General features: G+C 35.5%; 1 protein-coding gene, 1 long non-coding RNA gene and 4 pseudogenes across 4 annotated transcripts; 2 read left to right on the top strand and 4 right to left on the bottom strand.

Annotated features, from left to right (window-relative positions):
• Positions 1-597: 597 nt before the first annotated feature.
• LOC148852470 (cysteine proteinase inhibitor 5-like) lies at positions 598-966 on the bottom strand. Its single transcript, XM_088945801.1, has one exon. It carries the CDS (start codon positions 964-966, stop codon positions 598-600), a length of 369 nt encoding a protein of 122 aa, XP_088801927.1.
• Positions 967-17530: 16564 nt separating this feature from the next.
• Positions 17531-17866, bottom strand: LOC148852469 (cysteine proteinase inhibitor 1 pseudogene; annotated as a pseudogene).
• A 4942-nt stretch (positions 17867-22808) lies between these two features.
• Positions 22809-31983, bottom strand: LOC148852468 (uncharacterized). 2 transcript variants are annotated; one of them, XR_016099089.1, is made up of 3 exons: positions 31668-31983; positions 31465-31570; positions 22809-23002 (listed from the first exon to the last, which is right to left on the bottom strand). It is a non-coding gene; the product is annotated as an uncharacterized LOC148852468 (long non-coding RNA). The 2 variants fall into 2 exon arrangements; XR_016099088.1 differs by lacking the exon at positions 22809-23002 and adding an exon at positions 24345-24509.
• A 7302-nt stretch (positions 31984-39285) lies between these two features.
• LOC148852467 (cysteine proteinase inhibitor 1 pseudogene) lies at positions 39286-39621 on the bottom strand (annotated as a pseudogene).
• Positions 39622-57687: 18066 nt separating this feature from the next.
• On the top strand, positions 57688-58418 carry LOC148852466 (cysteine proteinase inhibitor 4 pseudogene; annotated as a pseudogene). The gene has a single exon (XR_016099217.1). The product of XR_016099217.1 is annotated as a cysteine proteinase inhibitor 4 pseudogene (transcript).
• A 9185-nt stretch (positions 58419-67603) lies between these two features.
• Positions 67604-67969, top strand: LOC148852465 (cysteine proteinase inhibitor 4 pseudogene; annotated as a pseudogene).
• The last annotated feature ends 4120 nt before the right edge of the window (positions 67970-72089 follow it).

Below are 72089 nucleotides of genomic sequence, written 5' to 3'. Positions count from 1 at the left end.
TAATGATCTTAAAAGAAATTAAATAATTTTTTTATTAAACCGCAAGCCACTGCCTGGGTCAAACGGTTCGACCACTCAGATTAGCGGTTCTTTGACCAGTTCAATATTTTTTTTTTCTAAAAAACAGTTTAACGGTTCGATCCTCTGGTCTGGTCCGATCGATTATTCCTTCTACCTATTTGAATGTGTGTGAGAGAGAGAGAGATTGGCAATATTTGGACGTTATTAGCTGAAATCTGCTATGTGCCGAAAGACCTTGTAATTCAAAAGACAAACATGAATCCTGCGGACAGATCATTTCTTTCATGAGGTGGTTCACATTCTTATACTCAACAAAATCTGGCTTGCATTCGGCAATAGCATAATATATATAGACATGATTATTAAGATATAATCTGAATCTTATCGCTATGCTTTTATCATTCTAATAAAATTAAAATCAGATTGTATCTTAAATTCTCCCATTTTAATTGTCTGAAACATTATGTAGGAAGAAATGAGATTCAATTTCTTCTTATGAAGATATGAACGTACATTCTTCACACACTTCCCATCAACCTACATAATGACCAAGGAACAAGGCAGAATAGCTTTTAATTAAAATGTTCCAGATGAAATGGCAGAACTAAAAGAAGTGACGGTCCTTTTGCCACTGCCCGAAGGGTTCTCCAACACAACAACTCCATATTGAGCAGCAGTGTTCTGATTGTTGCTGCATGAAAGTACAAACTGATAAGTGGTGCTGCCGCCGGCCACTTTGCTCTTAGCTGCAACCACCATTTCGAACGTCAAGTTGGTTTTGGCGTCCTTGTTGTGCTGAGTGACAGCAAACTGTGCCACCTCTACGATATGTGGGTCATCTAAATTGTTTATAAATACCCAGTTTCCATCGTTCCCAGCAGAAACTCTGGTTGATATGTACAAGGAAACTAAGAGAGTAAGGAGAAGGATAGAATGAATTTTCATCTTGTCCAGAGTTTGGAATTGTTTGTAGTAATTGATATGCTTTAAAGCAAATCCTTATAATGGAATTTATATATATTCAGTTTGACTTTTTGTTTCAAGGTTTCCTTCATCTTCGCTACATTCATGCATGATTGTAGACGCATGTATTTTTGCAACATACGTTCAGCTTTTGACTCGCACCGCAATGCATTTATATCCATTAGTTGAGTGGCATGTATTTTTACATTCAGCTCTTTTATGCATGTCCACTAATATTTTTGTTGCATATTAAATCAAGTTTTCCTTCACTCTTTTGATTTGACTTTATTATTATTATTATTATTAGTTTTTTTGAATGTCTATCAATCTCTTTTCTATTTTCTTTGTCTGTTTATTTATTTTTTTTCTAATCGGAATGGAAATGGAATTAATTAAATTGGATTTAATTAGATCATATCTATTGGATTAGAATAGAATACAGATTATTATCGGATATTGAATATTATTAATAAATTAAACTAAAATGCAAAAATATTGTATGTTATTAATAAAATGAATTAAACATGATTTTAATATTTTATGTCATGAACAAAATGAATAAAAATAACATGCATGAAACTTGAACGTATGAAAATTTAGTAGAATTATTTAAGTAGATTTGACAATGATACCCAAAAGACATGACATCAGAAAAAGTTATAACCAATCAACCAACATCATATAAAGCGGTAACCAATCAGGTGGGTTTTCATCAAAATTCATAAAGAGTTTTGATTGGTCAAAGCCTTTTCTAATATCATGTATTTCTGGCATCATAAGTTTTTCCATATGAACATATATATTTAGATTGAATCAAATCAGATAGGGGTGGATCCATATTCAATCCAATTATAAACAATATCAAATTCAGATTTAGAGATACCGTTGCAACCCTAATTCTAAAGTGCTAAAAATCAACCTTATCCATAACCTGGTCACTCGTATAGTGAAATAAACTCGAAAGGGATGGCCCTACTTTTTTTAGAGCAAACAGAAAATGTCTGTAGGAATGGGAATTTCCCATTTCCCTGATCCCCGTAGGGCCTCCAATCCCCCCCGCATGGGGATCCATGCTTATATACATGTATGTATATTAATATGTTTAGAAATATGGTTCAATATGTTTGGATATATTTGGATAGTTGGATCTCTTTTAATAGGATTGTAAATTATAACTATTTTAATTTTAATTTTAAATAAAATAAAAAATAAAAACAAAATGACTGACATCATAAAAAAATCACAGGGAGCGGGGATCCCTGTGCAGACAGGGATGGGGATAACCTTGTCCCCTCCAATGGGGACAGGGATAGGGATGGGAATGTGGAGTGGCTCCCCATCCCCATTCTGCCCTGTTGGTATTCTTATGCATGTGCAAAGGAATTAAGGTTATAGAAGTAATTAAGGTTCTATATGTTCATAAGCTTAGGTTCAAGTTAGGTGGTCATGGACTGGGCCTAAGTTAGGTTTAAAACCTACAATAAGGGCTATAACCCAGCCTAACATAGACCTTGGGCCTAAACTATAAGCCTCAGCAGTTTCACATATTTATTTAAACCTACCCTATAGTTCTCATTTTACTAAAATACCCTTATATTTTGCAACCTATTTACTTAATCAACCTTTCATTAATGAGTGTTTGTTTTGTCATTTGACCCATAATTGTTTATTCCAAAAATACCCCTAACATTTTTTTTTTGTGAAGAAAACAAAATTAACCAAATAGAGCCAGTAGAGTGATTCCTCATGTCTTATTAGGGGCAAAAGTAATATTTTCATTTTTATTATCTTTTGATTAAATTTAATCAAATGGACATTAGGGCTAAAACTGTCATTTTCCATTGTCGTCTAATGGAAGGTTGATTAAGTAAATCCATTGCAAACTATAAAGGGTGTTTTAGTAAAATGCAAACTATAGGGTATGTTTTAGTAATTCCACAAATCTATAGGAGTATTTTAGTAAATGACCCTATATATAACGCATAATATATGTATCCACCAAAACGAAACCCAAGCGCCTTTGATTTGCCCAACCCAACCACAATTCCATTTTATTTTATTCATGATACTTGACAAGAATTCTGTATTATATCCATCCACATCTAGAACTAGGTAAACCATATTGCATCCTTGTCAATTCCTTTAAGGCCCTTTATACATTTTTTTTCTAAGTTAAATACTCAAACCACCTCTTTGGTATCTAACAAATATTAAAACCTCCACTACTTTTGAAACAGATCTGATCTCTCCTATTGAATAATGTCACTGGATAAACGTTACCCTTATCTTAATTAATTTTGCCATTTATTGTTAGCATGTTACATCATGTAATATCTGTTAGTATATATTAAAATAAAACAATCCATGTTGAAATTTTAGTCAATTTACTAATATTACTTTCTTTGTTTGTTTCAACCCTCTTATGAGGAAAAATGGTTTAAAAAAACTCTATATCTTGAGATTCTAAAACAGTATTAGGCTCTAAAATATTGTTTTCAAATTTTAATACTAGAAAACTATAGGTGGCACTATTTTGTGCATATTTAACAATTGATAATCCAGGATTCTAACCTTTGCTAAACACCCCCATAGTTTTAGGAGTTTTAAATTTTGTTTATAACCCTTCCAAAGTAAATAGGGTATTTTACTGGTTCTCCTATATGGAGTTCTATTTTACAAAAAGCAAGCAATTATTATGGCTTTGCCTACATAGTTTGAGGTAAACCAAAACTTATTAATAGACAATTCATCATTTCTTTTAAAGTCACTTTTTTTTCTACTATTCCATTCAACTCTAGAGAGTAAGGAGTTGTTGTTTCATGAATTATTCCTGTATTTTCACAAACTTTTCTAAGGAGTAGAGAACCATATTCTCTTGCTCTATCAGTTTTGAGTCTTTACCCAACTGCAATTCAACTACATTCTTGTATTTAAAAGCCATTTCTTTTGCTTCATCTTTACTTATGATAAGATACATTTTAGTAAATTTAGAAAATTCATCAATAAAAATTATATAATAGGATTTTCCTCCTCAAGATGTAGTGGTTTTCATATCTCCTAAGTCTGCATTTGGAAATGATGCAAATGGTTCACTTTTGTAAATTTACACTCTGGTTCACTTTTGTCTGTGTTTGGCAACATTACATTTATGCATTGACAAAATGACAGACCAATGCATATTTACATTGATAATAAGATGTAAAAGTACATCAATAAAAAAGAAGTAAATTTGCATTCAAGTGGGCTTTTGATAAAAAAAAAAAAAAAAGCATATGCTTTATTGGAATTCATGTTTGCATCCATTACAACTAAAAGTCTGTTTGGTAAGAAGGTAAATTTGTCAGTGCAAAACTAACCCAATTTTACAATTTATATGAACTGTTTTACACTCTACATATTTGCATTCACACTTATTTGCATCATTTCCAAACGCAACCTAAGTTGCTATGTATTAATCCAAGTAACACATTCTCTCTTTGTATTGCTATTGACTTTTTTTATTGAATTTTTATTTTACAAAGATTTCACATTCGTCAAAGTTATTTTCTATAAAATCAAAAACCAATCCTACTTGCTTCATTTTCTTTAAGTATGAAAGACTAACATATATATCCTAACCTACCATGCCAAATATCAACAGAATTAATAATATAAGCTTTAGAGGTAGAAGCATTTTCATTTATGATTTCAAGTACATTTAGCACAAATAGACCATTATTGTAGTAACCCTTCTCAATAAATACCATATTTCTATGAAGAATGAATTTATCCAACTCAAAGGATCAGGATCAGACTTTTACTCCAACTTTGTTAAGGAGCCCAAGATCAACTTTCTATGGGTGTTGGGGGCATGAAACACATAAAAAAAGGATAAGAATTTTCCAAATGTCAATTTCAAGAGAACCTTTCCTTTGCCAATGATAAGAATGGGTTTGAAGTTTCCCAAGAAAACTTGGTCACCCTCCTCAGTGAGAGTATAAGATTTGAAATGACTTTAGTTATTGCAGATATGTAGTGACTTTAATTACTTCAAATATGTTTTGTAGCACCTGTATCTATTCATTCCTTGGAGCCTACTACCATAGTAACTTCAAAAATCACCTCCATAGTAATGACATTGGTAGTGATGCCTCCCATTATTTCCTTTAGTTCTTTCATGATTCTTTCTACTTGTATCTTCAATGAAATATGCCTCCTTTAAGGCCATTTCACTCAATTATGATGTGAACCACTAATTCTTAGAGTCATTTCCTTCTACTTCTGCTTTATGTTGTTCGTGTAATTCTTCCTTGATGCAGGGATCTTCTCAATGAGAGCTCTTGTAATAAATTGCTCTTGAAGTTTAATACCTTCATTTTATAGTTCATTGATAATCATGTGGTAGTCATGAATTTGTGATGAGACATAGTTCTATATTGATAACATATTTTTTGTTACCATGGAAAAGGACAAAAAGTCGTGGAATAATACATTGGTTGTTCTTGAACTTTCTATCCTCTGTCATGGAAAAGGATAGAAAGTTATTGATAACATATTTTTTGTACCCAACATCCTCAACAATACATTTGGTTTTAAGGCATTCAATAATTTAGTAGCAGTGAGGTATAAGTAATAGACATCAAATAATTGGTTGGTCATACCATTCAATAGAGCATGGCAACAGATTTTATCAGTGAGAGACAAGTTTGAGGAAGTGTAGATTTGGCAAGTTCTCATTAATCTTTATTAGGTGAGGAATCCTCTAGTGTGTAGGTAATACCATGATAATTTTAGTAGCATATGTAATGATCAAGCAATGAGAAATACAAAAAAAGCTAGAGGAGAATAAATTCTTAAGCTGTAGTGCAGGCAATAGGTTGCTACTATGAAATACAAGAGGTTAGAATAGTAAATGTAGAAGTTAGAAGACTTATTGGCTGAGGCATCTGTGAAACAATGTCCTTAAGAAAAATTTTGCCTCCTATAGATCAAGTCCAATGTAGTACAAGAAAACTGGTGTTATGCTCCAGGACTCAACAACCTTGAAGGCACTCAATAATCGTGCACTCGAAATACTGAGTTGCAAAAATTGTAACAACTCTTTAACTCAATAATTAATGGAAGAACAATGAGAGTGAATGCAATGCCAGATATTATCATGGGTTTAAATAAACCCATAAGCACTGCTAAGAAAAGTTGAAACTCTTCTTAGAGTCGCCATTAAAGGATAGAGAGAAGCAAATTTTAGTTTGAAATTAAAAGTTATTTCGTTTTAATTCAAAATTGAAATGAAATTCCACTTGATGTGCACATGTGACAGGGAGAATATATATATATAAAGAGTGGAGGGAACATTGAATTTCAACAAAAATTTAGCGTATAACTTGTGTCGACATAAAATACATGTGTGTGTGGGTGTGTGCAATTAAGTGAGAAAGACAGAAGGAATGAAAGATGTTCTGAACATCCACCAATGGTGGCCATGGTGTCGAGGTGGTCAAAAATCTCGTTTAGTTTCTCTTGCATGCCATCCTGAGCCTTTTTTGAGTAAAAAATCTTGTTTAGCTTCTCTTGCATGCCATCCTGAGCCTTTTTTGAGTGATCAAACTCAAGGTTCAAAATTTTGCGACGTATTGGTCCGTATCGGCCGATATGTATCATATCATTAAGGGATCGACACGGGAAATGCTAAATCATTTGTGTCATGTTTTTTGGTCATGCCGACCCCGTATTATGACTGTATTGGGGCATATGAGACTTGTATCAGGGCATATCAGAATCATATTGTAATTGTATTGAGTTGTATCTGCCAATATAGTATGATTTCTTATATGCAAAACAAATTACAATTTTTTGAGAAAAAAGGCTTATAACTTTCTCCTTATGTTGAATATCCTGTATTTTTTGTGCTTTAAGTAGATGTATTTATTTATTTTTTGAAGAAAGTTTAGAAAAAAAGAAAAAATAACAAAATAATAAAATTTTATATTTTTTGTGTAATTTTCCCGAAAAATAATTGTCATAGATCTAAGAGTGATTTACCATACCCATAGATCTATTAAAATTTCTAAAATATTCATTTTTATTTTTTGTAATTTTTTGAATAAAAATATTTATTTTTTTAATACTAAAATATTTAGTTTTTATACTTATTGTAATTTTTAAAATATTTTTTTTCCTTTTTTTACCATATAAATCTATTGAAAATTATTGTTAAATATTTATCTTTTATTTTTTGTAATATTTTTTTCTAATTTTTGGTGTGATCTAACCATAATATTTACCATGTTGTAAATCAATGAATGATCTACCACATGCATAAAATTGTTCTTCTGTTACATTTTAGTTTTTTTAATTTTTGTAATAAAATATTGAATAATTGTTTGAATAAGAAATAAATAATTATTGAATCAATTATAGAAAATGTTTCATTAAATAATTATTAAGCTTATATTTTGTAGTTATAAACTTATTAGAGAATACTCTTATATTTTTATATGTTGATTATGACATTTTTCATAAGAATGTGATTTTTATGTATATATAGCTCATTTAAGCCCAATATTTAATGTTATTGATTTATATTTTTTATTTATTAGAGTATCTATAGTGTTTTTATGCATATCTTAATTTTTCATGTGTATCCATGCGTCTCTAAGGCGTATTCTAATACATCTCTTAAATTCGTCTTAACAATACTTTGAACCTTGATCAAACTCTTTTCTCAGACTAGCCATTAAGGATAGCTAGAAAGGATCATGCTCTGATAGATGAATGGTGTCAATTTCTTCTTGTTGTTGAGAAGAGCACTTAACTTTGCCCCGAGCTATAGTGCTATGCACCGCTTACAGAGGTGCGCATTTCAAGAGTTAGAGATAAGCTGGAGAAGAAGATTAATTATTATAGTAACCATTAATGAAAGGGGGTCGAATATAAATAGACAGTCGTTACAACCATGGAAAAGTGCTAACAAAAATTAAACTTCGAAATGATTGCTAATGATCATCAAGGAATATTTGACCTGTTATTCGATTCTTTTAGGCTGCATTTGGAAACAATGCAAATGGAGTGTAAATCCCGGTTCAGGATAAATTTGCACTCTGATTTACTTTTGCTTGTATTTGACGACATTATATTTATGTATTGACAAATGACAGACCAATGCATATTACATTGATAATAATATGTAAAGTACTTTAATAAAAAAGAAGTAAATTTGCATTCAAGTGAGCTTTTGAATGCAAATTTCATTTACACGTGCATTATTTACAACCATGAAATACTCCACATATTTGCATTCACACTTATTTGCATTGTTTCCAAACGCAGCATTAGATGTTACACATTAATGGAATTTGTTCAGAGGTGAACGATCACTCTCCCACATCACCCTGCCTTGTGGCGGTGGATCCTTTCATTCAATCTAGCTTCCATGTCGACCATTCATTAACAATGGGGTTCCTCCACTCTGCAATTTCATCTACAGCTAGCAATGGTCTTTGCGCTCAATTTGAGTCCAACGTATAGACTCATTTGCTAATCGAGTCGAGTTTGAGCCTGATAAAACTCGGTTCATGAGGTTCATGAGTATTATCATGCATATATATAATAAAAATATTTTATATAATACTTTTATTTTTTGTATGTATAATAATAATTAATTTTTATTTTTATAAAAATATTAGATCATAATCGAGATCAAAATTACAAGTCACAAGCTTTTGAGTTGAGCTAAATTCAACCTCAAGCCTAGCTCTAACATGAATTGAACTCAGACCTCATAATTTTTAGACAAACCAAGCTTGAATAGCAGATAGTCAGATCCGCTTGGCTCGAATCCAAGCCAAAGACAAATGTTAGGTGTGTCCCGAACAAAATTTAATCAAAATCAACTCCCTCGCTCTTACGACCATTAATTGTGAAATAAGACAAGCAAAAATTGTATTGAATGGTCAATGATGCGAGCTGTGAATTTCAATTTTATTAAAGAGTAGTGTGGTTGTTGATCAAAGAAAATAGTCTCCTAACGGTGTGGTTGCAGCAAAATGTATGTGGGATCGTCCAATCCCATCCAACAAGCATAATGGATTTTTCAAATCCAAATTAGTTGGGTTGAATTCAGATAACATCCATTCATAGCTGGCTAAGATTGATACCATTGTTCAAAACGTAAAACCACAGTGATTTTTTTATTTAAAAAAAAAAAAAACAATAAGATAGGAATTCAGATTTCATTCTCACAAAATCCATCCTCACACCGTCCTCAACAACATATTAGACTAAGAAAATCATGGGCTCAAAACCTGTTTGAAGGATGTTAGATTTTTGGAACCCGTCCCATCCTTCTCCCAGACAACGGCCTCGTAATTCTTGGTAATCTCATCACCATCCTTTGCTTTATAAGCCGATAATTGGTGCCAGCAACTACTTGAGACTCGCCCTGAATCACCCTCTGGGGCATGAGATTGGAGTTTGCTTCCTTGTTGTGCTCAGTGACAGCGAACTCTGCAAGCTCATGGATTATATGTGGATCACTCAGATCTTTAATGGGTATCCAACCGTGTTTTCCTTGTAGAACCAGAGAATCCATTAACAAGTAGAAGAAAGGAAGCTAGGAGAGAAAGGAGAAGAAGAGATTTGAATTTCATTTTGTCGTCGGTGGTCGGGGATGTGACATGTTGGAGTCTCGGAGATCTGCCACGGAATTTATAGCCGGTTTGACGGTGCTTTGGGCAAGTCGTCCTTGAATGACAAAACGATAAACACGGGCTATTGTGTAGATAGTGTAATTGTTTGGGGGATAAAAGGGATAAATTCATATGGCATTGCGCAAATGCGGAACATCTATACTTGCCATGGATTTCACGTACATCATAAAGTCAAAGGTAAATTGCAGATTACCATCATGTACATTTGGGGTATTTACGTTTAGCCCCCTGAATTTTTGGTGGCAACAAATACCCCTCCCTGTTAAACCTGTTTATGGGCCGGGCTTAGGTTTGGGTTTTGCAACAATTTGAATAGGGGTGTCAATGGTATTCAAAAATCTGATTTTGAATTTGATATTTGATATAATCGAATTAAATTCGGATAATTCGAATATCTAATCGGTCAAATTCGGATATGACCTGATTCGATTCGATAAATATCTGAATTCAACTGATTATTTAATTCTTATATATAATATATAAAATATTTAAATATTTTATATAATTTTTATATATATAATAATTAAATTATATAAATAATGTATATATTTACATACTTTATATAAATAAAATATTTCTTTTATATATTTATTAATTACCTAAAATAATTAATTAATCGAATATTTGAATATTTTATCAGATTCAAATTCGAATATTAATTTTCAATATCTGTCAGATATCAAATTAAATTTGGATACTAGATTTTCTAATTCGATTCATTTGAATTCGGATATTATCTGATTCATTCGATCCATTTACACCCCTAAACTTGAATGGACCAGCCTGAAGAACGAGTTCAATAACCCCTACAATGCCTTTTTCGATCTTCGTATGAACCAAATGGTGTCATTTCAAAATGATGAAAATGGGTTGGGAAAACAAGCTAATCTCACCTTCATTGATAATGTATTGATGACTAAACTGATCTATAATTTGCTCATTTGACTGTGAAAAAGAAGGGACACACATAAAGAGTTTGTGCAAGGATGTAAGAAAATGTACAAAATGGTCCAATTAATAAATTAAAGAATATGGTAGCTTGGGGGGTAAAAGTGTCAAATGAGTGACGGGATATGCTCCTCACAAATGGGTGCCTCATAGGCACATCCACCGTGCATTAGGAATATTTCCCGTGAATAATAACAAATAAGTATAGGAGATGTTTCCAATGTATGATAGGATGTGTGTGTGAGGCGCCAGGTGTGAGGAGCAGATCCGGTCTCCAAATGAGAGCCTTTTTACAAGTTAACACTTAACAACGCTAGCACAGGGGGCAAAGTGTTGGTATTTGAAATTTTAGGGGGTCTTTGTTATAAAATGAATGTTATTATTAAAAGATAAATCCAAATACCAAATATGTTATTAATATTTAGTTGTACCTGCACCAACCAGGTGTTCTTACATTAGCTCTATATAAATTGGATATTTGCATTGGGTTCTGTGCAGGTTATGAAACTTACTTCTAACTTGTAATTTAACCAACTGATGGAGCTTTGTGGGTAGGATTAAACCCCACTGCCACTAGGGTTGGGGGTTAAGGGTCAATGGGGATGAGTTACCTTTGTTGTCTAGCCCTATGAAAAAAAAAATGATGTTAAATCTAAATTTCTAAGACTACATAAAAAATGGTTTTTAGCAACGTTCAATGAAATCGCTGCATAAAATTGATATTCATGGTGTTAATATAAATGGGAAAATTCTCGATCAGTACCTTATCTTTTGGCTCGAGTGGCAATTTGGTCCCCAAATTTTAAAATATAATAATTCAGTATCCAAATTTTCAAAACACGACAATCTAGTACCTGTCGTTAATGGACCATCAATTATGTATATCTCATTACCTCATGTGCGATTTAAGACTTCTGAAAATGTCAAAATTATCCTTAGAAATAAAACACAATGTTCAAAGTCATTGCAAGTCTTTGCGAAGAATAGAAAACTTTAGGTTTTATAAAATTTTTTATTTTTGTTAACTTAACACAGTAATATTTTATTCCTACAAGTAAAAAAGAGAAGAACTGGAAGCTTTGTCTTGATACTTGAGAGAGAAAGAGAGATCAGTGATTATGGACAAAGACTTTTCTCTTTTTCCATTTTCTGAATAAGATAATTACAGTAGTTAAAGGAAAACTTTTCTCCCAGAAATTGCTTTGGTTCTGGTCCGAAGATGATAGAATATTCAGAGGAGAAGAAAGACAAGTGTTGTCATAGGGATGAAAATTTTGATGGTTGGTTCTGATTTTAGCAGATGGTTGATAAAGAAAATTATATGACACTTGAAGGGCATTTGTGTCTTTTCACATGCAACTTAATGGTTGGTTGACAACAGGTACTAGATTGTCACATTTCGAAAGTTCAACTACTGGGTTGTCATATTCTAAAGTCCAGGCACCAAATTGTCACCGGAGTCAAATTGCAAAGTAATGATTGGAAATTTTTTCAATATAAATTGTTGTAAAATGTGAACTTTGGCAACGGTTAACTGTTGCTATATGTTGATTATCGTTTTGGTAACATTTATTTAAACATCGTCGAAATACTTTGTTCACCTTTATCAAAAACGTCATCAAAGCTGCTTTTGATGAGTATTTTTATAATAATAATAATAATAATATAATAATTATTATTATTATTATTATATATGGATGATCATAACAAATAGAAGACACTGAAAGATGCAAACGACGTCTCGTCTAATTGACACAACCCAAAATGGGTGCTAACTAATAGTCCAGTCCAAAATCAATTTGGACGGATTGGACGGATTAAAAAGAAATAGTGGATTGGACCAATCCAATCCAAAATATTTAATAGATTGGACTGGACCTACTTCATTCGTAATAAATTTATATTAGATTTAGTTGGATTAAGCTAATATCCGGTTCATTGATATAAGATAAGAATATAGGTGTCAATGGATCAGGTTTGGGTTAAAACCAATCTAAATTAAAATGAATTTGAACAAATTAGACGGTCCAAACATTGAATCGGACCGGTCCAAAATGGTCCAAACTATTCATTGGATTGGATTGGACCTGGTCCATTTGTAATGAACTCACATTGGGCTGGATCGGATTGGACCAAATCCAGTCCAATCGACACCCCTAGTGCAAACATTTCGAACAACTTTAGTAGAACTATGTCCTAGTTGATCATGCTAGACTATGACTGTAACTTTTTCTTCAACCAGTGCAACAACATTGCTATTTGATGACATTGGAGATGTTATGATTTTTGTTAAAATAGGAAACTGATAGAGTCTACCTTTATTGAGTCCTCTAAGAAGCACTCTCCCCGTATAATCCTTCAAGAGGAAAAAAGAAGGATGAAAACTCAAATATAGCATTGTTATCCTTGGTGAATTTACTATCGATTTTTTTTGTAAAAGAGGGCACATGATAAATATATTATAACTGCAATATAATTGATGACTACCATGAGAAATTAAATAAGAACCATATTTTTAATTTGCAAACCTGCTCCATTACTGGTTTTCACCTAATTAGATCCACCATAGTTTGATCCAAATTGAAGATTTTCTAACTCAAACATGATATGATGCGTAGCTCCCAAGTTCGGATTCCAGACCATATCAAACTGTGAAGAGTTCCCGGTGTAGAATGCTATAGGTTCAGGGGTGTTGGAATTTTCAGTGGACTATTGATCACCACCAGGAAAGGATGGGTCATATCGGTGGTGGCACTTCCATACTCCATGACTGAGAATATTGCATAGCTGATAGACTATAGTACTGTTGTGCCCCGACCATGACCTTGGCCATCAGTGTAATCGCCATGACCACATCTGCCTCTACCACGTTGTGAATTATTACGTGGTTGCTGAGAATTGTTCTTGTTGCCGGATGAAGCAATGTTAGTAGAGACATGCTCATTGGCTCTAGGTTGTTGATTGTTGTCTCGGAGTCATGACTCATGATTAAGAAATTAACCAATATAATATTAGAAATCCGAAGTTTGTCAAGATCAAATCAATTAGTAATAATAGTAATAATCGATTCATACTCGGGTCGAAGTCTGGCTAAAGTATATAAAACAAGGTCTTGCTTTGATACAGGTTCAGGAACAACCGAGAGATTATCAACAATATTCTTAGATTTTTGAACATATTCAGAAATAGAAAGTGTACATTTCTTTAAACTTTAAAACTATCTTCACAGTTGGAGAACTTTGGATCTGAAGTGTGAAGCGAACGAATTTTCTAAACATTCCAAACTTTAGACGAAGAGGACATGCCTACAACCTGGTCGAGTACACCTTTGGTGATTGATGAAACAATATCCAGCTCGGTACCAGTTGGTCCAACTAATACTAGTGATATATGCTGGGTGAGAATTATTTTCGATGGATCATATGTTTCACCGATCTCTTCAAGGGGTGCTAATGTTTTGCCTTCAACCATATCCATTAGTTTGTGGGTTTTGACAATTGGGCTGGAATACTGAATTCCAGCCTCCCATAATAGATCTACTAGTACCCCTTATAAACCGTATCCTGTTCATGAATTTGGCATCAATTCCTGGTCAAGATGCATCTCCCTTATATGGTGGGTATACAAAATTCTGACCTGGACTCATCAATCATTCTCTCCTAATTTTATGGGCAAATAGTTTGTGATGTTGGATTTGGACGTTGCAGATCCAGGTGTGACAACGGATACTATTGTGCTATTGGCGCCTCCTGTAGCCAAACTGTTGATTTACGACATGATGTAATGGCTCTGACACCAAATTTGAACTAAGAAATCACAAACAAATTGTGAAACGAATGGTTCGATAGTGACGCATTTACACCAGAACCCTTGTCATTATATAATGGTACGAGGAAAGAGTTAGAGTACAACAATAACTAGAGACTTGTATTAGATTATAGTTATATAAGAGAGATTGATAGTTAGAGATAAGATTGGACTGAAGTTATCTAACTGATGAGACAATGTTAGAGTCTTGATTATCTGATGACCTTAATATTCCTCACTAGTCAAAATTTAACCTTTTGATCTTTGAGTTACAAAAGCAGAAAAAACAGGCCTGTAGCGTGATAGTATTTGAATAGGGAATACATGTGAAAAATAAATAAATAAATCAAAACTGACTAATTAGAAAGAAGAAGAATAAGGGGATCAAGGATGGCGGTGGCAGTCGTACTGTTTGAATAATTAGGGGGCACATTTGGAAAAACAAATTAAAAACTGATATTACAAATAAGAACAGGGGAAATGAATAGTGTGACAGTCCCATAAGCAGCAAATCTAATATATATATATATATATATATATATATATATAAAAGAAATTCTTCCAATCTCACCATTTATGCATATAGCCTTTTCATTTTTCTAGAAAGTTAGACATGTGGTGATTTCTGAGAAATTTCTATTAAAGCCCACAATCCACTACCAGGCTATAGCCCCCCACCCCCCACTATTCAGAAATGTGGTATTTTAATTTTTTTGAAAATCTAGATACATGGTATTTTATGAAAAATTGCAGATAAAGCCTACATCCCATTATCACCATTCAAACACATGGCATGCATCCTATAAATTCAAAAAAATAGGATTCAAAAACTAGATAGTTTCACTCCTAAACATTCTCAATAATGGTTATTTATTAGGTTAACACATGTTTATCCATAGCCTATTAAATACAAATAGTAGGACCCATTTAAAGATTACCATAAACCCACGTTTGTTTTTAAATGAGTTTTTTTTTTGAAAAATAAATACTTAGTTAATTATAAACTTGATTTAACTTTTAGGAAGCAACTTAATTTAACTTTTAAAAATAAATAACTCAAAATAGATTTATTAGATAAATAGTAAATACCAAATAAAGTGAATAATTATTTATGAATAAGATATCATTTAATATTTTAAATCAAATTAAAAGGACATAAAATAATAGTGGGTTTTAAATAAATAGGTCAGAATAGATTGTTAATTACAAAGATGTAAAACCATATTAGTTTATTTTAATTTAATTTTTGATAACTAAATAGTAAACTTCAAACTAAATTATACACATTTAATTACCCTATACTTAGTATGGGTTCATTCTCTAGTTGCTAACAACACCAAAGAATACAACCTTGACCCTACTTGGCTGAGATCTAAAGTGGCTTTTTCCTTCTATTAAGCCACGTGGCAAGCCTCTCAAGAATCTCCTATGAAATCAAAGTTGTGTTATAGAGGGAAACTACCCCAAACAACTATGTATAGATAGGAAACTTCCCCAATATGATTTCCTTCTTCAACTACTTTTCCTTCAGGCCAAAAAAATACTCCCCATAGTTTACATTCCTAGCGGACCAAATATAAAAGAAATGAACAAGGGGTGGTGGAGAGTAAAGGTGTCAATAGACCGGTTTTGGATTGGACCTGTCCAGTCCAAAATCAATTTGGATGGATTGGACAGACCAACAAGACATATTGGATTGAACCAATCTGGTCTAAAATATTTATTAGATTGGATTGGACCTGGTTCATCCATAATAAATTTATATTGGATTGGGTTGGATTAAGCCAATATCTAGTCCATTGATATAAGATAAGAAAGTGTCAATAGACCAGGTTTGAGTTGAAACAATCTAAATCAAAACGAATTTGAACAGATTGGATGATCCAAACATTGAATTGGACCAATCCAAGATGGTCCAAAATATTCATTGAACTGGACTGAATTTGATACATTTATAATGGACTTACATTGGATTGGATCGGATTGGACCAAATCCACTCCGATTGACACCTCTAGTGGAGAGGAAATAGGGGTGATCATTTCAGCCTGGCCCGGCCCGGCCTAGCCCGGAAATTCCAGTTTTCGGCTTGGGTTTTGTGATCAGGCCCGACATCAGGCCCACAAATTTTAGGGCCGGGCTGGGGCTTAATACTTTAACCCGACCCAGCCCGCATACATTTAAGCTTGCACATTTTGTGTATAATGTATATACATGTATACATGTTATTTTACATTATAGGATATACTTTATATATAAATATTATACATATATAATTTATATTATATAATGTATAAAATAAGTTTATATGCATGCTATGTCATTTAACATATAGATATGTAATATTTTATATATGAGTGGCATTGGCCTGAAATCAGGCCCGGCCCGAGTCCATATAACCCTGGGCTAAGACTTATGTTTTAGGCTCGAAACTCCGGGCCAACCCAAGCCTGGGCCTAAACTATAGCCCTTATCATAAAGAAAAAGCCCGACGTGGCCTGGACCAGCCCGGTCCAGCCCATGATCACCCCTAATAGGAAATGAAGAGGAGGGTCAGTGTGTGGCGATGAAGAGAAAAAGAGAGATGGGTGCTTTAATTTGCCGCTGTTGTGTATCGGACCCCTATTAGGTGTTGGGAGGGAGTACGTTAGGTGCGCGGTGAACAAAATTTAATCGAAATTGATTCCCTCCCTCTTACTGTCGTTAATTTGTAAAATAAGATGCGGCAACTGGATGGTGAATTTGGCCGTGGTTGCAGAAAATGTGGGATGTGGGATGGTCCAGTCCGACCCAACAAGAATAATGGATTTTTGATATTTCGAATCCAATTTAATTGAATCGGATTTAGACATGAGACCATTATGCAATACAAATAAAAGAATAGTGAATAATTTTATTCATAAAAAACAATAATAAGTACAAGATAGGAATCCGGATTTTGTCCTCACAAAATCCGTTTCTATACCTTCCCCACAGCAGCAAATGCAGCCGTGCATTAGGAATATCAAAGTTGCAATTGAAGGAGGAAGACGACATTCAATTCCCCCACAGCATTATCTCCTATGACTATGAGGCTACGAGCGAAGAAGATGATAAGCTGTAAAGTCTAAACCTGTTCGAAGGATGTGAGGGTCCTGACACCCTTGTTAGTCTCTCCGACGACAGCCTCGAATCTTTTGCTAACCTTACCATCCCTTACTACGATTGTAACCCGATAAGTGGTGCTGCCACCACCAGATTGCATTTCACCCTTAACCAACTCCTGGGGCACGAGATCAGTGTTGGCTTTCTTGTTGTGTTCAGCCACAGCGAACTCTGCGATCTCATGGACGAGTGGATCATCCAGATCCTTAATTTCTGTCCAACCACCACCTGAGACTCCCTCAAGAAGTAGAAAAGAAGCAACGAGGAGAGAAAGCACAACAACAGATTGGCTCTTCATTTTGCTTGTATTTTGTCGTTGGCCGATGTCTTTTGTTTTTTCTTTTTCTTTCTCGGCGATGTGATGCGTTGGAGCTTGAGATCTGCCATGGAATTTATAGCTTCTCGGCCTTTGTCTGGTTCAAACTCGTCCTCGAACTTGAATGGTTAAACGATAAACACGGGTTCTTTTGGTGGCAACAAAAATACCCATGATGGGTTAGTTTTTAGATTCTAATTCTTTGCCTCTCTCTGTTAGACCTGTTTATGGGCCGGGCTTGAATTTGGATTTTGCAACAATTTGAATGGACCAGCCTGAAGAACGAGTTCAATACAGTGTAAAGCCAAGCTCGAACCCTGGCATATGAATTGGAATAATACCCCCTAGAATGCCGTTTTCGATCTTCTTATGAGATACAACGGATGTCATTTCAAAATGATGAAAATGGGTTGGGAAAAGGGAACGGGATTGCTCCTCACACTTGGGCCTCTCACATGCACATTCACCGTGCATTGGGAACATCTCCCGTAAAAAATAACTTATAAGTATGGGAAATGTTCCCAATGCCTGCTAGGCTATATTTATCACTATAGCCACGGATAACTATAATTTCTTGGTTATTATTAGAAGTTATTCATCTTTAGCTGCAATCATTTTATTCCTAGTTCATAAATAATAATCATATAATATTCATTTAAAATATTTTTATTTATTAATTACTTTTTATAGTAAATTAATAATTAAGAATTTATTAAAATAAATGAATATAATTAATAATTAACAAATTATTAGCTCATTACTATTGCATAACAATAATAATTAATGATTTCTATTTAATAATGATTAAACTATAAAATAAATTATTAATAATTTCATAAGTACATTAATAAAATGAAAATAATTTCAAAAATAAAAATGAATAAGTATCAATTATTATTTGATTAATTAAAACTAATCATCAAAAAATAATTTAATTATTTAAGTAAATTAATTATTAATAGAAAATAATAAACTAAATATGAAAACAACTAACAGTAAATTAATTAATTACTTATGAATGGAAATAATATTGACAATTAAACTAAATTATTTAAATTCATAAATAAATTATTAATGAAGAAATACTTATACAATATAGATAAATAATTATTAATTAAACAATAACTAATAAATCATTTCAACCACTTTACTATTTTTTTTTTTTGCCTCAATGTAATTTTTAACTTTTTTTATTTGTGAAAGATGAAAACTAAAATAAATCAATATATATATCTATATATATATATATATATATTTATATATATTTCAAAACAGCATTATATATTCTATATATAATAAAACATATAACACTAACCAATGTTTAGAAAGCTGGGTGAGACTAGCTAGTCAGATTATTGTTAAACCATGACCCAACTCTTAACCAATTCGATCATACACATAACCCTATTTACTTCAAAAAGAAAAAAAGCCAAAACCATCAACCAAACTGATCTAACCCAAGAACTAATGAATTGGTTTTGGGTAACATTTTTGCTACCTATGTGTTTTAAAGTATTGAAGGCACCTTACCCTACTATTTTTGCCTTAGAGCCCCAGATTGGAAAATTTTGCTATTGGACCTAGATTTTGTGTTTAAAACCCAGTCGAGGCTCGGGTCCTCATTAGAGCCCCAGATTTTAGGGTTGGGCATAAGCCTAATAATTTAAACCCACCTTGGGCTTAACTTGACCCACATATATTTAATTATAGGTTAGAGTATTTAACTTTGGTTTTAGTGAAAAAACCGTGGTTATGGGTTAGTACATTTAGCTATGGTTTTGTAGCAAACCGTAGTTATAAATAAAAGAACTATAGTTACGGTTTTATAAAAATCCATAGTTATAGATTTGGGTATATAACTACGAACAGTTTAAAAACTGTAGCTATATACATCTTTTAGCTACGGTTCAGCCTGTGGCTAAAGATTCATATGGTTTGTGTTTGCATTTTAGCTACGGACATATACCGTAGCTATAGATGGGTTATAACCACGGATTAATTGAACCGTAGCTGTAGGGTATAGCTATGCGAACATAGGCTACGGTTGTCTATCCGTAGTTAAACCGTAGCTATAGGTCTATAGGTCTATAGCTACGGTTTTTTTACCTTTAGCCACGGATTTTCAAAATGATCTATAATTTGCTGATTTGACTGTGAAAAATTAAGAAGCGACACGCATAAAGAGCTTGTACAAGGATGTAAGAAAATGTACAAATTGGTCCAATTAACAAATTAAAGAATATGTTAGCTTGGGGCAAAGTATCAAATGAGAGCCTTTTTTACTCAGTTAACTGATGGAACGCTAACAAAGGGGGCAAAGTGTTGGTATTTGAAATTTCAGGGTCTTTGTTACAAAATGAAAGTTATTATTAAAAGATAAATCCAAATACCAAATATATTATTAATATTTAGTTGCACCAGCACGTACCAGGCGTTCTTGCACTAGCCAACTGATGGAGGCTTCTAATATTTGGGTTCTGTGCAGGTTATGAAAGTTACTTCTAACTTGTAACTTAACCATTATTGGTAGGATTAAACCCCACTGCCACCAGGGTTGGGGGTTAAGGGTCATGGGGATGGGCTACCCTTCTTGTGTAGCCCCATGAAAAAAAAGAATGATGTTAAATCTAAATTTCCAGCACTATATGAAAAATGGTTTTTACCGACATTTAATTAAATCACCGCATAAAATTGAATATTCATGGTTGGTGTTAATATGAAAGGGAAAATTATCGATTAGTACCTAAACTTTTGAAATGTAACAATTTAGTACCAATCACTAATGGACCATCAGTTATGTATATATCATGATCTCATGTGCAATTTAAGACTATTGAAAATATCAAAATTACCCTTGAAAATAAAACACAATGTTCATCATCTTCTTCCTCAAGAAGATGAAATAGAGCCCAAGCTCTTTGTCACAAACACCAAAGCCCTTGCAAGTTGCAATAGAGCCCAAGCTCTTGCAAAGTCGTCGCAAGTCTTTGCCAAGAATAGAAAATTCCAAGTTTTATACAACTTATTTTTATTTATTTTTAACATAACACAGTAATGTTTTATTCCTACATGTAAAAGAGAGGAGAAGAACTGGAAGCTTTGTCTTGATACTTGAGAGAGAGAGAGATCAGTGATGATGGCTGGAGACTTTTCTCTTTTTCCGTTTATCAAATAAGATAATTATAGTAGTTAAAGGAAAACTTTTCTTCCAGAAATTTCTTTGGTTTTTGTCCGAAGATGATGGAATATTCAAAAGAGAAGAAAGACAAGTTTTGTCATAGGGATGAAAAATTTGACAGTTGGTTATTCTAGTTTTAGCGAATGGTTGATAAAGAAAAGTAGATGACACTTGAAGGGCATTTGTGTCTTTTCACATACCACTTAATGGTTGGTTGACGACATGTACTAGGTTGTTGCATTTCGAAAATTCGGTACTGGATTGTCATATTTTAAACTTCAGGGACCAAATTGTCACTTGAGCCAAAGTATAGGGCATTGATCGGGAATTTTTCCAATATAAAATGTTGCAAAATGTGAACTTTTGGCAATGGTTATCAATAATTGTTGTTATAAGTTGATTATCATTTTGGTAACATTTATTTAAACATTATCTAAGACTTTGTTCACCTTTATCAAAAGCGTCACCAAAACTGCTTTTGGTGATTATTATTATTATTATTATTATTATAGACGACAATAACAAATAGAAGACACTTAAAGATGCAAACGGCGTCTCTTGCCTAACTGACACAATCCACACACTACTGAATTAAAAAAACCACTATAAGGAAGACCAAAACAGGTGCTAACATTCCGAACAACTTTAGTAGAAGTATGTCCTAGTCGATGATGCTAGACTCGGACTATAGCTTTTTCTTCAACTAGTGTAACAACATTGCTAGTAGATGACGACAAAGATGTTGTAATTTTCGTTGAAATAAGAACTGATAGAGTCCACCTTTATTGGGTCATCTAAGAAGTACTCCCTGTATGATCCTTCAAGAGGAAAAAAAAAGGATGAAACCCATATGTAGCATTGTTATCCTTGGTGAATTTACTAATTGAAAACAACTTTTTTGTAATAGAGGGCACATGATAAATATCTTGCAAATTCAATTGATGATTACCATGAGAAATTAAAGAAGAACCAATATTTTTAATTGGCAAACTTGCTCCATTACTGATTTTCACCTAATTAAACCCACCATAGTTTGATCAAAATTGAAGATTTTCTAACTTGAACATGATATGATGCGTAGCTCCCAAGTTTGGATACCAGACCAGATTGCACTACTAGAAAATTCATCTATAGAGGCAGCTATAACTGTCTCTAAAAGGATAAAAAATGCCTCTAAAAGAAATAGGAGGTGGTCAAATGAGTGCCTCTAAAAGCCCTATTGCTAAATGTTTAAGAGGCGGGTTTGTAATCCGCCTCTAAATTAGACTTTTAGAGGCATGTACGACTGCCTCTATTGTGTTGATGCTAAAAATCCTATATAGAAGTAGTTATAAGTGCCTCTGAAAGTTCAATTTAGGAGGCGCATTCGAACACCTTTAAATGCTTTTGAGGCGATTTTATATACCTTTAAAAAATCTACGAAAAGGAAAAATCTCAATTAAAAAGCTTTCAATTTTTTAGAGGCACTTTTAGTTACCTCTGAAGATATATGCCTTAACATTTAGAGGCACTTTTAGCTGCCTCTAAAGATATATGCCTTAACATTTAGAGGCACTTTTGGCTGCCTATAAAAAGTTTCCAACTTTTTTTTTTAAATAGTGCAATATATTGTAAATATTGTTCTATAAAGATTCTAATAGATACACCTATATGAAAATATATTTTCAATCAAAACATAAAACCTGTATGTTTCATCCAAAAGATACACCTTATCTATAAATTGTAATAATTACAATTGACTTCTATCATCATTTTAATAACAAAAAGAAACCAAAAACACAACATTCAGACCTCATTATATTCCTTCTTACTTTTCACTAGATGACTTTTTTTTGACAACCTATAAATCAAATATAGAGTCCAAAAGAAATTCCTTTTTAACATATAAAGAAACAAAATTCTCTTTATAGTCTTCATCCAATCCTCTCTTCCTATGCAACCTGTAAAGAAAAGCAACAAAAAGAAAAAACCAAACTAAGAAAATAATTTTTGTAAATTAATAGCTTTTATCTATCTAATTACATATAAAATGAATTTGGTAGTAAATGATAACACAGTAAAAGAAATTGTATGAAAAGTTTACCAAAAAAGAGCTTACAACCTGCTTAATAGCTTATTTGCTAAAAGACAAAGTAGTAAGTCATTCAGGTTGGCCACTTCAATTGTTATCAAATGGCTCCTAAGAGAACAAAAATTTATCCTTGAGAAGTTGCTGATTTTAGTAATGCACATGGGCCCTTTTGGCAATAGCAAAGAAACTGCTTTGTTATTGAAATAAGCTTATTAGACTGACCAAAGCTTTATTTTTCTTCTTGTAGGTGCAAAAAAGTTCTTGTGATAAATTTGATCCCACTTTTTACCCAGGTTCAAGAAATGGTGTGATGATTATTTCTTTATTAAGGTAGTCTTGTGATAAGTTTATTATTTATTCTGTTATAGAAAGTAGTCTTGTTGATGTATATTATCTTTAATTCTTTGTAGGTGGCAGTTTGGGCTAACCTCAAGGCCCTCAGCAAAAGGAAGTACATAGCCTTCATTTGCACCAATTGTTGTGATTAGGTGGCCGGGGCAGTCACCATGTTCTAAGCCATTTCCTTCTCATGCAAGTCTGCAGTCACCATGGTTAACTTATTAACCATGAAGCTCCTTGCCTTCCTCATAATTGTCCGTGCCCCTCCAGCTCTATCTAGGATAATTAGTCCACTTCAATTTCATCTGTTCCAACCTGATTTTGTTCCTAGAGATCCCAAGACCAAGCCAAAGAGGTACAAATACCTTGCTTTCTATGATCCATATGGCCCTAAACCCCCACCTTGTGATGATTTTTAGTGAATATAAATGATCTTTGCAACATTTATACTATATAATGCAGATACTACAACAAAATCGGTCTATAGCGCTGCTATATATTAAAAAAATCACCACTATAAGTATTTAGCGGCGGAAAATTTGCTATTGCGGCGTATGTATCCGCTGCTCAAAGACTATTTAATTGTTATATAGTGGTAGATATATCCGCCACTAAAAACAAACATTTTAGCAGCGGATATATGTGCCGGTGAATGCATAACTAGCGGCAGATATATGCATCGCTAAAAAAATGATATCCGCCGCTAAAAGCACCTGCTAGAAAAAAAAAAGTTTTAGCAGCGGATACGTGTTCCACTAAAAAAAAGTGATATCCGCCGCTAAAAGCTCCTGTTCAATTTTATCCAACTTGACTAAACGAGATACATTTACAATTTATCCAACCTGATTAACACCTAAAACATCACATCAAAATTTCAATAAAATTCAATAAAACTAAACTATTAATTAAAAACAAATGTTCTTAATGTGAGTTCCATACAATAAGGATGTGGAAAATGTACAAAATTCTTGTTACATACAATAATAATTCAAAAAACGATTGTATCTTCAATATCTTCAACAAAGCCTTCTATCATTCTTGTGTTCCACCAGAAAAACAAGGAAAACAAATATAAAAATTAGAGTGTGCATGAGGTAAAAATTGGGAAGAGTAAGGTACATAGGAAGCAAATTGATGTAGTCCCTACTTTATATAAGAGAGAATTAAGGTAGGAGGAAGTGAAGCAAATTTTGCATCAGGTAATTAAAAATGCAAATCAAAGCCACAAAACAAGATGCAAAGCTGAAACAGGGTGCAAAATTTGTTTCAGGTTCATATTTACATTGAAGAAAAAGTAGCCAAAATAAATTTATTTGAAGTTAAATTGTTGTTTTCTTTTTTTGTATTTCAAATAGTGAATCATTGTATAATATGGGCACCCTCATCGTAACCCTTCTAAGCTTCCACATGTCTAAATAAAGAATATCAGAACTGCAAAAATAGTTCAAGAATCAGAAGGGTAAAAATCATCCTAGCCTTTGGATTTTATTAACAGGTGATCACATAGATGAGATTATTATATGGTGATGGATCCATGTAAAACTGGGAGACATGATGATTCAAGGAAAGGATGGAGCCATCTACACCCTAGAAAGGTAAAGGACATGAGATTGGAGAATTGGTACCAAATAGAAAACGTTGTTGTTGCTCCAAGAAACATCCTACGTAGCAACAACGATTCCAAACAAAATAAAGGCACCATTTGGTACTGCATCTGCAGCATCAATGCCAAACATATACATATTATATAGAGTTTATCCATCTCTACACATAATTATTATCTACATGGACCATATATACCAGTGGTAAAGGGATGAGAGATCCATCGTATGGACGCCCGAATCTTTCGGAATAGAATGGGCGAATTTCAAAAATTTCTCTCCATATTGGGAATCGTATTCCCTAATTTAGAAAAATCATATTTTTCAATGATCAATCTTGAACCAAGAACCGAACCAGATCTAAACAAAAACAATAGGAGAGGGATATACCTGATACGGAGAAACAATATCTCCCAATGGAAGTGTTCACGCCCAAGGAAGGAACCAAAGACTGCTCCCACTGAAGATGACGCAGTGTAGGATGGAACAAAATCAACAACGTTCTTCAAAAGAACCACATCCTTCGCAAGAATCAGCTGGACGACACGTGAGCACGACTTCCAATCAGCCCTTTCACAAAGGACTGATATCAAGATCCAATCTTGATCACTCCCACTGAGAATAGGAAATCGAGCTGGCAGATATGGCAACGGCAAGGAGGCGACAAGAAAGAATTTTCACAGAGCTGTTGAATTCTTTTTTCTGTGGTTTCAGCTCTAAAGAGAATGTGAATATGAATTTCTTTAAAGGCTGCCACCCCCTCCTCCTTTTATAAGATTAAAGGGATTATCTCCTAATCTCATTAGGAGTTGTTGATCCAAATCATATTTGGATCAGAATTCCCTTTAAGTGATAAGGGTAAACCCTTATCTTATCTGCAGATTAGATCAACCATTTCCTAATCCCATTAGGAGGTTTCTAAATCTGCTAATTTAATCTCAGAATCCGCCCCTCATTTAACTAATCAAATCAGCCCAATTCGAAATGGGTTTTAGGCCCAATAAAGATATGTGCTCACTTAGCCTCCCAAACTGCTGCCCAGTTGGGCTTCCTTGTATGGTGTGGGACACAAACATTGATCTACACATCAGCCACATGGATTCAGCCCAGTCTTTGTTACAAGGCCTGACCGAATACACTGTTATGGACAGTGCACCCCCTGAAACCCATCACATAGACTCTATGGACCCAACATTTACCCTAAGTAGTCCCTGGGCCAAGGCACCTTGTAACACCCAAGGACTGTGGGCATATACAAGATTAGCCCATTGGGTATTACCCTCAATGGTCTTACACTTAACCTCTTAGCTCATAATGATCAAACACTGCCCGACAAGAGATGACATTTCCCTCAGCTGCAAGGAACAATGTTGCACTCTCTATTCACATGGATCCCGGGAATTAAAACATTTTGCAAACGTTTAGAAACCGTATATATATATTGCAAAACAAAATTTCAACGATTGAAATCGGTTGCCAGTAGTATTGGTTTCCATTAGAAAGAGTGCATCCCCGATCATTACCTTTGTCCAACAAAGGTGTTGATCATGTCATTATGATCACCCACTCAGATGAATTCTCGGACAGTCCTAACATACCTAAGTTTTGACCCCTGCTAAGGATCTCATTGATTGACATATCAAAGACAGCCCAATCCGACACCTAGTGCAGTATCATAATCGAGTCTAGGGGTCAGGTGTAACTTTTCAATTTTGCCCATCAATCTCCAAGGTCCAGGGCAATACTGAAAATCTGATACGATTCAAAGATTCAATTAATCATACACTGCATGTGCCTTGGGTCTCACCTTAGCGGCTGAGACAAGCCACCCCCAACAATTGACAGCACATCAATGTCAACTTTGGTAGGATAAATCTCCACATACTTATGCAACGACTGTAAACATTCTAAACTAACATGAGTCTCATAAGTGTGCAATTTAAAGGTATTACACAGAAACACACCACAAGAACATGAATTAAATATGTACTTTATTCATTTAAAATAAATTCATAATATACATCATTCTGATTGGAGCTAAGGACATACAACTGTCTAACTGGGAGACATGATGAGATTATTATATGGTGATGGATCCATGTAAAACTGGGAGACATGATGATTCAAGGAAAGGATGGAGCCATCTCCACCCTAGAAAGATAACGGACATGAGATTGGAGAATTGGTACCAAATGGAAAACATTGTTGTTGCTCCAAGAAACATCCTACCTGGCAGCAACGATTCCAAACAAAATAAAGGCACCATTTGGTGTAATTATTATCTACATATTATATAGAGTTTATCCCTCTACACATAATTATTATCTACATGGACCATATATACCAGTGGTTCTATACATAATTCCAAGTTTTATCCCCCTTCATAAGTACTTTACAGCTAGAAATGAGTCAGGTCAACTTGGTGTAATTTTTTATTCCAGTTTGGGCCAGTCCTGAACCCGTTTTAGAATTTAGTTAGGCCAGGTTTTTTTACTTTATTTTTTAAAGACCCAACTTTTGAAAGACTTACCAAGAATAAATATTGCTTAAGTCAACCAATAGTTGATCAAACCATCAAACCAACAAAAATTTATGGGGACCCACCATGTGGAATGGTTTTTAAAAACGTTAATGTTATATTGATAATGTGGATGCTTTTATCAAATAAAATTTTCTATAATATACCTTGAGAATTTATTATAAAACTTTACATTGGTTCATAAATTTAAACATAAATGACAAATTGAGAGATGGCCTAGTTTAACCTACACTATAATGTTGACCAAATTTAGATATATCTCAAAAGAATACTGATTTTCACGGCAGGATGGATTGATCCATGGGATTTAAACATAGACAATACATAAAGAGATGGCTTTCAATCTACACCATAGCGTGTATATCAAATTGAGCTATAGGAACACTACTTTCACTGTGGCATATATTTTTTTGTTTTCTTTTTGGTATTTGGTGATACACCCAATTCCGCCATAGGAGTCATTGAGTAATGCAGCACCACAATAATATCCTCCCCAAAGTCAGTGGTTGTGGGAATCAAACCTGCATCTATGCTGGAACAGACCTGTTAACGTACCAACTAAGCCACCCCTCAATTGCCACTGTGGAATGGATTGGTCCATAGACTAAAAAGTAGACGATAAATAAAGAGGTGGCCCAATTCAATCTACAAAGAACACTGTTTTATACCGCAGAGTGGATTGGAATGAACTGAGACATGATATTTTCAAATGAATCATACTACCAAACAACTCCCAAAGTCTTTTTATCAATAATTTTATCTGTTTTAATCATTAGCAACAATATCATACTGCCCAAATCACTCCCTTCTTTTTGAACTACAGTTACAAAGTCCCCTTGGACCCTCAAACAAGCCTGGTCCACGCAAATCTGCATTCCCTACATGCATAGAATTCTATTTTATAAACAAGCAGAAAATAATTTTCTGATATTTGAATCAGTACTCTGTGCATGCTATTTTGTTTTGTTTTTTTTAATTTTCTTGGCGTCTTTTTCTTTGTTTGGTAACGCAATAACCATACTAGTTTAAAGTTGGCTGTTTCTTGTTTATTAGCTATCCCAAGATTGCTCTTTTCTTTTCATTATATGTCCAAGAGATATGAAAATCTGGAGCTTTTCTCAAGTCCTATTATTAGATATGGTTCACCAATTAGTTCAAAATCAGAATGATTTATTCCCATAGTCTGCTGTTTGGTTCAGACAGGAATGAGAATGAGAATTGGAAACAGCAGGAATGAGATTTCATTCCCAAGGGAGGGGTAGGGAATGGTCATTCCCTCAAATGGGGGAATGCCATTCCAGCAAGAATAGGAATGGGATTCCGATTCCACCCAAGGGAGGGGTAGTGAGGCATAAGAAGGGCATCTTTTTGGTGTCGATCAGAATTATGACTTTCGTAACTACAAGAGTGAGGCATAAGAAGGGCTAAACCGTTTTGTTTTCTGCATGGATAAGGGAGTATTGGATGTAATGCCAACTACATAGTTGTCTAGTTGATGGCTCCAAAGATTTCCTAGCTTTAGGGTGCCCTTATCTTTGACCTAAGAAGCACTGACATCAAGTTTCTGTGCAATGGATATATTAATGAGGATAAATAGTTTATTTAATTCAATCCAAAATCCTGTTCATGGAGACAACACAATACCACATCCTCAACTTAAGTTTAACCTACGTCTAGAACCTTACATACAACTTATTTTGTTTACTGATGGAGGATCTTTATGTGCAAATTCCTATAGTTTGGAGCAATTTGTTTATCTAACTCTTTGTCTTGCCTAGGTGTAGTGGATGGTAAGGCTCAGAGTCGGGGCTTAGTAGAGGAGGCTGAACTGCAGGCAATATTCCAAGGAGTCACTTTTGCACAGCAGATTGCAGTGGGACATATCCTCACCAGTTCTTCATGAAGGGAGGTCTTTGTTCGATTATTGATGGCATCACCTTACAGGGGAGGGGAGGTATTAATCCATTTTGAAAACAGGGGATGTTTCAGTACTTTTTACGTGAAATTTCAAATGAGGTTTCAGTCTTTTTCCTAAAATTAATCATTTAGATGCCTTCACAACACCACAGAATCCTATCAAAAAGAAAAAAGTAAAATATAATATAGTCAAACAAAATTGCAACAACAAAACTGTTCTTCATATGTAAAACCATACCATTTATTTGCAATTGCAATTTCATTTACACTAGTACAAAATACAAATGCATGGGAATACAAATCAGAAGATTGTAAATTCTGTTTCAGGTTTTACTTTGCTTTAAGATTTTATTTTACTATACACGTCAAAGAAACAAAACAAAGTGAAATTCAAAACAAAAATAAACCAGAATTTGCATTCAACTCATTTGCACTCCCATACCTTTGCACCAGTGCAAATGAAATTGCACTGAAAACAAGCTAGAAAGTTTTATTCTAGTAAAGCTAACTAAAGCTAAAATCTATGGAGCTAAACATCGGTTTATCTACCAAATGAATCCCTGACTTGACAAAGAAGCTAATATGTTTGTCTTGGTACTATTATTTCTTCTTATGCACCTCAAATATCCAACTCGCTTCTTGTTTTGGAAGGTGTGCTCCAGTGCTCCCATTGTCAGACCAGATCCCTCAAGTTCGTTCTCAAAATGATAAATGGCATTTCAATAAACTAGTTTCAACAATAGGGAAATCAAACCAAATATAAAAGATATCATCTTCCCCATATTCTAATTCAGCAGTTGCATGCCCTAGTAAAGTAGTAACTCAGAAGCAGCTTTCAGTTAAAAAGAATCACACTAATGTCCAAGGAGATTTTGGACAGAAAGATTGAAACACCAATTTAAGAGCATGTTCTATTTACGTATCAATAGTGTGCACCAGCACAAGGCCATTCAGCTCTGTTGGATTGAGCTTTTCTCAAACTAGGTGAATTCCTTGGGGAAGAAAATTAGAACTCATAAATTGAAGAGATATTTAATTAGTTCTGAAACGTCACAAATGTATGGACTAACACAAGTAGATATTATATTATAAAACAGAAACAAGCATATATCAGGTCAATAAGCATCATTCAGTGGACCAACATGAGCAACTGATTCAAATATACCTAAAAATAATCAATAGTGAATCCTAGCTCATAGAAATGTCAATAACTTTGAGGGAAAAAATCAGGAAAAACCAAGGCAGAAAATTAACCACACAAACATAAAAGGGTATGTAGAACATATAGACACCCAAGTGAAGTAATGAAAAAGTAATGAAAGAAATGGTAGCGGAACCCTATAGACTGAAAGAATTATAAAATAAAGAGAAAAAAAAAAAAAAGATAAGAACAAAACTCCTGCCTTTTACTCCACACACACACATTCCTGTACTCCTACAATCCTTTAAATCACAATGGAAACAAAGATTGGATAATGTTATAACCCTAGTTTAGAGGTATTGACTTGAATGCAACCTACACTATTAAATGGGGGAATAATGAGTTTCATTTATGCGCATCATCAAAAAATTAAGGTGATCCAGAAATACATGGCAGGAACCAAGCAATGTCTCAGAAATACAAAAAGGCAAAAGAAATACTCGAGGAAGACTGGGACTCAATAAAGCTCACATCTCTTCATCCCCTCCCTAGACAACCTATCTGCTAGCAAATTAACAGATATTTGGACCAATCTAGAAGAGAAGGATCTGGCACCTCTGAAATAATCCAAGTAGCAACTTTTACAGACCAAAATAGAGAAGGGTTAGGTTTTATCCATTGGAGTTCGTCTCCAACAGGTTCTTCAAATCGGAACCCAATGGGACGGTGTTACTCCATTGTCACGCCACCAATAGGAACAAACAAAAAAATAATACATATGCATGAAAACTTACCTCGCCAGAGATGAGTTCAGTTCGGTTCCCAGCTGCCGAAGGAGTGACAAGAGATGAGGGAGAGAGGGTTGAAAACCTAGAATCGGCAAAGAGAAGGTTTGATGGTCTGCTGTATAAAAAGGGATGAATGAAAGAAAAATGTGTGTGAGAGAGAGGGAATGAGAGGAAGAAGATGAAAGATGGAGAGAAAAATCGTGACTTACCTCTTAATTCGTTTGATGCTTCTCAGCTGCCGAAGAAAATAGGGAAATGCGAATATGCTCAGAGAAGAATGTGAAAGGGTTTTTGCTGGTGAGGTTTGAGGGAAGACGAAAGAAGTTACGGGATTTGTTTGCGCGGGAGAGAAGATTTAGCGGGCCTTTTTTTTATTTTTCGGTGTCTCTCTTATCCGATGACAAATATGCATCCGCCGCTGTAAGTAATCATTCCTAGAGCAGCGGATTTTTTTTATTCGCTGCTAAAAAATTAATATATAGCGGCGTTTTTCTTAGTGCCGCTAAGAATTCCGCCGCTATACGAATTTTGTTGTACTGTACTTGCCTTGACTTTTGTGCAGCCACAAAACTTAAGGGAGAAGTATAAATCAGCCTGGCCCAAAGTGTAGGGGGAATGCACCGTGAATTGATGCCAAATATACGGACATGATGTGGTTTACAGGGATACAGAGAGTTAATAGTAGGGGTTGGAATTCAGAATTCTGCATTGTGTGTTTTTTACTTCTCCGAAAACTTAAAATTTCCATTTTAATAAATGACAGTTTTTCAAATATTTTAATCTTTAAATCAAATCAATCAATTAAAAAAATTTCCATTTTATCTACTTTCAGATGTTCATGGTACTGCCCTTACACTCATTAAAAAGAGTTGTGGGTATCGATAAAGATGTTGGAAGATGGATCTTTTGATTACTTTGTTAGAAGGATGAGATTATTTACTTACATCGATGTTGGATGGAACATGAAGAGAGATCATTTCAGTTTATCTTTTCATGGCATTTGAAATTGATGGGGAATAGTCCCTCATGTCTATACCCCTATATTGCCTTTGAGCCTCAAACATGACAAGACTTTTGTTTTGAGCCTAAGGAATAAGTCATTTCTGCCATTCCACAGTCAAAAACTCAAGATCCATAATCCATAGTTAAGTTTTTAACTCATGACCTAGTTGAATGCGACTACTAAAGAATCTAAAGGGAATATTGTAGAATGACATTCTAAGAAAATATGTCTTAGTTTATCCTTTTATAAATAACTTGTTACCTATGTTAGGGCATCCTTTTTTAGTATTTAGCGGTGGCAATTGGGTGGGTTGGGTTGAGCTTCAACCCAATCCATCTAACCCGCCAACCCATTAATGATTCAGTTATATAAAATTAAATGGATTGGGTTTAACCCAAACTCGCTTTAACCCAATTCAACTTGCCCAAACCCATTAATCTTATATTTGTAGACTTAAAAAACAAATTCTCTCTCTCTTAACAAATAAGTTGGTCATAGCTTGATGGTAATTGTAGTTATTATTTACATAAGTGATGAAGGTTCAAATCACATTACATGCACTCGGGGTCTATTTCGGATTCGGGTCGACCCGGATTGACTTGTGTCAGGTCGGGTCAGGGCTGTGTGAATACTAGTTGGACCGAATGACCCAAATCGGGTAGAGAAAACGGTACTGAACCATCCCGCCTGGGGGTCTATTTCGGATTCGGATTGACCCGGATCGATATATATTGGGTGAAGTGTGTTGGTCCGAACTCGGGTCAAATTGATTTGGATTTATGTTGGGTGAAGTGTGTTGATTCAAGACAAAACTAAATTTAGTCAATAATTATTAGAAAATTAATACGCTAATTATAAATTATTTAATTTAAATAAAGAAAATAAAAAAAAGGCTAAGGAATTAATACTTATGTCTGTAATAGTTAAACCAATGGTCATCCACAACCCAACCCAATCCAACCTATTTAAATGGGTGGGTTGGGTGATGGGTTGATCACCGGACCCGCTAAGTAAATGAGCGGATTGGGTGAAAATTTGCCACCCCTACTAGTATTACCAATAAATGGTCAATATAACCCTTTAACCAAATTAAATTAAAAATTTTGAGATTTGAGCTTTGTAGCTAGGTTGCTTGGATGAGAATGATTCTTCTTCCTAGTAAGACTTCCTGAAGATTGAAACCTAGTAGTGGGACTATACTAGTTATTCTTCCATGCTATTTCCTTTTTTTCCTCATTTACTAACTCCTTTCCACAAATATCATTAAAGCATCTTCAGAACTCTGGACAATTTTGCAACTTGAGCAGCCAAGCCACTTCAAAATTCATTCTTGTGGACCCCCATTGCTTTGGTTTCCATGTGGGCATCACATTCCCTTGGAAACCATATTATGGGCATCAAGAAATCCAGCAGAATGTTAAAATTACCAAAAAGAAGACTGAGAATTAGGAGAAAAGAGTCATATTCATGTTACAGAAACCATAGCCTTACAATGAAGTGTGACTAAGTTAATGCATTCCATGCATGCGGTTCATGAACAAGGAGAATTCACCTTGTATCTTATCTTTACATAAAACATATTGTTTTTATCTATTTATTATTAGTTGGTTAAATCATTTTAACAGATCTACTTGAATATGACTGAGTTTTCTTGTGTTGAAACATTGCTGTTTATAGTCTGTGCAACCTATGAATGCTAATATATTTTCTGTGAATTATTTATTTCTTGTTCTTGTTTTGCAGGGAAACCAAAACATAATTGCTGATTAATATAATTTATGGAGGTTAAAACCAAAACATATTTCTTTTTCTTGTTCTTGTGTTGAAACATTCCTTATGAGGAATACAGGAATTATCTATGGATTCCACATGACCACAATTGGCCAGCTAGTCAGCTGCAATGTTGGCCTCACCAAAGATATGATTATGAGTTACGGTAAGAGTGTATTTATCAAAAAAGGTTACAGTTCTAATCTGCTCAGGTTGCCTAAGCAGAAGCCATCAAAGTTCAATTTTCTTTTGCCTTGCCCCGATGTCTCCTATACAGTATGAATTTGTCATCTTCTTAGAGAGTAGATTAGTATTTTTTTTTTCTCATTTTGTATATAGACAAAACTGCATTCTGTTCTTAATTATCTCTGGTTTTGATGGTGGCAGTCTTCATTGAGCCTAGTAATTATTTGTTTTCCAGACAAAGAAGATGAATCAGGACCAATTATACTCCATTGGGATATCATATTAGTATCCAGATATTTGAGAATATCAAAAGGTTGGATAAAGACAGTCCCATAAGTTTTCAAGCTTTGATTTCTTTTAGGACACCAACAAGAGCATCACTTAGGTGACTCATTAGGAAACATGGTATTAAAAGAAAAAAACATTTAGATCCAGTCATCATTATATCAAAAGGTTATGAGGGACAACAAAGGTAAATTCTTATTTGGAAGAGCGGTGAACATCCCCTTATCTGATACAGAGTTCTCAGAGGCCTGCGCTTTCAGAGAAGGAATTCAAATGGCCAAGGAGTTAAAAATCTGTCATGTTTGGATCGAAGGTGACGCTCAAAAGGTAGCCCAAGCCCTATTGAATGACCGTCCGGATTTCCCTTGGCGGTTATTTCCCATTATCACTGATTGCAGGGACCTTTTGAAAGATTTTCAGTCTTCAGTTATTTCCTTTAGATCCTCGTGCAAGCAATAGAGTAGCACATTTGATCACTAAATTTGCTTGTAATCTCTCAAGGACCTTTACTTGGTCGAATCCTCCTGATTTCCTTTTGCCTGTACTTGTTGATGATATGAATGAATGATTTGCCTATGGGTTTTTCGGAAAAAAAAAAAAAAAAAAAACATAACTAGAAAGTACTTACAATAATCTCGGCTGCCTTTTCATTTACAATGCTTCCATCACTGCATGGGTCTTTTTTGTCTAACAACATGAAGGTAGACCTGTTCATGGGCTGGGTAGCTCGACGGGCCGGCCCGGCCTGGCTCGACCCGACCCCTAACGAGCTTGCACATAGTTTTTAGCCCGCGGGCTTGACCTCAGGCCTAAAAGCCCGAGCCCAACTATTTTACGGGCTGGGCTCGGGATTTGCCACAAAAGCCCGGCCCAGCCCAACACAGTGTAACCTATTCTAATTTCTAAACCCTAGCCAAATAAATACCCTTTCTTATTCCCTCTCTTCAGTCTTCATCTTCTTCACTCCTCACTCTCATTCTCAATCTCAGAGGCGACACACGAGCTCAAGCACCGGTGATCTCAGGCACCGGTCGTCTCTCTCTCTGGCGGTGAGTCTTCTCTCTCTCTCTCTCAAGCAGTCCGCTCTCTCTCTCTCTCTCTCTCGTCTCTCTCGCAGTTCTCATTCTTAGTTTCTCATTCACTGAGCACTATCACATATTTTCATTTTCTCAGGAACCAGCGCTACTAGTGAACTGCGGCGGTGAGTTTGCGCTCTCTCTCTCTCTGTGTGTTCCGTCTTCTCAATGATTTCATTCTCACCAACGAACACCAGCGCCACCGGTGAACTTTGGCGAAATCAGGCGAACTCAGGATGCAATCTTCAATAAAAGTGAAAAAAATCATTGTTAGATCGGACATTAGGCTCAAGCCCGGGCTTCAGGCTTTTTAAGAGGATCGTGCTCAGGCCCAAGTTGTAGGCTTGTTGGTTGGGCCGGGCTCGGGCTCAGGCTCGAGCTTGAAAAAATTCTGTTAATGAAGAATGAAAGCCCAGCCTAAGCTCAGCCCATGAACAGGTCTAGATGAAGGTAAAATAACTTCAAACAATATACATATACTAAACAAAAAATTTATCATCATTATTGTAAATATGTAGAACTAACCTTCTCTTCAATAAGCTTAGGGAATCCTTTTGTGCCCATGCATTGAAGGTCTTTTAGCTTGGCTCAATTACTTGTATTAATTTGACTAATTTTCCACAGAAACAATAACAAAATAAAAAATAGTTAAATACTAATATTTAAATTGACTCATGATAAATATAATAAATTACTCTACAGAAAGAATGTCATATACTTCATGGTATATAAATATACATCTTTTTCCTTTTGGAAATTCGACAAGTTATTTTTAACTCTTGGGTTTTAATAGTTAACCTTCCTACTGATTTATTAAATTTCCTATTAATTCTTGAACCAATTCAGATAGTGCTTCTTCTTTACAAAATGGCTTTCATATTATATTTTATGAACAAAGTTAATGAAAATTACTTATATATGAAACTTGAACCTAAAGTACCTACTTTTTTAACTCATCATCCACCATGAAAGCAGAGATAAATGCAAGTCCGTAAAAAGCAGGGTGAAGCTTTTCTTTCTATTTTGTACTTGCTTTTGTGGGGTGTTGACACGTGGCTACTTTGAAGGAGTGTACCTTTTTAAACAAGGAAAGATGAAAAGTTGGTGGGGACCATTTGATTCATTTAAGTGGGGAGGGGGGAGTAATGGGCTTCAAGTATTGGATAGAATTGAATTTAGGGCATGGGCCATTGGGAGATGGGACCACCTACAACTATATAGTTGCAAAGATCTAAAAGTTGATCATCATTATTGCCTTTTCAATAAATAACTTAAATTTTATTAAAACTTGAGGTAAGAATTTTGGTTTGGCTTCATGTCGACCTTAGTTTGGGAGGGTTAGAGCTTTGGTTGAAATAAATTTATTTTTTTTCGAGGTGGGTTCTACCTGTTTGGGAGTGCCTAATTTGGTTGACAGGCAATCATTTAAAGGGATGTTCACTTCGACTTCTTTGAATAGTTTATTTGTATTGCGTAAAGATAAACACTAAAATTTTCAATTCAGCATATTCAACTGTTATCGAAAGCTCCTCAGGGTCTAATATTAGGAAACTTCTCCAATATTATTTCCTTCTTCAACTAATTTTCCCTCATGCCAAAAAATACTCTCCGTAATTTGCATCCTTAGCGGATCCCAACTTCTTCCCTTAGACCAGCATGTTGGTGTAGACTGTAGAATTTATTTATTTTTATTATTTATTATTATTTTTTGCCACTCATACCAACATTGGTGGTTGCAATGGTCGTATTTTTATATAGAGGAAATGAATAAGGGGTGGTGGAGAGGAAATGAAAAGCAAAGATTTAAATATCGACACGATATATTTGATACCGGGCATATCGCATTGGTATTGGAGTTAGAAGATATAGGATACGCTATAAATGAAAACATATCCTATAAGTTGCACGTATCGGATCGGTACAGATGCATATCAGCCCGTTGTATTGGCCGATACGCACCGATACCAACCAATATGCAGTGTCTTCTATTAAAAATGTAAATGATGATAATGGTGTAAGTGATTCGAACTCGAAACACCATCCATGTGGCATTGAAAGTCTTAAACCCACCTTAAAACAACTAAGTCATGTCTTGCATTGCAATATTTAATGAAGTAACATAATTTTTATTAATGTCTATCAAAACAAATAATCAATATTTATCTTTATCAACTCCAACTGAAAACTAAAATAAATAATATTTAAAATTAGTATTTTATAAACAAATAGAATAAATAATCTACCAATTCTATATTTACATCAAAAGATGATTTTAATCTTAAGAAATTTATACAAATAAAATATTAATAGTAGAATAATTACCTTACTACTGAAAATTTATAAATTTGCACATGATATATATCATACAAATTTTATATATTTTTATAATTACTAATTAATTTTTTAATTTACATTAAATGATAATATACTTATTATTTACAAAAAAATAAAAAAATTTGTTTACAAGAAATTCAAGAATATGATATTAAATTGAATATATCAAATCCACTAATTTACATTTATATAAAAAATGATTTTTAATTTCAAAAAAAGTTATTAATATAAAAATTTTAATAATGAAATAATTATTTTAATAATTAAATTATGAATTTGCATATGATATATATCTTAGAAATTTTAACTAATTTGATATATTTTAAGTTAAAATTATATATATATTATAAATTATTAAATGATAAAATAGAAAATAAAAATAATAGGTTCATCTTAGACTCTTAATTAATGCATTGTATGATATCTATGCATTCTGCTATTATATTAATTATAATATGTTTTTATGTACAATATTAAATATATATTTTTATATATTTATACATTATATATGCCTATTTGACTATAAATTTAATGTTATTGTTGTAATTATATAATTTGTATGTATTTCTTTCATGTATCCAAGTGTTTCTATATTTTTTGTACGTATCCATGTATTTTCAAAACGTATTGGCAATGAAGAGAAAGAGAGAGATGGGTGCTTTAATTTGCCGCTGTTGTGTATCGGACCCCTATTAGGTGTTGGGAGGGAGTACGTTAGGTGCGCGGTGAACAAAATTTAATCGAAATTGATTCCCTCCCTCTTACTGTCGTTAATTTGTAAAATAAGATGCGGCAACTGGATGGTGAATTTGGCCGTGGTTGCAGAAAATGTGGGATGTGGGATGGTCCAGTCCGACCCAACAAGAATAATGGATTTTTGATATTTCGAATCCAATTTAATTGAATCGGATTTAGACATGAGACCATTATGCAATACAAATAAAAGAATAGTGAATAATTTTATTCATAAAAAACAATAATAAGTACAAGATAGGAATCCGGATTTTGTCCTCACAAAATCCGTTTCTATACCTTCCCCACAGCAGCAAATGCAGCCGTGCATTAGGAATATCAAAGTTGCAATTGAAGGAGGAAGACGACATTCAATTCCCCCACAGCATTATCTCCTATGACTATGAGGCTACGAGCGAAGAAGATGATAAGCTGTAAAGTCTAAACCTGTTCGAAGGATGTGAGGGTCCTGACACCCTTGTTAGTCTCTCCGACGACAGCCTCGAATCTTTTGCTAACCTTACCATCCCTTACTACGATTGTAACCCGATAAGTGGTGCTGCCACCACCAGATTGCATTTCACCCTTAACCAACTCCTGGGGCACGAGATCAGTGTTGGCTTTCTTGTTGTGTTCAGCCACAGCGAACTCTGCGATCTCATGGACGAGTGGATCATCCAGATCCTTAATTTCTGTCCAACCACCACCTGAGACTCCCTCAAGAAGTAGAAAAGAAGCAACGAGGAGAGAAAGCACAACAACAGATTGGCTCTTCATTTTGCTTGTATTTTGTCGTTGGCCGATGTCTTTTGTTTTTTCTTTTTCTTTCTCGGCGATGTGATGCGTTGGAGCTTGAGATCTGCCATGGAATTTATAGCTTCTCGGCCTTTGTCTGGTTCAAACTCGTCCTCGAACTTGAATGGTTAAACGATAAACACGGGTTCTTTCATGAAAACATGGACTCCGCAATTTTATGCTGTTGTTTCAATTTTTGGGAAATTGGCTAAAATTAGAGGAAAAGTGGGATTTTTCAGTTTTTAATTTTCTTGTTTTTTTTTTTTGCATTTTTAGTATTTTATTATAATCCAATGTTTTTTATAATTTCTGTTTTTTTACATTTTTCTATTTTCTACAATCTATAATTTTTCCTGTATTTTTTGTTATTTATTTGCAATTTCTGTGTTTTTCTATAATTTTTGGTGCTTTTTCTACAATTTTATTTTGTGATTTTGTTTTTCAATTTTTATTGTTTCTATAATTTGAAAATAATTTTTTATTTTGTTTGAGATTTCTATAATTTTTTATATTTTTTGTAATTTCTATGTTTTATGTATTTTATATTTGAAAATATTTTTTGAACTTTTTCCTTTTTTTATGAATGTTAAACTGGTAATATATCAACACCCGTAAGTCTGTTAAATGTCAAGTTAGTGACATGGTGAGTTTTAGACATTTTGAAAACTTGTGGTGAATTTAAAAGAAATGCTGAAAATTCATGGTGAGTTTTAGACAATTTCCCTCAATTTTTTTTTTTAATTTTTTAATGTTGTGAACATGCATCAAATGTTACTGTTTTTTTTTTTTGGCAATAAAAGGAATAATTTATAGCATGGTTTTCAATACTTGGCCACACTGGATGGTCAAATCAGAAAAACCAGGAACTGATCAAGTGACCGATTTAATTTTTCCCCAAAACTATTTTTTTTTCAAAAACCATTAATTTTGATCAGCAAACCGCTGACCCGGGCGATTTGTCATTCTCCACATCAATTGATAAAATACCACTATTGCGGAAAAGCCAAAGACCATCCAACAAAGCAAGGATTTCAGCTTGAAGAGAGGTAGCATACCCATAGGAATTTGAAAAAGCAAACAACAAACAATTCGAATATCATTAAGTAAATCAAAATTCCATGAACCATCTTGTTTTTTTAGCACCTAATTTAGTTTAAATTCAGTCTTATTAAAATCCTCCACTTCATAGATAAGTGGACTGAAACCCTTCCAGTTGTCAAACCAAAAGGGTACCTCCCCTCTACCCACCATCCACTGACAGTGCTTTAACGCCATTTCCTTGGTAACAAACATCTCTTCCATAATCTGGTACACATCCATAGAATGCATAAATTGGGCTCACAAAGTACTATTGAGTAATAACTTAAACCAAGTCTCCATTAATTGGTTTACAAACCTTATTCCATCCAATCCAATGGTGTTTTGACCCAAAGTCGGATGCTCCCCAAAGAAAATTCAGCAAATAATTGCTGAACTTTATGAATGATGGCTTTGGGGGAGAGGCATATGAATAGGCAAAGTTTGAAGAACGTGACGAATCAAGATAAGCTTACTTTCCGCGGCAGAATTTTTTTGCTTTTCAACCTTGTAGTTATTTTCTTTTTAATTTTTATTTTAAGAAATTCAAATTCCTTTTAATTTTTATTTTAGGGTTTGTTTGGTTCATAATCGGAATCGGAATTGATGAGGGCAGATTAGGCCCTCCAGTAAAATTATGACACGTGGCACCTCATGACAGCTAGGAAAACACCCAACCAACGAACTTACGAAGTTGGTGACCCACCCGGGCACCTGTCTGGCCGGCCTGGCGCGACCTGCGCGCGGCCTGACGCGTGCCTGCGTGGCGCGCACGAATTGCACGGCCTGCGCGACCTGGCCGACTTGGACCAGCCTAGCGCATGATCCGGCCAAGGCGCCAACTTGCCGACCTGATCTAGACACTGACCCGCCGACTGACACAGGCGCCAGCATGACGACCTGATCTAGGCACTGTCCCGCCAACTGACACAGGCGCCGACCTGACGACCTGGCCTAAACACTGACCCGCCGACTGACGCAGGCACCCCTCTGACAACCCGGCCCAGGCGCCGACCTGGCCGCCTGACACAAGCGCCAGCCTGACGACCTCGAGGAGTTCACCACCGTACCCCGGTTCTGACCGGATGCGACGAGTCTTACCGTTTGGAGGCTTTTCACCCACCTAACCCGCGAAGACTCCGGTATATAAAGACCTCACCCCCCAAAGGGGAAGGGGGGAAAAAAAAAGGGAAGTAACCCTGCTCTCTAGCTCTCTCATATTATCTTCAAAGCTCTCTACAATAAGAGTGCTAACTTAAGCATCGGAGAGTCCCCACCGGGAAAGTACCCCCGGGACCTCTGATTCAGTTCTCGCAGGTCCTTCCGCTCCCGCCGCCTACGAAGAGGAGGAAAAGATGCTGTTCTCGGAAGTCCCTCAGCTCCCCCCACCTACAAGGAGGAAGAGATGGAGTTCTCGGAGGTCCCTCAACTCCCGCCACCTACAAAGAGGAGGAAAAGATGGAGTTCTCGCAGGTCTCTCAGCTCCCGCCACCTACAAAGAGGAGGAAAAGATGAAGTTCTCGCAGGTCCCTCATCTCCCGCAGCCTACAAAGGAAAGAAGACCGCCTCATGCTAAGGGCAGTCGGATTGCGCCGCACCAGGGAGCACCAACATTCTCTAAGGCATTGACCGCCTAGTAGGGAGTTCGCCACTAGGGAGTTCGCCCCCAGGCAGTTCGCCACCAGGGAGTTCGCTCCCAGGCAGTTCGCCACCAGGGAGTTAGCCTTCAAGGCAGTTCGCCCCCAGGCAGTTCGCCACCAAGGCAGTTCGCCCCCGGGCAGTTCGCCACCAAGGCAGTTCACCCCTAGGCAGTTCGCCACCAGGGAGTTCGCCCCCAGGGAGTTCGCCCCCAGGGAGTTCGCCCCCAGGCAGTTCGCCACCAAGGCAGTTCGCCCCCAGGCAATTCGCCACCAGGGCAGTTCGCCCCCAAGCAGTTCGCCACCAGGGAGTTGGCCTCCGAGGCAGTTCGCCCCCAGGCAGTTCACCACCAAGGAGTTCGCCACCAGGCAGTTCGCCCCAAGGCAGTTCGCCACCAAGGCAGATCGCCACCAGGTAGTTTGCCACCAAGTAGCTCGTCACTAAGGTACGCCACCACCGGGTCGAATAACGAGGTACTTTGCCAAAAAATTTTACATCACAAAACATTGGTACGTGGCCGAAAATGGTTACATCAATTGGCGCTGTCTGTGGGAAACCGCTACAAAAAGCTAAGTTCTCATCCTACCAAAGCTAAGTTCTCATCTCGCCAAAACTAAGTCCTCACTTTTTAGAAATTGAAACTATCGCTTTATAGTTTACATTTTTTAGGAACTCAGAGACTGTGCAGGGAGCTAACGGACTAAGTAGCTCTACCAACCTTACTTTCAATTCAGATAATGCCACATCAGTCCTCTCCGCAAGGTCCCCCTACAAAGATGAGCTCTTCGTGGCTTCTGCGGTTGTTGGCGGCCAACTAACTACATAGGCGCCCTTACTGGTCGAGCCTTCCAAGGCTCCCGTGTGAGTTGGCAACCTAAAGTTAGTGGTGTTGCCCCCGAAGGTCGAGCCCCTAGTAGCTTCTTGTAGGAGTAGGTGACCGGCATTACGAAGCTGATGCAAGCCAAGCCTACGGGCCACATTAATGCTTAAGGCCCGGTTGCCTCTCCAGCACGGGCAAAAGTAAAAAAAGAGAGTAGACTACGAGTCACTCCCAAAAGCGTACGGGCCACATTACTGCTTAAGGCCCGGTTGCCTCTCCAGCACGGGCAAAAATAAAAAAAGAGAGTAGACTACGAGTCACTCCCAAAAGCCTACGGGCCACATTACTGCTTAAGACCCGGTCGCCTCTCCAGCACGGGCAAAAGTAAAAAAAGAGAGAGAGTAGACTACGAGTTACTCGCAAAAGCCTATGGGCCACATTATTGCTTAAGACCCGGTCGCCTCTCCAGCACGGGCAAAAGTAAAAAGAGAGAGAGAGTAGACTACGAGTCACTCCCAAAAGCCTACGGGCCACATTACTGCTTAAGGCCGGTTGCCTCTCCAGCACGGACAAAAGTAAAAAAAGAGAGTAGACTACGAGTCACTCCCAAAAGTCTACGGGCCACATTACTGCTTAAGACCCGGTCGCCTCTCCAGCACGGGCAAAAGTAAAAAAAGAGTAGACTACGAGTCACTCCCAAAAGCCTACGGGCCACATTACTGCTTAAGGCCTAGTTGCCTCTCCAGCACGGGCAAAAGTAAAAAAAGAGAGTAGACTACGAGTCACTCGCAAAAGCATACGGGCCACATTACTGCTTAAGACCCGGTCGCCTCTCCGGCACGGGCAAAAGTCAAAAAAGAGTAGACTACGAGTCGCTCCCAAAAGCCTATGGGCCACATTACTGCTTAAGACCCGGTCGCCTCTCCGGCACGGGCAAAAGTCAAGATAAGAGAGTAGACTACGAGTCGCTCCCAAAAGCCTACGGGCTACATTACTGCTCAAGACCCGGTCGCCTCTTCGGCACGGGCAAGTCAAAAAAGAATAGACTACGAGTCGCTCCCAAAGCCTACGGGCCATACTAGCAATTGGATCAGCACTTACTAGCTCATTGACTTACGGGCCAAAAGAAATCTACTCCCTTCGCTGAGTTACTATCAGCTCGGGAGTGGGGGGCTATTGATGAGTGCAGATTTGGCCCTCCAGTAAAATTATGACACGTGGCACCTCGTGACAGCTAGGAAAACACCCAGCCAATGAACTTACGAAGTTGGTGACCCACCCGGGCACCTGTCTGGCCGGCCTGGCGCGACCTGCGCGCGGCCTGACGTGCGCCTGCGCGGCGCGCATGAACTGCACGGTGCGCGTGGCCTGCGCGAATTGCACGCGCGGCCTAGCGCGCGGCCTGCGCGAACTGTGCACGGCCTGCACGACCTGGCCAACTTGGACCAGCCTAGCACATGATCCGGCCAAGGCGCCAGCTTGCCGACCTGATCTAGACACTGACCCGCCGACTGACACAAGCGCCAGCATGACGACCTGATCTAGGCACTGTCCCGCCAACTGACACAGGCGCCGACCTGACGACCTGGCCTAAACACTGACCCGCCGATCGATGCAGGCACCCCTCTGACAACCCGGCCCAAGCGCCGACCTGGCCGCCTGACACAAGCGCCAGCCTGACGACCTTGAGGAGTTCACCACCGTACCCCGATTCTGACCGGATGCGACGAGTCTTACCGTTTGGAGGCTTTTCACCCACCTAACCCGCGAAGACTCCGGTATATAAAGACCTTACCCCCCAAAGGGGAAGGGGGAAAAAAAAAGGGAAGTAACCCTGCTCTCTAGCTCTCTCATATTATCTTCAAAGCTCTCTACAATAAGAGTGCTAACTTAAGCATCGGAGAGTCCCCACCGGGAAAGTACCCCCGGGACCTTTGATTCAGTTCTCGCAGGTCCTTCAGCTCCCGCCGCCTACGAAGAGGAGGAAAAGATGCTGTTCTCGGAAGTCCCTCAGCTCCCCCCACCTACAAGGAGGAAGAGATGGAGTTCTCGGAGGTCCCTCAACTCCCGCCACCTACAAAGAGGAGGAAAAGATGGAGTTCTCGCAGGTCTCTCAGCTCCCGCCACCTACAAAGAGGAGGAAAAGATGAAGTTCTCGCAGGTCCCTCATCTCCCGCAGCCTACAAAGGAAAGAAGACCGCCTCATGCTGAGGGTAGTCGGATTGCGCCGAACCAGGGAGCTCCAACATTCTCTAAGGCATCGACCGCCTAGTAGGGAGTTCGCCACCAGGGAGTTCGCCCCCAGGCAGTTCGCCACCAGGGAGTTCGCCCCCAGGCAGTTCACCACCAGGGAGTTCGCCCCCAGGCAGTTCGCCACCAGGGAGTTCGCCCCAAGGAAGTTCGCCACCAGGGAGTTCGCCCCCAAGCAGTTCGCCACCAGGGAGTTCGCCCCCGGGCAGTTCGCCACCAAGGCAGTTCGCCCCCAGGCAGTTCGCCACCGAGGAGTTCGCCCCCAGGCAGTTCGCTCCCAGGCAGTTCGCCCCCAGGCAGTTCGCCACTAGGGCAGTTCGCCCCAAGGCAATTCGCCCCCAGGTAGTTCGCCACCAGGGAGTTGGCCTCCGAGGCAGTTCGCCCCCAGGCAGTTCGCCACCAGGCAGTTCGCCACCAGGGAGTTCGCCACCAGGCAGTTCGCCCCAAGGCAGTTCGCCACCAAGGCAGTTCGCCACCAGGCAGTTCGCCACCAAGTAGCTCGTCACTAAGGTACGCCACCACCGGGTCGAATAACGAGGTATTTTGCCAAAAAATTTTACATCACAGAACATTGGTACGTGGCCGAAAACGGTTACATCAGGAATAAAAATCCTTTGGAATTGAAATCGGAATGATCCATTCCTATAGTTTGTTTGGTTCAAACGGAAATGGAAATGGAAATTAAAATCAACAGGAATGGAATTTCATCCCAAGGGAGAAGTAGAGAACTTGGAATGTCCATTCGCTCAGATGGGGAATGCCATTCCAGTAGGAATGAGAATGTAATTCTAATTCCGCTCAACAAAACAGTTGAAATTGAAATAACCCATTCCAAATTCAATTCCAGACCCTATTCCTATAAACCAAACAGACCCTTACCAAAAAGAGCACCCAAATAGATGAAAGGTAATTGTTTATGTGTAATCTGTAACTTGTTTAATCATGTTTACATCAGGAGCTCTTAGTTTGGAGTGCACTATAAAGCAAGACATTTTCTTTGTTAATAGCTTGCCAGAAGCTTTCTCATATGATATGATGAACTCCATAAGATTAATAGCTTGCCAGAAGCTTTGTTAATAGCTTGCCAGATGAACCAGTTGTCACATATGCAAAGGCAAACCAAATCAATCCAAATACTACTAAAACCGAAATGTTGAAGAACTTTAAACACAAAATTCCAATTCATCCTTTCATATTGTTCTCATTCTTTCACAAGCAACCGAAATGTTGCTTGGTTGTATGTATATTTTGTATTTAAAAACTCAATTTGGAAAGATTATAAATACAAATATATACAGTAAAAATACATACAAAATAACATAAAATGCAAGATTTTGTACTCTACAAATTTGTATTTGTACTCCTTTCAAAGGCTCAGTTTAGAAAGAATACAAATGCAAATTTCTAGAGTGTAAAATCTTATATTTTATATATTTGCATTGTACATATTTGTATTTATACCCTTTCAAAACTGAACCTATAAAAAAAAGAGAGAAATGTATTATCAAATTTTTTATTTATATGCTCAGTTTAGAAAATATAAATACAAATATGTATAGTGCAAATATAGGTTTAATGATACAGAACACAAGGTTTTGCACTGTACAATCTTTCCAAACTAAGCCTTAACGAACATGTTTTAATCTAGCAATTTGTGTCAAAGGAGAGGTGGATCAAATTGGATGTTTTAATCTCTTTTCAGCTTTGTTTTTCTCATGGGCCCTGATGCTAATTTTTCTCTTTTATAGGTCTTCACTTCTTTCTTTTATTTTTTTCTTTAAGCCTGTCTTCACTTCTGGGTTGGTGGAGGCATTCAAAGGGCTCCTTTATTTTCTCTTGCTTTCTTTCTTTTTTTTTTTTATTTTAATAATTTGTTATTAGCAGAATAAGAAAATGAATAGTTGATTTTAATGAAAACAAATATATTCATGTTCTAGATACCCCAAATTGAGGAAATGTAGATAATAAAGTTAGATATACGATCATGAATTGGAAATAAATAAATAAGTAAATATAAAAGAAAGATAATAAAGCCTTAAAAGGTATGGTATAGGAGAATTATATATTTTCATGGATGCTTTTGTGAATTGCACTGACCATGCATTGAAAAGATTGGTATCAGTAAGGGTGTCAATGGACCGATTTTGGATTGGACCCCGTCCAATTTAAAATCAATTTGGACGGATTGGACGGATCAATAAAATATATTAGATTGGACCAATCCGGTTTAAAATATTTATTAGATTGGATTGGGCCTGGTCCATCTATAATAAATTTATATTGGATTGGGTTGGATTAAGCCAATATTTGATCTATTGATATAAAATAAGAATATATTTATGAATGGATTGGATTTGGGTTGAAACCAATCTAAATCAAAATGAATTTGAATAGATTGGATGGTCCAGACATTGAATTGGACCGATCCGAATTGGTCCAAAATATTCATTGGATTGGATTGGACCTGGTCCATTTATAATGGATTCACATTGGACTGGATCGGATTAGACCAAATCCAGTCCAATTGACACCCCTAGGTATCAGTTCCTTCAAATATTCGATCGAATTACTAGTGCTAGAGACAATAGGGGTGTTTGGTATAATGGCGTTGTGGTGCAGTTGCATTTTGGGCTGATCATTATAAATATCATGGTTTTCAAAACCGGACTGGACCGGATGGTCGGACTGGAAAAACCAGGAACTGGTCACCTGACCTGTTCCGTTTCTCCCCAAAACCGGATTTTGTCAAAAATACATTGATTTTGGCCAGCAAACTGCTGAACTGGGCGGTTAACTGTTTGAACAATTTTGACCGTATTTTATTTTTTTGTCAGAATGGGCTGACTGTTCAATTCGAGCGGTTGGACCATTGGACCCGGTAACCGGACCCCTGATCGGTTCAGTCTCCGAATCGATTTTAAAAACCATGATAAATATGCAATAAATATGTGTTGTCAGATCATATATATTTTTTTTTGAAGGTAAACGCACTTTTAATTAACTAAAAGAGATATGTACAGACTGATCCACTGGGGGTATCCCATCAAGGTATACATTATATTCAAAAAAGTCTAACGGATGAGATTTAGCCTGTTGGGATACCATATGAGCAGAGGTATTAAAAGTTCTGTTCATATGTTTAAAAGTTACAGACAACTGAGGCTGAGAGAGTAAAAGCATGGTTCTTTGCAAAAGCCAGAGGCAGAACCAAGGTAACAGAGTCTTCTGTTGAAGCGCCTGGATCACTTGAAGAATATCAGAGCAGATGACGATCTTCCTGAAATTCCAATTTTGTAATTTCAAAACAGCCTGCAAGATAGCAAACAACTCAGCATGAACAATGTCTAAGGGATGTGAAGATTTGAATTTAAGATCACAATGCCAAAAGTGAAGCAAGCGTTAGCCAAATTTCCTGCATTTGTAAAAATGATGAGTTCAATATTGTAAGTAATGGCTAGATGAAGATTATAATCCTGTGGTGACTGAGCCTGAGCTACAGAGGTGGGTTGGAGGGAAGTTTGATAGATTTTATTTACCACTGGCAGGATTTGAAAGGGTTGTGACAGCTTATTTTCAAAAATCTTTTTGTTCCTTGCAGACCAAATATAGTAGCAAGCTATTGCAAACCAATTCAAAATTTGGAGGAAAAGAGTATTATCTTGAATTTGATTATACAGTTGAGTAAAAAGATCTGTCCAAGAAATGTTAGTGGAGAGGATGAGATTGATGTTCCAGGGATTACCGAAGAGAACAGCTCGAGTAAAGGAGCAATGCAAAAAAAGGTGATATGGGGTTTCTTCCTCCTGATTGCACAGAATGCAAAGTTTCTCAACAGGGTCTGAGAAAAGATAACTCCTTGTGGGGACAAAGTTGTTGAGAATTCTCCAAATGAAAAGCCGGTATCTTGGTGGAATTTTGAGTTTTCACACTCTTGAAAGACAAGATTTGAAATTATCATCGTTCCTGGGGACTGAGAGAGCTTGTTTAGCTTTGTATTCCTCTTTAACAGTAAACACTCCTGAGTTATGCTCAAACCAAATCCAGTGACGATGGTTTGAGGAGGGGAAAATTAGGGTTTGAAGGATTTGAGAAGTAGTCTCGCTCTCAAAAAGGTGATGAATTAAAGAAGGATTCCAGTTTCCATTTGACATGAGGGAATTGATAGAGATATCTCACATTTTAGGTGCAAATGGTAACGGAATCCATTTAAAATTCTGAACTGTTTGGATCCAAGGGTATTGAAAGATTCTGAAGTCTGAGTTGTCATTGACTAAATAACCTACTTCAGTAGCAAGTTCTCTGAGCTTAGCATAGATAGACTTCCAACAAGTTGAAGCATTAGAAGGGATGATATAAGGGAAGGTATTCTCTCGTTTTCAATATTTTGACTTCCAGATTTGAGCCCAGAGTTGATGTTATTCATTTAAGAATTTCCAAGCAATTTTCTTAAGAAGAGCATGAATAACCAGAGTCAAATTTTTAAATCCCAACCCACCAAAAGCTTTTGGTAAGGACAGTGTATTCTAAGCACACCAGCGGGGTCGCTGTTTGTGAGAATTGGAGATGTTCCACCAGAAATCGTTAATGATTTTATTCATTAATTTGATAAATTGTTTTTTGGGGGAATTGCATGGATTGGGGTAGCTTGTAAGACTGATTGGATCAAGATTTTCTTCTCAGCTTGACTGATGGATGAGGCCCTCCAATTGTTTAGTTTGACTTTCAGGTTGTCTAGAATAAAGCTGAGCTGATTGTGTCTGTTCCTAGACTAGATAAAAGGAGTACCAAGATGCTTATAGTTTTTATGAAGAGACCCTATATAGAGTTGTCTCTTGATCATCTTTTGATGACAAGAAGGGATATTCTTACTGAAATAAATTCTGGATTTTTCAAAGTTTATGAATTGACTTGACGCATTTTGAAAGGTTGACAGAATGGATTTCAGATTGACAAAAGCTCAGGTGAAATTAATGACGTAAAAAGAATTGTATGTATGAATGAAATTCTAAAGCTTCCTATTTGATGAAACAATTCAACTAGTTGACTCTAATTAATTGGCATCGTAGGCTCAGTTTGGAAGGAGTATAAATATAAATACGTAGAATGTAAAGCTTGTATTTTATATTAATTTGTATATATTTATAGTGTACATATTTGTATTTGTACACCTTCCAAGCTGAGCTATAGAGATATATTTTGGTATATGATCACATAATAGTAAAGGTGGATATACACCATTGAATATCATAAAAAAATAAAAATTTATCTCTAAAACGAAGGTTCTATTTTTAGTTTTATTCCTATATAGAATCATTACCTTCATCTAGATGTTAACCTAATCAATTATTAGAAAATATTTATGTTTTAATTTGAGCACAAGAGTTCAATCTATATAGTATATAGGGTGGTGTAAAACTGAATATAAACATTCAGGTAGTACTCAAACAACTTGTTTAGCGCCTAATCAGCCTAGAATTCGCACCTGTTACTCCCTTCGACCAACATGTTGCTGGTCTCGATCAATACGAAAACTCCTCATGCCCAACCGCTTCAATTGAAAACTAATGGGAGTCCAAACTAATGGTATTTCTGAACAATGTGTTGGAAGACTCGGATGGTTGGATCGTTCGGCCTGGAATTATTTAGGCAATCAGTTCTGTTTTACTCTAAATTTAGTCCTTCATCAAAATCTATTGAATTGGATAGTAATTCATTGGTCTGGGTGATCAAACTATCAATCCATTTAATAATTTTGGCCATTTTTTATTTTAATTCTTTATTTTTCATTAGAACAAGCCATCCATTTAAGTCGGACAGTCAAACTGTAAACACAAAAACTGATAGTCAAAACGGTTCCAATTCTAAATCGATTTTTAAGACCTTGGTCTTGGACTCTAAATAATATTTTAATTTAATTAAGCCCTGTCATTTCACTCCCAAAATCAATGGCAGGCGCGTCTCTTTCTTCCAAAGTAAATCTTAAATCTGTTTCTTCCTATGGCGCGCTCAAAGCAAGCAAACCTTTATCTATCATGAATTGTCCAGTTCAGTCCTGCCATCTAGTTATCCATCCAACAGACATGAGCAATTACTGAGGAGGATTAATTATAAAATAATTTAGATTTAACTAATAAGCGAAATGCATGCTTCTAACTTCTGATCTGATTGTTGAATTAATTAAAAAAAGGATAGATATGGCTTAATGCTTGTTTGAAATTTAAACAGCCCAAAACCTTTTCTACAAAACCTATAGAACGGGTGGGTGTTGGGATGGATTGGCCTTACCCAATTAAGAATGGTGAATTGGGTATAAGTTAAAACTTCCCTCAAAAACCAGATCTTAGCATTTTTGAAAGATTGAAACAAATTGCAACGGAATGAAAGGCTTAGAGGTGTGTGATTGTGTTACTTATTATGAAAGCAATTAAACAAGAAGATTCCACAAATAAACGGCTTTAGATCTGAATCAATATAATGCAATTATATAAACAAATAATTAATAGATGAATCAAATAACTGCAGCAAATAAAATCAACTCAATATATTGCAGCAAATAAAAGTAAATGAAAAGTAAATTAATTAAAGAGCATGTGCAAAAATAATCTTTATGCAAAATGTAAAGTACTTAACTGAAATGTAAATGAACAATAAAGTAACTGCTTATTAGTGTAGTTGGTAAAAATTAGTGAGCAAGGAATGTAAATAACTAAAATAATTAAAAATAAAACACAAATGAAAGTAAAGGCACAAAGAAAACAAGAAGAGTGGTGCACACATGAGATTTTTAGAGAGGTTTGGCCAACACCGGTTCAAAATAGATCAAATGCATTTGAAATAAATATATAAAACAGGTTATAACTCAAACTATTCAAATGCAAGAGATTGTTCAACACATATATCAATTCAATGAAGAAATTTACAATGGTTATATGAGAAACAAATAAGCCAGAAGGCTACTTAGCTTTTCTCAGAAGATTGAACGAAGCCCATAAATCTCTTCAAGAAGAATAAAACTCTTGCAAAACTTGCTCTTTATAGCTATATAATACAAACAATGTAAGCTCTTCTTATAGATTTCAAGACAATAGAAGAATAAAACTCTTGCAAGACTTGCTCTCAACAGCTATACAATATATACAATGTATGCTCTTATATATTTCAAGACAAAACCTCTTATTCATAGAGCTGAGGTTGAGAGCAAATAACTATTTTCTAGTTGTTAAAAACCCTTGAATCCTTAATAGGAAATGTTAACTTGTTTTCAATAGGATAGAAAGCATTCCAAATGTGGAACCAGCCATTATGCCTTCCAACAATCAAAATCCTGTCATAGTAGTTGACTAAGATAAGTTAGTAGCCAACTACTAGACAAAGGGATGGATCTTTTTGTCCTTTGATCAACTACTTCCTCCTGGTAGTCAATTGGTTAAATATACCATGTTTCAGCTGTGAGAAGTCAAATTATAGAAAATTGGGATAGACTACTAGCTGACATTGCTTTCTATTATAAAAGGTAGTCAACTATATAGGTTTTCTATTATTCGACCGATGATAGTTCCAACACTTAGAAACCTTGGAAATTTCAGTCTAAAGGTTTAGAGATCTTTCCCTTAGCTTTCAAAAGTAATATTCACCATTTAAATTCTTATTTTAAGTTTAGGGAAGCCTAGGAACCAAACCTATTCTAACCATTGGTCTTTAAGGTTCATCTCAAACAAACAATTACATCTAAATCCTAAAGAAATATGACACTTAGGCTTAAGGGCTTGATGTTCTTTTCCTCTTTGATGAGTTGTTATAGCAGATTTCGAAAGGTTGTTCCATGCTTCTTGTTCTTTCTTTGTCTTCCTCGGAGCTTCCTTCTTCTTGTAAAGAGATAATGATAATATTCAGTTGTTCTCAAGTAAATCTTTTTTCTTGTTCACCAAGATAAATCTAACAAATTTTGGCTTAGATAAGCTTACTTGGATTAACTACACCTAGTACACCATTAATACTCTTAATTAATTTGTATAACAATGAGATTGTGGTCATATATAAAATTCAAGTTCATATAATTCACGGATTTTATTACCTAATTGACAAGGTGGGATGCTTGAATGAGGAAAAATTATAATAAAATAAGTAGGACCAATGAGATGTTATGCGTAATTTTGTTTTGCAATGTATCTTTTTAAGGTCCTATGAGATTTGGACTTGTGGGAGTGAATCTTCCAAGAGGTGTATAAACTTTAATTTTTTATTAGCTTTTTTAAGAGGTACATTTATTTTCTTTGTCGTGGTATTTTTTTTCTAATAAGATTTCCTTCCATGTTATTATATTTTATTCCTTTAGTTAATTTTCTTGTTTATAAATGTTTATAAACGTAGTCTCATCAACCCAAGTTTTGATTTCAAAACTAGATGGTCCTTTAGTTTATTGATAGTTCTAACTCTTAGAGCAATTAAAGCATCATATTAGACCTTGTAGACATGGTTTTTCTCTTCTAAGAAGAGTCCATAATTCCTGTATTAAAATATTGTCAAGGTTTCTCCTAAAAATATCGATGTTTTTTTAATATAAATATTATTTTATTTCAAATTCCAAAGATCAAATATTTGATGTATACATACATAATGCCTGTATCCAATTATCAATGTTTTGTTTTTAATAGAAACTAGTGGAGCCTTGTGTGATGCATGGGAAAAAGATGTTAGGGCTTTAATATTTCTTGCACCATGGAGATATACAACCCGGAGGGTCATCCTTCAAAACCATAAACCTCCCAAACCCATCAATATAGTTCCATGAATTGTGGAAATTATAAATATATTATCCACTAATTATGGAGATTATTAAAAACTCCCAATTATTTATTTGAACAATTGGAAATTTCACAAAATTAAAATAGAAAATTCAGTAAATTTTAGTAAGAAAATTAGAAAAATAAATACTAATTGTCATTGATATGAATAAGGAAACCTTCAGAAAATTTCTGTATTTATGAATAATAAATTACTGAACATGTCAAAATAAATTGATAGTTTTATTACTGTAAGTAAAATAATTTTATGAAACATGAAAATTATTGAACGTGTTAGTAATTATTAACATTTTCATTAAAATAAGATTTCACTAAACTAAATTACTAAAACATGGAAACTCGTTTATGGAAATTACTAAATTAAAATTTCCAAATAATTACCAAAAACAAATGTAGATTAGAAAAAATATTATAGGAATTATTAATAATTACCAAATTTTAATTATCAATATCAAGGATCTCCAATAATTTTCCATTTTAATAATTACCAAAAATAAAAGTAAAATACCAACAATTAACTATGAATTAGTAATTAACAATTTCATTATAAAATTATAGATAATTATTTTATTTATTAATTTTACTCATCAATAAATTTCACTAATTATTTACTTATAATTATGATTAGTTAAGTACTGATAACTATCATTATTTATTAACTAATGATAATTTTAGTAATAATTAGTTCAACAACCTTTTACTGACAACTGTTACTAATAATTATTTCAGTGATTAATAATTTCATAAATTGTTTAATAATAATTATTGCAACAATTAAGTAATGACAATCAATTATTAGTTAATGTAAATCATTTTACTATTTGTTATTAGTAATGGGCCTTAGGCCCATTTTCATTAATGGTTCACATCCTAAGGTGTTGCATGACCACTTTGGGTCTGAATATTGTATGTGTGAGACCCACAAAAGTCTAACGTCCATAAGGGTTCGGCCTTACCTTTGGAAGAGGTTAGGTCGAATTCATTATTCAATGGCAGTGAACCCCTGACTCAATCGGCTTGGACTCAGATTGGGCTCATAATCATCAAAACATTGCCCATAGGGAAGGACCTCTTCCCTGATTGCAAAATGTAGTGTCACAACCTCTATTTAGATGGATTTCGAGATTAAAACCTTTAGACCTTTTTCATAAAATGGTAATATATTATATAAATACATTTTGCAAATCAGATTTCAAATACAACTGAAATCCACTATTAATAGTTTCAATTTCCATCAGAGAGAGTGTAAACCCTGATATTCACTTTGTCTGATAAAGTGGCCGATCCTATCACTATGATCCCACTAAAGTAATTTTAGACCTAGCCTCGAAGAGTATGTAATTGTTCAAGAAACTATATGCACAGGTTCTCCAATGAACTGGCATGACTTGAATTGTTATCATAATTAACAAAATACCATGATATATTCATCAGAACCCTAATGTATACAAACATTTCAAGTCCCAAACTACCAATTCATCAACATATGGTTCATTAACAACCAATCTCTTGACATGCTCAAAAAACAACTATCAATTATATAAACCTATACTCTAGTTCTTGTACATAAATATGCCAAAGAACACAACAATGAACAAAATGATTAAGGCCCTCATTGTCTTCAACCCTTCAATAACTACTTGTTGGGAGGACTCCAAACTTTCAAACGATAGTCTAGATCATCTACCAATTTGTGAAGCTCTCTGATATGGTCGCTTATATGAATCATTGAGCTGCTATCATTAGAATAATTTGTGGAAACTGTCCAGCGAAAAAATTACATGGCAGAACTATGCTGCCTTGAATGCATTCAAATGCAATGGAGGTTAGCGCCCCATCACTGTAGTAAAGATCATTCAACATGAGTTAACTGAATTACTTACAAGACTAACCAAGCAACTATAAAATATCCTATTCGGATTATATTTTGTCTCCAACACTCGAATCACAACCCTCTTTCTACATTTACAATCCTTTGGTTTGTATTTAAGGTGCCTAGTGTGTTGACTGTGACTTGTAGACCGAGAAGAAGGCGTCCCTGCACAATATTCATTACAAATCATTCTAATTGAAGCAAGAAAAAAAAAAAAAACAAATAGTAGGTACAGCTGTAAAATATCTAATGCTTGCAAGGTTGTTTGTTCAACAGGAGAGACTTTAGAACTTAATGCTTTCCTTGGCTTTTTACAGTAGGTAGACAAACTTTATAACAAGGCAAGAGAAGAGAATGAAGGGAATCGACACACCTTTAGAATCTAATGCTTTCAAGGTTGTTTGTTAGAATGGGAGGCAGCTTCGTCTTTGCACGTTCAGCAGTGAAGAACCCTAGAACCCTTCTTCTTCATTCATCCAGCAATGAAGAAAGCTTCTTCCTCATTTGTTTAGATCATTGAAGAGGGAACAACACTAACTTGCAAGGACAAGGGTAAAATGGTCTAAAAAATTACAAAGGGAAGTTTTTCCATTTTGTAAAATTTTAAGTTACACATGATGTCACATAATAGGGATAATTGTTGGTGAATTAATGGTGTAGGTACTAAATTGCCATGTTTTGAAAGTTTGTGTACCGGATTGATACTTTTTGAAATTCGGGGACCAAAGTATAGGGTATTAATCTACAAATTTCCCTTTATTTTAATCTGACTTTTATAAAATACAGGAACCTAAGGTAAGTACAAACATGCCAATTTTTGTGCATTGCCCTATGAATATATTTAGGGAAAATTCCTGATCAATACTCTGTACTTTGGCTCGAGTGACAATTTGGTCCCCAAACTTTCAAAATGTGACAATCCAGTAGTACCCAAACTTTCAAAATGTGACAATCTAATACCTTTCGTTAACCAGTCTGTTAATCAGCTATTAAATGACATTTGAAAAGTCAAAAATGCTCTAAGAATGCTATCTAATTCTCTTTATTAACCATCCAAATATTGACAATAAAATGAACAGTCCCAAATTCTAGATTCTTCTAAATAGTCACAAACTTTTTTGAATAGAAGAGGCTAGGATTTGGGACTGTTCAATTTTTTGTCAACGTTTAGATGGTTGATAAAGAGAATTAGATGGCATTCGAAGGGCATTTTTGACTTTTGAAATGTCACTTAATGGCTGATTAATCGACTGGTTAACGACAGGTACTGGATTGTCACATTTTGAAAGCTCGAATACAGGATTGTCACATTTCAAAAGTTTGAGTATTAGATTGTCGCATTTTAAAGTTCGAGGACCAAATTACCACTAGTGCCAAAGGGATTTTTCCATATATTTATTTTATAATCCCCAAGAAAACATTTGAAATTACAAAACTCCATGTTTTCACACAAGAACCCGTGTTAATCGCTTAAACCAAAAAAAAAAAAAAGGACCCGTGTTTACCGTTTCATCATTGAAGGACAACTTTGAACCAGACAGAGACTATGAATCTAAAATCCCCAAAGCGGCTATAAATTCCAGAGCAGATCTCAAACACATCACGCACATTGCCCAGCGACAAAATGGAAATCAAATCTCTTCTTCTTCTCGTTTCTCTCCTAGCTTATTCCTTTATTCTCCTTGATGGAGTCTCTGGCACTGCTAGGCCGTCACGGTCGCTACTAGGTGGATGGAAACCCATTGTAGATGTGGATGATCCATTTATCCATGAGATCGCAGAGTACGCTATCTCTCAGCACAATAAGGAAGCCAAGACAAAACTCGTACCCAACGAGTTGATTCAGGGTGAGACACAAGCTGCCGGAGGCGGCACCAGTTATCGCCTTATAATTGCAGCAAAGGATGGCTCGGCTATCAAAAAATACGAGGCTGTTGTCTTGGAGAAGGGTGGGACGCCTTCCAGTCTTACATCTTTCAGACAGATTTAGAGCCCAAAATAAAATTTCTCAGCTTAATTAATTGTAGGTGATAATCTTGAATTTGCTTATGTTGCATGCAGCGGAATTGAATGTCTTCTCCTTTAATTTGGATTAGACATTTTATGCTATCTTGTAAGCATGAATTTCCTTCCAACAAAATCCACCCTCACACCGTTTTCACAGCCCTTGCAGCGTGGTGCATTGGATAAATATTTTCAATACATGGCTGCAAGAGCTGTGAGGACAATGTGAGAACGAAATCTGAATTCCTATATTTTGTACATCTTATTATTTTTTCATAATAAAAAAATTCACCGTGGTTTTATATGTTTTGCACAACATTGTGTCATTCTAATTAACATAACTGTCGATGAATGTTATCTGCATCCCATCCAATTTAATTGGATTCGAAAAATCCACTATGCCTGTGATGATCCCACCTTTGCAAAGATTATTTTGTTTAGAAAATAACCACGCTACTCTAATAAAATTTAAATTTACATCTAGCTCGCATCCTAGACCATCTAATACATTTTTGATTTCCTCTTATTTCACAATTAGTGGCAAAAGAGAAGTAAATTTTGTTCAGGGCACACCTAAGACACAAAATCATATTTTGTCCACTCCGTCCCAACAGCAAACACTGATACGAAAACACAAAGTTGCAAAATACCGCACCCATCTTTCTTCTTTCTTCTTCTTCTTCTTCTATTATTTCACCACTATCACTGACCCTCTTCATTTACTCTCCACCACCCCCTATTCATTTCTTCTTGACTAGAAACACTGCCACTTCCACCACCACTATTGGTTCTTATAGATTTTGTTTGTCATGTTCTGAAAATTTGAAAAGAAATGAGGGGTAAAACAGACATATCTACCCTTCTACCAAGAGATAACGGTGTTGTTTAAATTTTCAAAAAGCTAAGGATACTTTTTAAGGGATTATTAAACCAAAGGAGAATACTTAATTAGTCCATTGTGCAAAACCGAGGGGTATTTTAAGTATTTTATCCTAAATTAAATGGAATAAAGAAAGATGAGTGGAAAGAGTTAGATATTGATCAGTTGAAGTCAATGGACCTTAATTTAAAAGCATGGTTCTGAAAACTAGATTAGACCGGATGGTTAAATCGATTGACCTATATAAGAACCAGATAGGTAACCAGTTCTTTGTCATCATAAAACCACTTTTTGGCCAAAAGCTGTCATTTAGTCAGCAACCCGCAAACTAGTCCCTAGAACAGTTTTATATTGATTTAAAAACTGGTCCCTAAAAGAGAAATTTCTTAAACTACCCTTATGGTTTAGTTAAATAAATAATTCACCCTTACTACTTACATATTCTCTACATTAAAACCTTCCTTCTCATTAATTTTCATGGGTCCATCATATATGCCTGTGACCGATATTTTTTTAAAAATTCTGAAAATAGCTTTCAAGGCAGTCTCTCTCCTCTCTCTTTAAAAAATTTTGAAAATACTCTTTGAAAGTTCTCTCTCCTCTCACTCTTCACCTCCTTCGCCTTCGTAGTTGCAACAGCGCGATGGTTCTTCTCCTCTATCTCTCACTCTCTCTCCTCACCTCCATCACCCACTCAAAACTGTGCCTTGCTTCGGCACAAGGAAAAAGGGAAAACACCACGGTTCAGTGCCTCAGTTGCCGACTACCGTCTTCAATTCCGATAGCTTTCGTCTTCGATGCGGTGGGGCTCTTCGGCGACCTCTCCATCGACGGAGTAGTGGAACAGGAGGCGAACAACAAAGGATTCTTAACGCTTCAAGATCCGATTGGTAACTTCTGAGCCTCCGAATCAGAATCCTTCTTGCAGAGGGAGGCACCGTTAGGTTCGGACTCGGAATCCGTGGAACGGTAGTCGTGTGACGGGGATTCTCGGGTGGTATCGACTGGTTTCCAGCAGTGGTGATTGCTAGGGTCCGGCAGTGATGATTGTTAGGGGACGATGACTCTAGTGGCTACCAGTACGATCAACTCTGAGAATTCGAAAAGGAATTTTCAGAAGAAAAATTCAGTTTTCTTTTGTGGTGCGCCCTTAGGATTAAAAGGGGAAACATTGCGGACGCACTAGAGAAACATCAAACTCAAGTTAAGTCACCATTGTTGCCGCTCCTCTTCTCTCGTAGAAGAGGATGAAGGGAGATCTACGGAGGGAGATCCTCAGGATTAAAGGGGGGAAACACTGCTACGCGCTAGAGAAACATCAAACTCGAGTTAAGTCACCACTGCTCCTGCTCCTCTGCTCTCGTCGGAGAGGATGACGAAGGGGGATCTACAGAGGGAGAGGAAGGGCCGAAGGGGTATAGAAAGGGATGATTAATGTGGGAGAATAGAGAGAAGTCGGAGGGAAGGAGATTCTTGCTGCTGTTGTCACTCTCTTCTTCGTCGAAGACGATGAACAGACTCTATCTGCCATCTGATACATTTGAAGAATGTTATGGTTCTCTTCGACATTCCTGTATCCCGGTTCTCTTGGGTGAAGAAGAAGCTGGGAGAGAATGCTAAGGCCGGCTTGATTTTATCGCCATTAACAAAGGACGACTCTCTATACCCCCAACCAGTTGCAATACTCGACCGAAGCATGATCAAGCATGGGAATAAAGCAGCTGTCGAGGTGCTGGTTCATTGGCAGGATAACCTTCCAATTGACACCACATTGGAGAGATTTGAAGGCCCCACAAGCAAAGTTTACATTTTGTTTGTACAACAAGCGAACCCACGGCAAGGGAGATTTAATCTGCAATAAGCTTTCACTCTGCTTTATTTTCGTTTGAATTTTATTGTTAATTTCTTTATTCTTAATAATTTGTTGGGTATGGTAACGGACCATAACCGTAGAGAGAGAGAGAAATAATTTGATTTTGATGGAAATCGATGCTGGTTAATGCAAAGTTTTCGGTTTGAGCTCGATGAATGACCACTCAACGGGTAGTTGTTACATGCAGAGTTTGTTTTAGTCTATTCCCGTTTGGTTCAGACATGAATGAGAATGAGAATTAAAATCAGCAGGAATAGGATTCTATTCCCTAGGGAGAGACAGGGAATGGTCATTTCCTTAAATGGGGAGAATGGCATTCCAGCAGGAATGGGAATGAGATTCTGATTCTGTCCAACCAAATAGCTGGAATTAGAATAGCCTATTCCGATTCCGATTCCAGACCCCTATTCTTGCAAACCAAATGGATGCGCTTTTTGATAAGTTACTTATTTGGATAAGCGCATTTACCTATGTTCTTTTATTTCCCATTTAAATAAGGCAATGACCATTTTAGCCATAAAAATCCATTATTAAAAGGCGTATTTTTATCCCAATCAAGTGTTGGCAACTTTTTCCCAAATGGAAAAGTTATTTATTCAACTAGGAAATGGGTATCACTTACCTGATCCCATATAAATCTGAAAAAAGAATATGGGTTTTCTTGGTCAATGGGAATCAACATCCCATTGACCAACTTTCCCCCTTCTCAAAATCTGAAAAAAAGAACGCCTCCTAAGAGTATTCTAGTAAGGGTAGAGTTAGTCAATTAGCTAAACCTAGTGCCTATTGGCCTGTTTCGGGTTGTATTGGCCGATATTGATGAAAAAATATGAAACCATCTAATTATACATGTTATATGTATCAAAACTCTTCCAAAATGATATGTATCAATAGATACACACGTTGCAAAATTTAAAACCTTGCCTAAAACTAATGAACAACTAATTTTGTTTGCATTGCATTTACACTCTAAACAGCAACGTCAAGATATTAACTTCTACGGGAAAAGAATGATCACAACAACATCAAGATGTTACAAAGTCATAAGCATACAAATCGGTGTGAAACACAAAACAATCAACACAAGTCCAGCCACTGATCCATTGTTAAACAATAATTTCACCATCTAAACTAACCCCAAATCCCTATGCACCGACCAAACATACAATTAAAAGTCATCAAATTTTCATAAATGCAGCAGCTAGTCTGCTACTATAAGGAAGTGGAGATGTGGTCCATGCCCTGATATTCTAAGGTGGCAAGACGATGGGAAAAAAAATAGAAGAGAAACAAAGGTGGCTGGACCAAAAAATACCTATATACCCTCCAATGAGGGATCAAACCACTATAGCTTGCTAGATGAGGAAAGTGAGTTGGTGGTTATAAGAGAGAAGAGAGGAAATGAGAGAGAAAGAAGAGAGAAAGTGGAAAGAGAGAGAGAAAATGGATATCCAATGCATAATGGGTTAAGAGTCCCTAAAATCTAGGAAAGTCCCCTTGAAATGGGTATGGGCTCCAATTTATAGATTTTCGGATTTTTACAAAAAAATTAATAAAGTTAGATGAATCGGCAAAATCAGATATATTTTCAAAAAAATTACAAAACCGTGAATAGGATAAAAAATTAACCTTTTTAGACCAAATTGTCTTTTTTTTTTTTAAACTTTCACAACTTGAATGCCTTTGTTCATTGTCTCTCTCTTTCACAACAGGGATTAGATACCTTCTATTACATTGTTTTTTAGGTTTTTTATGGAAAATATTTCAAACAAATAAAATAAGTTAATAAACATCATCTTTTCCAAAGAGAAGAAGCAACATATGGAGCAAAGAGGAATTTAGACAACTAGCTGATTCACGCCAAGTAAAAAAAACGAAAATGATAAAACAATGCAAGCAAAACAGAAATTAGCAGCTTTTCTTCTTTAGGACGACGCTGTGTTGACGATGGTACGAGTACTTTACCTTTTGGGATTCAGGGTGTTGTTGAAGAAAGAAGCTTAGAAACAAAAGAGGTAAGGTGTTGCTAGACGATGATATGGTGTTTAGGAGGCTCAAGAACAAAATATGGATCTTCTATCTCCTGATTGAAAAATGTTTTTTAGTAGATGGGTTTCGGAATTTGGAAGTGTCAAACTCAAGGTTCGTGTTTTGCGGCTCCTTTGCTAATCAAATCTATTAAGACGGGTTGAGCTTTGCAAATCACTTTGGTTTTTCTAAAATATCAAAAAAGTATTCACAATTGGGCTGTCTTTGATATTGGATGCAACAAAGGATTGATAGAGGAAAGAGGAAAGGGGTTGAATTGAAGAAATTGGTTAAAATATGACCAAGCTATGTCGTTTCCCTGGTATGTGTGAATCGTATATCCTCTTTGAAAGATATGAAACCATTATTTTCTTTTCGTTAGAAACCGCAGGTTCAAGCTCGTCTTCAAATTGTTCTCTTGTCAAACAAGTTTTTTAAGTTTTGTTTTAAATTTTTATTTAAATGTTTTGTTTTTCAATATTTGTTTGCTGTCCAGGCTGCATTTGTTTTAGGTATAAATTCAATTTTATACCGATAAAAAATATGAACCGATTTAGTTGTTGATGGAAATTGGGATCGATAGATTTTAAAAATTTACACTGCCATATTCCATTGTCAAGGTATAAATTCGATGAGATGAGAGCTACTGTAGTCAACACAGTTTGGTTGTACATATAAAAATTGAAGCCGCTCTTCTGATGCCCTAATTTTATGCTTGAATTCTCTAATCAGTCCTCCTAGCTTAAATACTTTGCTCAACTACCCTTTGCATAATATGATCCGGGTCCTCAACCTCTCCATCAGATGTACCAAGAAAAAATGGGTTTTAGACTGTTCAAATTAGAAATAAATAGTATTAAGCTATGTCTTTCCTTTTTTATTCAACAATCCGATTAGTAAGTACAATCATGCATTTTGTTTCTTAGCTAAATCTTATGTTTGTTGAATGGAGAGGATTAGGTAGGACTCAACTAGGCAATTCATGCTAGATAAGGGTTTGCTTCCTTTAGAAACTCGCAAAGAAATGCAAATCCAAAGATCACATATAGAATTTAAAGTAGATACAACTCAAAACAGAGTATTCCGATACTTGCCCAGAATAGAAAGTATACAGGGAAATAAGAAGCAATTAATATTGTCATCCAAATGGTTGCCAAAGCTCACAAGTTTGAGTTATCCTCATTGTCAAATGATTGTGGGTATTAGTGTTAAATTCGACGTTTTCTCAATTTGGAGCTTGTTGCTGCCAATAAGGATATGATGTGGCAGTAACGTGGATTTTCTATAATGGGTTCCAATGCTGAAAACAGATCAGAATACTGATACCAAACAGAAGGTGTTGCTGTTGCCCCAGGAAATGTCCTACCTGACAGCCAGAAAACGGTGCTTCCAACCCACACAAACGGTGCTGTATATGCAGTATCGATGCCAAACTTATACTTAATTTGGGGTATTCTAGATCATGAATGTGTGTGTTTGTTTTCATTAAAATCACCATATTAGTAAAAAATTGAAACACAAATTTTAACAAAAATAGGTTGTTGGTTTTATTTCATTAAACAATTCATGTTCCATTTTGGTTAATAAAAATAAAAATTTTATTAAAATAAAAAAAGAGAATGAACGCAAGAGAAGATACAAGGGGCCATTTGAACGCCTCCACCAAACCCTAAAAAGAAACAAAAATTAAAATAAGGACCCATAGAAAAACAAAACAGAAAACAAACACTCAGACCTTAGAAAATACAAGGCCCACCACCAAAACTATATATCCAGGCCCAACCCAGCACCACCCAAAACAAACCCCAAATCGGCACAAGACTTAAAAGAACCAACTTGTTCCACCCCTACCTCCGACATCAAATCACTAGATGAATACATGTTCATTAAATGAAAAATTTGAAAACACGTTTGCGGCTCGAGTTCAATAGTGAATTGAGTTTCATATAAAAAATAAAAAAAAAAATTGTACATATAAACATTATATATATGAAAACTAAAAATATTATATAATATAAGCTGATGAGCCTCACAAATTAAACTTCATTAGGTTCAAGCTTGGCTCGATTAGTAAATGAGTCTACAATTAACTCGGTTCGATTGTAAATATTATATCTATTTTTTAATACACAACAGAAAACAAAAAAACAACTCACGTTGAAGGACAACCCTTAAAATGTTTTTTTTTTGGTTCAAATAAATTGATAAGCAACTTTGTTTAGCCCAGTCAATTTTTTTTTTTTTTTTTCAAAGGTGAAGCTTTTATTTTCATTTGATGGACCAAGGCGTTTGCCATTCAGTGACTTAGGGATGGACCAAGGCCTCCATTAATCTGAGTTAATTTGGACCGAGTTTGGTTCCATCCGAACTCAGGCTAACTTTGTTAATGCATAATACATACTGGTAAGAGCACCTATATGCACACACAAGTTTATGGTAAAGTTATGTTAACATTTTCTTTTTTATTTCACGGGAATATACAACGGGGATGGCCCATCTCTCAACCTTGGTGGCAATGGAATTTAATTTGAAGACTTCTATATCGAGTCAGAATCCTACCAACTAATCCTCTTAAGTTATAAGTTAATATTCTATAATCAAATTTAACTTTTATAACCCATGAAAAGTCCATAGGATCAGTGTATGAACACAGCTATGCACATGTGTAACCATACATTTGCCTGGGATTATTTTTCCACTTGTTAATTTTGGAGTGGACCAAGGCCTCCACTAACCTGAATATGGATTTGAGTTTGCTTATATCAGAACTCAATTTGACCTTGCCAATACATTATACATACTAGTAAGAGCATGTAGTATTGCACACACAAGTTTATGGTAAAGTTATAACAATTTATTTATTTATTGCATCATGTGGCTACATAATTGTTAAGTTATAAGTTAACATTATACAATCAAATTTAATTTTTAATAATTGTACACAATCCAAGTCAAATATCCACCTTATACAAGGCTAGTGTGAGAACACATGCTACTAAACATTAAACATATATTTGGTATTTGGATTTGGATTAAACTTTTTAATTTAGCCTGAATGTTATGAAATACACAGAATCCAAGGCAAGTATAGATGTGCCTACTTTTGTGCAGTGCCCTTTGAATATATTCCTTTTATCACCCTATAAAAAAGATATTTCCTTGCTTTTAGGGATGATTATATGCTTTTAGAAAAGGTTTCATTCATGTCATTTACCTCCTACAATTTTGTTTTTTTTTTTTCATTTTCTTTGTTTCATTAGAAATTTTGTTATACTTTCTTGTATTTTTTCTATTTTTTTCATTCTTTATATTTATTATAATCTATGTTATAACTTAATGTAATTTATGTATGTATAAAATTAATGGGTAAAGGGTTGGATGTGGTCAAGGTGAGTTTGGGTTGATTCCAACCCATTTAATTTTTTTTTTTAAATGGATCATTAACGAGTTGGCAGGTTAGACAAATTGGATTGAAACACAACCCAAACCAATCCGCCCAAGCCCACCCAATTGCCACTCCTACTTTTATTGCCCAAAGAAAATATTACAACATCAAATTCATGTCTAGAACCCTGAAATTACTTTTATCAGAAAAAAAAAAAAAAATTGAAAGAACAACATTAAAAATGCAAGGAGTCTGGATCTCCCGGATCTCCTGCACTCGGAATGGTATGCGCAGCGGTGCTCTCGGAATAAGAAATAAACACGTCATGGACACCTCGTTTATAGAGCAAACGGTAAAACTTTGTTAAATTATAATAATATTTCTTTGAAATTAAAAAATGGTAAAAGTGAGAAAAAGAGAGGGAACCGAAGTCTTTTGAGACTTGCCGCCTTTGGACTCCGAAAGAAAACTTCATTAAACCAAGGTGCTATAACGATCACAGAAGACCATCTTCTTCAACCTTCAGCTAGGGGCGAAGCTTGCCGTCTGTGCTTAAATAATATATGTAGCTTCATGTTGGATAGAACTACAAGAGGATCTCTTGAAGTATTCTATATCTCAAACATGGCAGACGAGGGCGAGAGAGAGACCTGGGAACAATTCGAACACACTTACCTCCCCCATTCTTCTTCGTTTAAGTTCAGGTCTATTCAGTAGGATGGAAAATGGTGTTGCTTCAACAGATTCCATATATACAACGATGATTGCATCATCTTCTCTCCAAGCAAGCACCAAGGACTGTATACCTTTTTACAGGATTATCAACACCAAGGGAAAGTAAAATCAGAACCAAATCCTTTATTATCATGGTATGATGTTAGAGGACCAAATATCTCAATCGTTCGATTCCAGACTACGAGTTCCAGAAAACATTCTGAAATGTCTGAAATTCATGGTTTAAATCTTACAATCCAATTTTTTTTTTCATTATTTTCTTCATTCATATTTCTTATACAAAGAGTTTGGTACTCATCCACACATGAGAGCAGGGTGCACATGTAAACACCAGTCGTGTTCATTTCTGATTTGAAGAGCACGGCTGCCCACACCATTTTGAGTGCAGGAAATCCGGATTCAAACGCAAGTCCATGTTTTCATACAAGAACCCGTATTTAACGTTTAAACCAAAAAAAAAAAAAAGACCCGTGTTTACCGTTTCACCATTGAAGGACAACTTTGAACCAGACACAGACTATGAAGCTAAAATCCCCAAAGCGGCTATAAATTCCAGGGCAGATCTCAAACATATCACGCACATTGCCCAGCGACAAAATGGAAATCAAATCTCTTCTTCTTCTCGTTTCTCTCCTAGCTTATTCCTTTATTCTCCTTGATGGAGTCTCTGGCACTGCTAGGCCGTCACGGTCGCTACTTGATGGATGGAAACCCATTGTAGATGTGGATGATCCATTTATCCATGAGATCGCAGAGTACGCTGTCTCTCAGCACAATAAGGAAGCCAAGACAAAACTCGTACCCAACGAGTTGATTCAGGGTGAGACACAAGCTGCCGGAGGCGGCACCAGTTATCGCCTTATAATTGCAGCAAAGGATGGCTCGGCTATCAAAAAATACGAGGCTGTTGTCTTGGAGAAGGGTGGGACGCCTTCCAGTCTTACATCTTTCAGACAGATTTAGAGCCCAAAATAAAATTTCTCAGCTTAATTAATTGTAGGTGATAATCTTGAATTTGCTTATGTTGCATGTAGCGGAATTGAATGTCTTCTCCTTTAATTTGGATTAGACATCTTATGCTATCTTGTAAACATGGATTTCCTTCCAACAAAATCCATCCTCACACCGTTTTCACAGCCCTTGCAGCGGTGCATTCCCAATACTTCTTGGCTGCAAGAGCTGTAAGGACAGTGTGAGAACGAAATCTGAATTCCTATATCTTGTACACTTATTGTTTCTTCATAATAAATAATTTATTGTGGTTAATATGTTTTGCACAATTGTCTCAATCTATGCCAGCTGCTTTCATGGATGCTATCTATATCCAATCAAATTAACTTGGATTTGAAAAATCCATTATGCTTGTTGGATTGGATTGGATGATCTCATATTTGCTGCAACCACGGTCAAAGATTAGTGTGGCAAACTTTTGGGCTTGGAAAAACAATCATGCTACTCTATAAATATATATATATATATATATATATATATATATATGCTACACAACCCGAGGGTAGGGATGGCAATTTTCTCCATCTCTGTCAAGTACCCAACCTCCCTGATCATGCGAGAATGGGGATGGAGATTGCCTTAGCGGAGGCAGGATGGGGATGGATTAATAGGAATAAATAAATAAATACCTTCATTTTTAAATTAATAATTAAATAAATACCTTTCTAGAAACAAAATTTTAATTAAAAAAATTCAAGCACTCAAGTCCCCGATGGGATTCGTTGAGGACTGGGGATGCATGCAATAATTTTTTATGGGGATTAATTTTAAACTTGAGACTGGGATGGGGAGTATGATTCCCGCCCCCAATCCACCCATTCTCTACCCATGGAGTCATCCCATAAACCCATAACACACCTAAGTATCCTATACTTGGGTGAGAAGGAACTTTTATAATTTAACTTTCACTAAATTACCAAAATCACTAATTATTGCCAAAAATTTATAGTAAATATCAAAATAACTGAAATTATAAAAAAATAAGTTTATATTTATTGAAACTAATTTTCCTCTAAAAATTACTGAAAATTTTTAATTATTATTTGATAATATCATTAAATATTAATAAAATGACCAAAATTACTGAAAATATCAATAACTACTTATTGATAAAAATTACTAATAATTTTTAATTATTATTATTTTAATTAATTATTAATTTTTTAATATTTATTGATTTCAGTAATTAATTTTCAGAAAACTTCTGAAATTAAATTACCAAAATTAGTAATTTTTAGCAAGTAATTCTTAGTAATTAAAATTTTCAATTTACCAAGATTACGAAAAATTATAGTTTAGGTAATGATATTTACTAAATAATATTCAATAATATTAGTAATTGTTGAAAATATAAAAATATTTCACAAATTAATTTAATTAATTAATTTAACCATGTTTTTAGTTTTTAAATGGGAGAGATTGTTTAGGAGAAATTTTAGGAGGGGGTTGAGGCAATTGGCTAAGTGATTGGTAACATAGGAGAGAGAGAGAGAGAGAGAGAGAGAGAGAGAGAGAGAGAGAGAGAGAGTGGAACTCTGGTGAAGAAGAGAGGACTGCCACATGGCAATATAAATTAAGAGGTGTTTTAGGAAGAATTTTAAGTGGGACAGATAGTTTAGGAAAAGAGAGGGCTGCAACTTTGCTACATGGAAGGGCTAGGAAGGAGTAAGGGGGAATGGAAAGAGGTTTAAGGAGAAAAGAGAGAACGAGAGGGTTGTTGACGTGGGACCTAATCGCTTTATAATATATATAAGTGCAGATGTAGAGTGAATGTTATATTGAACTTAAATTACCATCTATTTCTTTGTTTGAGAAAAGGGTATAAAAGTCATTTTAATGCCTACTAAAATGTCCATAGTTGTATATTTAATCCATCTCTAATTGTAAGGGTTGAAAATGTAAATACAATTATTACTTTTCACTTCATTTAATCCCTTTCATTAAGTCTTATACTTTAGGTATTAACTCTCATTTTCTCCTATTAAATCCTATATTTAAGTCATTTTTCGCTAATGGATGCTACTAATTAGATCTATGTCAATTATTTTAACAATATAAACCCATATATTTTAAAAATGACTAAAAACAAAACCATTCTTTATCCAAGTGGTGAATAAGCAATTCAACCATTTGAATCAAATTGATCTAACTATGAAGTCATAGTTAGGTAATAAAAATATAAAAATAGAAATAAATATAGAAAATTACAAAAATATACGAAACATTAGACACAATTATGATACTTTTATTAATCAAATTACAAAAAATAAGTGTAATTAATAAGAAATATTTTTTTTAACAATGAAAATGAAATACATAATTTAAAACTTACCAAATGTGTAAACCTTTAATGTCATAAATAAATAATAAAAATTAATAAAATATAAAATTGAAAATAAACATAAATTTTTGCAGAAAAAAAAACATTCATGAAAATGTATAATATCATATATTTATCATATTAAACAAAAGGAAAGTGAGGCATACTAGAATTATTTTTACACACAGAAATACAAAAAGAAATATAGAAAAAATTGAACACATCCACAGTTCTATATTTACACTATTATTAAAAATATGAATAAGATTATGGAACTTTCTTTTGACTAAAATACTCATTTTTGAATTTATTCCCTATTTAATTGTGAGGTTTAAATTGTAAATTGAACTACTATTTTTTACTTCATTCAATTCCTTCTGTTTAAATCTTAATTTTTTTGATGAATAAACAAAAAAGATACACCAAATAGATAAGACATTAAAAAAAGAAGTCTAACCAAGCAAGTAGACCTAGGGGTGCAATCAAGCCAAATCGAGTTGAACTTTGGCTTGTCTTAGCTCAGCTTAACTAAAATACAAGTAGGTTTGAGATCGAGTACAAATTTAACTCGAACTATATTTTTTGGCTCGATTTCGGTTTGATTAAATATTTAATGAGCTCGAGTTCAGCTTGAAAGCTCGAAAATAAATATATTTGTATATTTTATATATGATTTTTTATAATATACAGTATAATCTTATGTTATATAGAATAAAAATATATTTTTATAATACATACTATAAAATATATTTTTATATTCTATAATATATACATATGTATGTTTTAATCGAGCCAAGCTTATGTGCTTTCGATCCAAACTTTTTATTGGTCGAGCTCGAGCTTGAACTCGATTCGATTATAGCCTTAGGTAGGCCTGGCAATGATACTTGAAAATTTACAACTCGATCCAATTATCACATATTTGGTTGAGGTGTTCATCTAATCAGATTTGGTTTTGCAATATGCATCCAATTAATAATAAAAAATTATAAAATATAAAATACATAAGGTTTATAGAAAATTTTAGATACATTAGTACAATCATTATCATCATCTAGACCTGATGCCTATCATGGAATTCATTTTCAAGCTCAAACATATATTGCTAGACTCTGAAAGGAAAACCTACCTCTGCATGATGACAACTTAGCAATTATGACCATGTTTGGTTCATTACCACTAGCCTTATTCTGTCAATTCTTAAGAATTTAAGAAAGAATGGGCAAGAATGAATAATATAAGGACACTTGGATACAAATTTCCCGCCATGGGTCTCATTCTTTTCAGAATGAAAGTTGGATCTATAGCAAAAAATAATGAATGTATTTTGTAGCTTGAAAACATGCCCCATTTTCCATTCTATTTCTCTTTATTCCAACCTTGACTCTCTCTTTCTCTCGAACCTTTATTCTCTCTTTATATTTGTCAGCATGCATGTTTGGACTTATACATCTCTAAAGTCCTCTCTTTCTATCCTTCGTTCAATCTTTTCCTCCATAGTTTTCATTTTGGGTTTTATCTTTCTATACGTTTTTCCATTTTTGCGTTGTTCTTTTTGTCCGAGCTCCATCCATGGCTTGCGTTGCATTCTCATCGGCCTGAGTTCTAAGCACCTTCATCTAATGGAACACCGGTTCTAGCATGGCTATTGTTGCTTTATAGGTTGGAAAGGAAACTTTATGGTTTTGCTCTTCTTCTTCTTCTTCTTCTTCTGGCCACCCTTTCTTATAGTTTTCAATTTTGATGGTAATA

This window comes from Nelumbo lutea, chromosome 5 (assembly GCF_056320005.1).
Source record: "Nelumbo lutea isolate HS-2025 chromosome 5, American lotus-T2T, whole genome shotgun sequence".
NCBI lineage: Eukaryota > Viridiplantae > Streptophyta > Magnoliopsida > Proteales > Nelumbonaceae > Nelumbo > Nelumbo lutea.
This window is presented reverse-complemented; position numbering and strand designations above follow the sequence as displayed.

Excerpts from the sequence above, each read along its gene's own strand:
- LOC148852470 (XM_088945801.1), bottom strand. The coding sequence starts at position 966 with ATGAAAATTCATTCTATCCTTCTCCTTACTCTCTTAGTTTCCTTGTAC.